We start from the raw sequence: 72,089 nt of genomic DNA, 5'->3' as shown, positions 1-72,089 counted from the left end.
TTGATCATTCATGTGGAGACATGCAAGCGGGGGATATCCTATACAAAGAGTTTGTATAAGACTAGATCATGAAATGATTCGTCTCTTTGTATAACGCCATTGATAATTGAGACTTACATTTCACTAGGATGACCATAGGTGACATGACCTGAATCCTAAGTGAGATGGGAACTCTTGCCTATGAGGGCGATCCTTTGATTTGTATGGGTAAGAGTGGCCAGATTGGCAACTCAATAAGCCTACCATTTTGGGGATTCATCTGATCGGGGAGTTGGGAACTCAGCTACACAAGACGGAATTCACCCATTCCCCAAAGCAGGGGTAAGTAGATAAATGAATCCCTTAAGGGCTGATTCTGAGTCTTGAAAATCATGGCCACACCCTCTCTTGGGAAGAGAGGACTCAGTCATAGTGGGACTATGACTTATTGTTCACTAGAGGAATCAGTGGTACTTAAAGAGTTAGATGAAACTATAGGCGCAAAACGGTAAATTGGCCCAGATGTACTTACGAGCGATTTGTGAAGGGTCATCGTACTGTTGATTGGTTATATGGACACAAAAATATATCTATATGGAGTAGCCGGTAGTTAACAGATGGTGAATATCATGATTAAAGAGTTTAGTCAGTTATTCACGTACCGTTGGAGCTTCAAGCTACAGGTCTATAAGGTCCCCTTGGTAGCTCAATGGGTTCAAGTTGAGAATAAGCTTTTGGGTTAGTTTGAAGTGTTCAAATTTACAAGAGAAAATTTTATTATATATTATATAATTAAATTGATTCAATTATATGTGATATAATTGATATAATGTATTTGATACATTATTTGATTGGAGGAATTAATATAAATATGATTTATACTAAATACCATAAAATTGAAAAAGAACTAGGGTTTATTTGTTGCATATGATGCAATATTAAAGATATAGGTTATAAATATAATATGATAAGTTAGTTATTGTATTTACTTATAATTTATTAATTATGCGATTGATAAGTTAGTTATTGTATTTACTTATAATTTATTAATTATGCGATAATTAATAATTCTTTTTCTAAATAACTAACTTGAGTGGGAAGTTATTTGCGGTTTATGGTATCTGTGAGATAAAAAGGAAAAATTGTTTTTCAAATCATTCGGTGCAAATTCATGTCATCTCACAGAAAAACTATCGAGTAAAAAGGTTTTACTAAATGATAGTTTTAGAGAGTTAAACGATAAAGTATCGAGTTTACTATATGATAGCTACTCGTTACTACACTATCTAGTATCAAGTCTATACAATAGACTTCTTCTTCTACACGATCGTTTGATCGTCTACTCGATTGTTTACCTCCTCCATTCCTCTATCCAAAGTCATACAGAGCCCACAACTTTTGGATTCTCACACCGAGAATACCAAGGTAGCCTCGTGGTGGTGTCAAGTTCTGTTCGAGGTCGAGGATTGAATTGTACTCGATTGTGATCGAGGTTTTTCTAGTTCGTGTTGTTTGCTATGTTGCTCGTTATGTTAGTGCTTTTTGGATGTGTTGGTGATTGATTGAGAGGAATACATGAAGAAAGAGTTCTTCAAAGGTATTATCTCGATCCCTTTATATTTACTTTGAAGAAGCATGCTATAAGTTAGTCTTTATGCATAATCGTTTCTGAATGACTGTAAATGCATGTGTTCTTTATCAATGGAGTTTAGAATGATCCGCTTCCGCTCACTGGTTCTCTAGATTTAGAGTTCCTTTACACTGCACATCAGATCATGTAATCAATGGAAGAATTGTTTGAGCAAAAATTCTCACAATTCAAGCAAAATGGGGTTGATGACAATGAAACCAGTATTGTCAACTCCCTAGATAAACTCTGATCCATATTGAATATCAAAGGACAAATAGAAAAAGCAAATGTTACTAAATCTAGTAAAGTTAATCAACGAGGATTGTCCTCTGAGATGAAACTTGGAGTTTATGATATGGATTATAAAGCTGATCATACTACTCTCTAGAAAAGAAAGAACTCTGAAGAAAATAGATCTGATTTATTTGTCTTAGAGACGTGCTTAGTAGAGAATGATGATTCTGCTTGGATAGTTAATTCATGAGCCACTAATCACGTATATTCTTCCTATTAGGGACTTAATTCCTGGAGACAATTAGTAGCTGGAGAGATGACTCTTAGAGTTGGTCCTGGTGAGGCCATTTCAATTGTTGTTGTAGACAGGCTTAAGTTATTTTTGGACAAGAAACGATATATGTTATTGGATGATGTATATATAGTTCCCCATATCAAGAGAAACTCAATTTGTGTTTCTTGTCTGATTGGACAAAAGTATTGTTTATCATTCTCTGAAAATAAAATGTTTATTTTAAGAATGGAAGGGAGCTAGGCTTTGGTTCAATGGAAAGTAACTTGTATGTACTAAGGCTGTTAGTTACAAAAGTTGTGCTAAATACTGAAATATTCAAAACGGCAACAACTGTTAAAAGATCGAAAATTTCTCCTAAAGAAAATACGCATCTTTGGCATTTTAGGTTAGGTCACATTAATCTAAATATGATTGTGAAAAATGAACTTCTAAATGGTTTAGAATAAAACTCTTTACTGGTATGTGAGTCATGCCTTGAAGGAAAAATGACAAAATGACCTTTTACTGGAAAATATTATAGAGCCAAAGAGACCTGGGAACTTGTACATTCAAATCTCTGTGGTCCGATGAATGTAAGAACACGAGGAGAGTATGAATATTTCATCTCTTTCATAGATGATTATTCTAGATATGGGTATCTATACCTAATGCAACGTAAGTCTGAAGCACTTGAAAACTTCAAGGAATATAAGGCTGAAGTTGAAAACTTGTAAGGTAAAAAGATAAAAACACAACGATCTGATTGTGATGGAGAGTATATGAACTTAAGATTCCAGAACTATATGATAAAACATGGAATTACGTCCCAACTCTCTGGCCTTGGTACACCTCAACAGAATGGTGTATCGGAAAGGAGAAATATAATCCTGTTGGACATGGTTCGGTCTATGATGAGCTATGCTCAACTTCTTGACTCGTTTTAGGGATATGCAGTAGAGATAACTATTTATATTTTGAACAACGTTCCCTCAAAGAGTGTTATTGAAACACCTTTTGAGTTATCGAGAGGTCATAAAGGTAGTTATGCCACTTCAGAATTTGGGTATGTCCATCCCATGTGCTAATGAAAAACCCCAAAAAGTTGGGATCTCGTTCAAAAGCAGGTCTATTTGTAGGCTATCCTAAAGAAACAAGAAGTGAATACTTCTTTGATCTAAGTGAGAATAAAGTGTTTGTATCAACAAATGCTACCTTTTTAGAAAAGACCACACGAGGGATCATAAACCACGAAGCAAAATTGTTTTAAGTGAAATTTCTAATGAATCTCACAAAGGTTGTTGAAGTGGTTGATACATCAACAAGAGTTGTTGATATCGGTTCATCTAGTCATTCACATTCATCTCAAGAATTGAGATTGTCGTGACATAGTGAGAAGGTTATGAACCCACCTATATGCTATATGGGTTTAACAGAAGCCTAAGACATCATAGTTGATGATGGTCTTCTTGAAACCCTTTCTTTCTAAAGCATGCTGTAGTTTAGAATTAAATGCATATCTTGTTGTTTGTTTACTATAAATCTTATATTCAATAAAAATGGATTTTGGTCGATCCAATCCCGCTCAAGGTTCTTCCCATTAAAGTTCCTTCAATTGGTATCAGATCAAGGTTGTAGGTTTCTGATTCCAAATTTCATTCGTTTATTGAATCATTTTACAGTGTTGGTGGATTTTATAATCTACATTCTATTTATGCGATGAATGGTTGTGGATGAATTTATTGATGGATGTTTCGAGATAGAATGCTTAATTTAAGGATTTCTTTAATTTACAAATTTGGTTTGGAAATGGCCTTGCATTTTTGGGCATTAATCTTGTAATCAAGTCTGTAATTTATAAGTTTGAGTCGCTCGTGCTGTTCCTGGGAAGGCTTCAAAAAGGGTTGTAGAGCATTGTTTCGATGAAGAAGATAAAACAGAGGTTCTAGATCATGTAGCTACAGCTAAATTATCAGGTAGCTCTTGCTATGCGATCAGGTAGCTTTTGCTATACGATCGTGTAGCATTTGCCAAACAATCGCATAGCTAATGCTATGCGATTGTGTAGAGTTTGCTACACGATCTTATGGCATTTGATAAACGATCGCATAGATGTTCATCGCATAGTTCATTTGCTACACGATCGGCTGCAAGGTGGTTCTTTGAAAGGCGGTTTGGATCGAGTGGTTCAAGACCCGGTTCACTTGTTCCGAACCAATTGACTCAAATTTAGTAATAGTTAGCCTTTTGTTTTCTTTTCTTTTTTGCAGGTCTTATCCCGGTCCATCAACTGTTAGAGTAAATATACATGTGATGTATGTTTTATATTATATGTCATATAGTTTTAAAACCCACCATAGATTATTCATTTATATTCATGCATCATTTTATATTATAAGTGTTATAATATATGAATATACATGATTTAAATTACACAAAGCATGCTCATGGATCATATAGTATAAATATTATAGTATATGTATGCATGCGTTATAACATATCCATGCATCGTTTATATTATAAGTGTTATAATATATGGTAGAATGGATGTTTGGAATGTATGCTATAGCATGATTCATTACTTAGTTATGTAATTGTTATATATTAGTAATGAATGAATATTACATGAAGCATGACATTACCTTAGGTTAATTTATAAATGTTATAATTAAGTAAAGTATGTCAGACATGCAATGGTTGTTTTTAATTTTTTTCATTTGTTTATAATTGTTATAATTAAATGGAATTAGAATTAAAATCAATAATAAAGAGTTGCATGCAAACCTTAGGCTATAATCTTTTTTTTTTAATTGTTTTAAAATATGATTGAGATAGACCTAAGATCACATTTCTAATGAGATTAGAAATCTAAGTTTAATCTTTTAAATCGATTTAATAGGATTAAATTTATTCTTAATAAAAGATTAAATATGTAACAAATGTATCTATAAGGGATCTTTTGTCTAAGGCGGGTTCTCGTTAGGCTAGGGTACTTAAGTCGATGAAAACATTGTACCCCTACCTGGGAACCTACCTAGAAAGGTGAATTAGATAGATTTGTTACATACATGCAGGTTTGATCAAAGCCTATTAAAGAGATTAATGAGACTTCAATCAAAATTGTTTAATCATCGAAGACAAGAGTTGTTTTTTAGCAAATTAAACAAACACTTAGATAAAATTAGTAGCTGGATTTATCCTAAGTTAATAACCCTAGGTAGAACACTTAGTGGGAGGAAAATGGGGTATGTGATACTTCATTTTTAGCCTCTACACATTTTTCCCTAAAAATTCACATCGTGAGATATACTTTTGGCCTCGAGGCACCATAGGTGTCCCCCTACGAGTGGCATTTGGGTAAGTCAATATCAAGGTGAATGGAGAGAGTGTTTATAGTAAGTAGGAGCGGGAGTGTGACAACACATCCTTCGGTCTCTCTCATTAGGTTAAATAAAGTTTCATGCATCGCATCGAGGCATCGTGGGTGCCACTCTAAAGGATGGTTGTATTGTATGACGCTTTATTTGATCTCCAAAAATGGATAGGGTTGCTTTATTTTCATGTCCCAATCGGTTTTTCCTTACGGTTGGCTCATTGAGGCAGAACTCTAGGACCTAAAATGAGGGTTTACACTTACACAGAATTCTTAAGGAAGTTAACATATTCTGGACCGAATAATGGTGACTATTAGTTACAGTGACAATGAGTTATTTCTGTTTAATGGTCGAGAATGTTTCATTTCAGTGAAGGGGCACATGATCACCCTATGGTGACTTTTGTGCTACCTCACTGAAACATCATTGCAAAATAGATGTCACTTAGGGTACCTAGACTATTTTGCTAAAAACTGATTGGTTTTCTTAAAGTGGTTTAATGAAAATAGACTAAAATAGTTTGTTCTTTTTCAGCAATTTCATTATAATGGCTACTGCTACTTTAAGTTTAATAGTTGTCGATAAGTTAATGGGAGAAAACTACGCTAGTTAGAAAAACACAATCAATACTATTATAATCTTCGATTCGTCCTGATTGAGGAGTGTCCTTCCATTCCTCCTGCTAATGCTCCTCGAAATGTTTGAGAAGCATATGAGTGTTGGACAAGGGTAAACGAAAAGACCCGAGTGTACATCTTGGTAAACCTTAATGAAGTCTTGGCCAAGAAGCATGAGCCCATGCTCACAATACGTGAGATCATGGAGTCCCTGAGGGGAATGTTCGGACAACCGTCTGCACAGCACAGGCATGACGCTCTAAAGTACATCTTTAATGCCCGTATGCAAGAGGTGGCATTTGTTCAAGAACATGTTCTCAACATGATGATCTACTTCAACGTGGCAGAGATGAACGGGTCAAGCATCGATGAAGCCAACCAGAATAACATAATACTAGAATCTTTACCTTAAAGTTTCATGCACTTCCGTAGCAATGCTGTTTTGAACAGAATTGACTATAACCTAACCACTCTGCTCAACGAGCTACAGAGCTTCCAATCCTTGTTGAAAAGTAAGAAGAATAAGGGTGAAGCAAATATTGCTTTATCTTCTAAGTTCCAAAAAGGTTCGACCTCTAGAACTAAGTCTGCACCTTCTTCTTCCAGCACCAAAAAGTGGAAAAAGAATAAGGGTGAAAAAGGGAAGGTTGCTAACCCAGTAGTTGCTGTAAATAGGGGTAGACAACCCATCAAGGCTGACAAAGGAAAATGTTTCCATTGCAACCAAGATGGGCACTGAAAGTGGAACTGCCCTAGATATTTGGCGGAAAAGAAGAAGGACAAATAAGGTAAATATGATTTGCTTATATTGGAAACTTGTTTAGTGGAGAATGATGATTCTGCCTGAATTATTGACTCTGTGGCCACTAACCATGTCTGTTCTTCATTTTAGGGAATTAGTTTCTATTGACAACTAAATGTCGATGAGATGACGATGGAAGTTGGAACTGGGTATGTCATCTCAGTTGTGGTAATGATGAAGGAACTCTTATTTAAGAGTACCTACAAGCAGAAGCAGATCTTTCCAATTCATTGTGACAGAATTACCACATATACATTCAAACATACTTATATACATTCATAATGCTAAAGAGATTAAGAGAACATACCAGTTGAAGATTTCTTCTTCACAGCGAGTCTTTCCAGCTGTCTACCTCGAACAATCACCATTCGAATAGAAGGAAACGGAGATGACACCACTACTCAAAGCCTTCAGTATTCTTAGAGTGAGAATCCAAAGTGTGGACTTTGTTCGGATTTGGTAGAGGGAAGGAGGAAAAAAGACCGTACACAACGATCAAGCAAGTGGGAGATGAGCCCGTCTATCGCATAGACAAGATGCTTGATCGTTTAGGTAAATTATATGACCGTGTAGGAAAAAAGTAAGCGGTCATCTAAACGATTGTGTAGGAAAGGGTAAGTGATCGTCTAAACGATCGGGTAGAAAAAGGGTGAGCGATCGTTTAAACGATCGTGTAGGAAAAACTAAGCGATCATCTATACGATCATTTAGCAAATATCGGGAGTTAAAGAATCGCTTAGGAAAAGGTAAATGATCATTTAATAAATAGCGCACGAAGGTGTAATCGGTAAGAGATCGTTTAGCAATATCGTATAGGTAAGTGATCGTGCAAGCACTATCGTATAGGCACTGATTTTCTAAGCGATGACACATTCTTTAACACAATGTCCACGCATCTCATGCTTAGCACATCGTCAGCTATTTATGCATCTCAAAGCGATCTTTCAACTCACTCGTCCATTATTCAAATAGAAGAGACGCCATCCCATTTCCCTTTTAACCGTCCAATGAATGTTATCTCATCATATTCATAACACATAAATGAATATCATATATTAATTATAGTATTTTTCCTCCACTAGATATAAATCATTTTTCATATCCAATTTCCTCCAAATTAATGTATCTCATACATAAAGTTAATTATATCATATATAATCGAACTCCCTCTTATCAATTTGAACATTTCAAACTGACCCAAAACTTGACTCTCAACTTGTATCCAAGCTACCAAGGGGACCTTATGGACCTAAGGCTCGAAGCTCCAACGGTACTGAATAGCTTGCTAAACTCTTTAGTCACGATATCCACCATCCGTTATCTGGCAGGCATTCCACTAAAGACCTCAGTTGAATTCTTCTTGCCATAGATATATTTCTATGTCCATTGGATATAACCAATCATCAGTACGATAATCCTTCACAAATGCTCGTAATTGCAGCAGGTCAATTTACCGTTTTGCCCCTGTAATTACATCTTCCTTCTTAAGTACCACTGATCCCTCTAATGAACAATACAACATAGTCTTACTATGTGTGAACATCTCTTGGGCCATGAGAAGGTGTGTGGCACCACATCGTTCAAGCCCCGGGGTCAACCCTTAAGAGAGCAATCTATCTACTTATCCCTACTTTGGGGAAGGAGTGAAGTCCATCTTGTGAAGTTGAGTTCCTAGCTCCCAAATTAGACAAATCCCAAAAATGGTAGGTTTGAGTCGGCGCTCTGGCCACTCGCACCCATGTAAATCAAAGAACCGCCCTTAATGGCAAGAGTTCCTAACTCACTCAGGATTGAGGTCATGTTACCAATGGTCATCCTAGTGAAGTGAAGTCTCAGTCATGAATGGAGTTATATGACAAGACGTTAACACTTCGAGGTCAAGTCTTATACAAACTCTTTGTATATGGCACCCCCATTCGCATGTGTACTACACAAATGATCAGGATCAAATCATCTATGACAAGTCATAACATTTGTAACAATTCCACAAAGCGAGTCGCATCCGTAGTGTTACCAGGATAAGGTTTCCCTCTTATATCCATACACTACATATCATTTTGGTTGTCACTTAAGACATGATCCACTTGTATGTCACTACATACATGCTTAAGTTACATAAAGACAACCAGGGATATTAAGTTTATTGGTTTGTGGTAAAAATAAAAAAAATCTAAATGTGCAAAGTCAAGAAGTGAAGTAAATATCATATATATTATACATCACAAATGTTCGTACAAAGTTGTTTACAAAACTACAAGACACAAGACTTTAGGGCACAAACCCCAACAATCTCCCACTTGTCCTAAACAAAGTGGGGAGTATAAGTAAACAGGTACAAAATAATAAACTAGGGCATAAAAACCTAGTGCAACAAAATCTCCCACTTGCCCTAGTCTAGCCGCGTGCGGTCCCGTAGACCCATGCTCTGAAGGTGGCCCTCAAACACTGTAGACGTGAGAGCCTTCGTAAACAAATTAACAACGTTTTGCTCCAAGGCGATCTTCATGATGATCACGTCTCCTTGATGCACTATCTTGCAGATCAGATAATACTTCTACTCTATGTGTTTATCGGGCCTATGACTTATGGGCTCCTTGGAGTTCGTCACAGCACCACTATTGTCACAATAGAGAGTGATGGACCTAGACATATCTAGAACAACTTTCAGCTCTGTCAAGTACTTTCTGAGCCAGACGGCCTCTTTAGCTGCTTCACAAGCCACTACGTACTCAGCTCCATCGTGGAGTCGATGATGCACCCTTGATTAGTGCTCCACCACACTACAGCTCCTTCATTAAGAGTAAATACTGACCCTAAAGTGGACTTTCGAGAGTCCTTATCAGTCTGAAAGTTAGAATCCGTGTATCCAGTAAGGATCAAATCCCTAGACCCATACACGAGCTTGTAGTCCCTCGTTTTTCGAAGATACTTGAGGATGTTCTTACTGCGATCCACTGACCCTTGCCTGGGTTAGACTGATACCCACTGACTATTCCTACAGCATAGTAGATGTCCGGCCTTACGCAAAGCATCACATACATTAAACTACCAACGGTAGATGCATATGGGACCCATCTCATGTCCTCAACCTCTTGAGGCATCTTAGGACATATGTCCTTAGACAAAGTGACTCCATGCCTGAATGGTAGTAGGCCCTTTTTAGAGTTCTGCATCGAGTACTTGAGCAAGATTTTGTCAATATACGATGCCTGAGACAACGCTAGCACTTTGTTCTTACGATCCCGAAAGATCTGTATACCCAAAACAAACTGAGCCTCTCCCAAATCTTTCATTTGAAATTGAGTCGTTAGCTAGTTTTTACCTACAGTCAGTAGACCTACATCATTCCCAATTAGTAGTATATCGTCTACATACAATACTAAGAAAGCTACTGAACTGTTGACTATTTTCTTGTAAACAAAAATTTCAACAACGTTTTGGTCAAAGCCATATGATTTGATAGCAACATCAAACCAAATATTCCAAGATCAAGACGCCTACTTCAACACTTTTTTCTCTTAACCTTGGGCAATGAATCCTTCGGGTTGCACCATGTAAATGGTCTCCTCAAGATTGCCATTCAGAAAAGTCGTCATGACGCCAATTTTTCAAATCTCATAATTATAATAAGCTGCAATGGACAGGAGGATGCGGATCGACTTTAACATGGCAACGGGTGAGAAAGTATCCTCATAGTCGACTCCCTCCTCCTGGGTATAACCCTTTGCCATAAGTCGAGCCTTGAAGGTTTGCAGCTTCCCATTAGCACTCCGTTTGCACTTATAGATCCATTTACAACCTATAGGTCTTACTCCATTAGGCTGATATACAAGATTCCATATTGAGTTAAAGTACATCAACTCCATTTGAGATTCATGGCTTTGACCCATTCATCCCGGTCAACATCCTCCATTGCATTTTTATAGGACAACGGATCTTCAACGTCACTATCTGTCACCATAGCTAGGATTTCCGTGAAACCTAGATAATGATCAGATAGGTTTGTAACCCTCCCACTGCGTCGAGGTTCCCTCAACTCTTGAGGTTGAATCGACCTACCAGATGAACTATCACCAACAACTTTGGTTGATGAAGCAGGTCTTTCAACAACTTTTGTTGAAGTTTCAGTAGTTTCTTTGGAAAGCTCACTTAACACAACTTTACTACATGAACTATGCTCCCTGATATGATCCTCTTCTAGGAAAGTGGCATTTGTGGAAACAAACATCTTGTTTTCAGACGGATCATAAAAGTAATCTCCTCGTATACCTTTGGGGTAGCCTACAAAGAGGCACAACCTCGATCGTGATTCCAACTTCTTGGGATTTTCCTGAAGCACATGTGCTGGGCAACCCCATATGCGGAAGTGACATAAACTAACTTTACACCCATTCCATAACTCTAGAGGTGTTCTTGCAACACTCTTAGAAGGAACACAGTTAAGAATGTATACCGTAGTCTCCATTGCGAAACCCCAAAACGAGTCCGGTAAAGAAGCATAACTCATCATCGAATGAACCATGTCCAACAAGGTTCTGTTTCTCCTCTCTGCTACACCATTTTGCTAAGGTGTACCCCGATGCTGAGAGTTGGGAAAAAATTCCATGTACTAATAAATAGTCCTGGAACCCAGAAACCAAAAACTCTCCACCTCAATCTGATCGAAGTATTTTTATTCGTCTATCCAAAGCATTCTCAACTTCAACCTTAAATAATTTGAACTTTTCAAAAGATTCAGACTTCCATTGCATCAGATAGACATACCCATATATCGAGTAATCATCAGTAAAACTAATAAAGTATTCATAGCCTCTTCAAGCTCGCACATTCATAGGACCACAAAGGTTAGAATGCACTAATTCAAGAAGCTCTTTGGCTTGATAACCTTTTCCAGTAAAAGGTCTTTTAGTCATCTTACCTTCAAGGCAAGATTCGCCCACTGGTAAAGAATTTTCCTCTAACTTGCTTAGAAGGTTATTCTTCACCAATCTCTCAATCCTATTGAAATTGATGTGCCCTAATCGAAGGTGCCAAAATTGGGCATTTTCTTTTGGAGAAACTTGTTGGCATTTAGATTGAGTTACGACAGATTTAAACATCTCTATGTTATGGAGGGAACTTAAGGCTAACGGTCTTAGCACATACAAGTTATTTTTTAGTTTAGCTGTACAAATTTCAACACCATCTTTATGAATAAACGCTTTATTCAATTTAAAAGAAAAAGTGTAATTATATTGTAACAGACATTTTACAGAAATAAGGTTCCTTTTTAGTTCAAGAACTACAAAGACATTTTTTAATATAAGAAACCTATTATATAAAGTTAACTGGATGCCTCCCACTACCATAGCTGAGACGACCTGTCCGGTGCCTACTCACAACATCATCTCACCAGCCTCCAGCTGTTGCCAGGATCTAATCCCCTGAAAAGAAGAACATACATGATTAGTGGCACCCGAATCTTCTATCCAAGCAGAATCATCATTCTCCACTAAACAAGTTTCTAATACAAGTAAATCATATTTCCCTTTGTCTGCCTTGGCTTTAGCCTTGGCTGCCTTCTTTTCCTTCAGATAACGAGGACAATTCCTCTTCCATTGTCCGTTCTGGTTACAGTGGAAACATTTTCCTTTTTCAACCAACGACAGACGCTTCTTTTGGGCGACAGGTGGCGGGTTAGCAGGTGCATTCCCTTTTCGTTTACCACCTTTCTTCTTCTTCCCCTTTCCAGAGTTAGAAGTTGAAGGTGCAGACTTTGTTCCTGAGGTCGAACCTCGATAGAACCTTTTAGAGGATGAGACAACATTTGCCTCACCTCCCTTTTTCTCCTTACTTTTCAGCAAGGATTGGTAAGTCTGCAACTCGTTGAGGAGAGTGGTAAGGGAATAGTCCACTTTGTTAAGAATCGTATTGCTAACAAAGTGGAGGAAGCTCTCCGGCAATGAATACAGGATAATGCTAACTTGACTACCCTCATCGATTTTAAACCCATTCATCTCTGCCACATTAAAGTGGACCATCATATTCACCACGTGTTCACGAACAGAGGTGTCTTCCTCCATTTTGGAGCTGAAGATGTGTTTCAGAGTCTCATGAGCTCTCTAGACGGCTGTTCGAACATTCCCCGCAGGGACTCCATGATCTCACGAGCTGAGACCATGGACTCATGTTTCTTGGCCAACACGTCACTAAGACTGGCCAGGATATAGGCTCGGTCCTTCTCATTTTCCCGTGTTCAACGCTCGTACGCCATCCGAACATTTCGAGTAGCATTCTGAGGTGGAATAGGAGGACATTCCTCCGTAAGGACAAACTTTAGATCCTCGATGATGAGTATCGTCGTGAGCATTTATTTGCAACTTGAATAGTTTTGGCCATTCAGCTTTTCGGCGCTAAGTAAATTGATAGTGGCTAAAGCAATTAATAACTGTTACTGAAAAAACGAATAACCTTTTATAAGACTTTGTTAAAACCACATTTTTTAACCAATTAGTTTTAGGAAAACAGATTCCAAGTACCCTAAGTGAAAAGACTTCTATTTTGTAATGATACCCCAGAGAGGCAGGACAATGTCACCGGTGGGGTGATCAGATGTTCCTGCACTGGGATGAGACATTCTCAATCATTAGGCAGAACTAACTCTTGGAACTAAACCTAATAGCCAAAATTTGTTTGGTCTAGAACAGTTAACCCTTAACAATCCCGTGTAAGTGTAACCTCTTGTTTTCGGCCCCAGAGTCCTAGGGAGAAAGCAGATTAGGACAAAAGATTAAGTAACCTTATCCTCTTACAAGAGATCAAATAAAGAAATGTGCAAAATAGCCATCTATAGGGGGACACACCCAGGTGCCACGAGGCGATATGCACAAATTATATTCAATCCAACGAGGGAGACAGAGGGATATGTTGTTGTACTTCCCTTCCCACTTACTATGAACACTCTCTCCATCCACCTTGATATTGACCTACCCAAACACCATCCGTTAGGGGGACACACCAAAGGTGCTTTGAGGCTGAGGGTAGATCTCACAGTGTGGACTATGAAGGATAAACGCGAGAGGTGAAAATGAAGCATCAAATATCCCAAGTACCTCCCACTGAATGTTCTACCTAGGGGTTTATTAACTTAGACTATTCGGCTACTGATAATGATCTAAGTCATTTATTAAGTTTGCTCAAAAACAACTTTTGTTTTTTAAATTAAAAAAAAAAAAAAAACAAATCCAAGTAGTCACATTAAACTCTTTAATGGACTGACTTTAATTTGCATGCATGCATCAAATCTATCTAAATCACCTTTCCAGGTAGGGGTGTTCCATTGCCGTCACCTTAAATACCCCAGCCTAGACAGAACCCGCCTTAGACAAAAGGTCTATTATAGATAGATTTACTACATATTAATCTTTTACTAATTATTTTAGTTCTAATTTCATTTTATAACCATTTATAAAATAAACAACTAAAACACACATGCCACATAACGAAGTATTTATAACGCTTATAAATATTACGTTAAATAAATAAAGCATACATAAATATAACTTTTATAATCTATGATGCATGAGCATGCACTTATGTAAATTAAATCATGCTTCACTAAATCATAACACTTATAATAAAGAGAATATGCATGACCTATAGTGGGATTTATTTATATGTATATACCATATGAAAAATATATATATATACACATCACATGTATAAAACCATAGATTAATGGACCGAGATGAACCAAAACAAAACCGGAATGAGAAAACAATCTATTTACATAATTCAGCTGAGCAAACCGGTTCACAAGCGAATCGGGTCTTGAACCACTGGGCGAAGTTCCCATCGTTTAGTAAATGCCTTCAGGTAAATGATTGTGTAGCGCATACTAGACGATAGCGTAAAAACTAAACGATCGCATAGACAACAATGAGGCCATGAAGCCTGATCGTCTAGATGATCTCTTAGCACGCTAAAGGTAAACGATTTACCATGCAATTACTCCACGATCGTATAGTCAGTAACTAAGCAATGAGGCTTGCTAAGCTATATGATTGTCGCACGCGCGTTAAATGAAAGCCGAGCATCCGATACTCAGTGATCGTCTACACGACATGACCAACATTTGATCGTCTTCTTCCACGAAGAACAACAACCCTTGCTCCGAACTTCATCACGAACGAGTCAAGACTCAAACTAACTTTGGATTTACAGACAACAATTATTTATGCCCAAAAAACGTAGGGGCCTTTACAATTAACTAACAAATTCAATAAACTGAGGTTACATCCAGAAATTTCCATTAATCCACACATCCACAACCGAATCAATAATTAAAACAAAGAGTAGCCATGTTGCTCCCACCGTGAATGTAAATGTAATTCTTTTGCAGCAATGAATTGGAATATCAGAAATCGAGTGCTCTGATACCAATTAAAGGAACTCTTATTCAAGAGTCCTACAAGCAGAAGCGTATCTTTCCAATTCATTATGACATTATTATCACATATACATTCAAACATACTAATATGAATTCATAATGCTAAAGAGATCAAGAGATCATACCAGTTGAAGATTTCTTCTTCACACCGAGTCTAAAACCCAACCGTCTACCTCGAACAATCACCACTCAAACAGAAGGAAACGGAGATGACACCACCACTCAGAGCCCTCAGTATTCTTGGAGTGAGAATCCAAAGTGTGGGCTTTTGTTTGAATTTGGTAGAGAGAAGGAAAAGAGATCGTACACAACGATCAAGCAAGTGGAAGATGAGCCCATCTATTGCATAGACAAGATGCTTGATCGTTTAGGTGAAGTATACGATCATGTAAGAAAAAAGTAAGTGATCGTATAGGAAAGGGTAAGCGATCGTCTAAATGATCGGGTAGGAAAAGGGTGAGCGATCACCTAAACGATCATGTAGGAAAAACTAAGCGATCGTCTATACGATTGTTTAGTAAATATCGGGAGCTAAAGAATCGCTTAGGAAAAGGTAAATGATCATTTAGTAAATAACGTACGAAGGTGTAATCGGTAAGCGATTGTTTAACAATATCGTATAGATAAGAGATCGTGCAGGCACTATCGTATAGACATTGATTTTCTAAGCGATGATAGAATCTTTAACACAATGTCCGCGCATCTCATGCTTAACTCACCACCATCTATTTATCATCTCAAAGTGATCTTTCAACTCACTCGCTCGTTATTAAAACAGAAGAGACGTCATCCTATTTCCCTTTTAACCGTCCAATGAATGTGATCTCATCATATTCATGACACATAAATTAATATCATATATTAATTATAGTTTTTTCCTCCACTAGATATAAATCATTTTCATATCCAATTTCCTCCAAATTATATAAAGTTAATTATATAATTAACTAGTTCAATTATATCATATATAATCGAACTCATTCTTGTCAATTTGAACATTTCAAACTGACCCAAAACTTGCCTCTCAACTTGTATACAAGCTACCAAGGGGACCTAATGAACCTAAGGCTCGAAGCTCCAATAGTACGTGAATAACTGACTAAACTCTTTCATTACGATATCCACCATCTGTTAACTGCCAGACATTCCACTAAAGACCGATAGTTGAACTCTTCTTGCCATAGATATATTTCTATGTCCATTGGATATAACCAATCATTAGTACAATGACCCTTCACAGATGCTCGTAATTACAACAGGCCAATTTACCATTTTGCCCCTGTAATTACATCTTCCTCCTTAAGTACCACCGATCCCTCTAATGAACAATACAACATAGTTCTACTATGTGTGAACACCTCACGAGCCATGGGAAGGTGCGTGGTGCCACATCATTCAAGCCCCGAGGTCAGCCCTTAAGAGAGCAATCTATCTACTTACTCCTACTTTGGGGAAGGAGTGAACTTCATCTTGTGAAGCTGAGTTCCTAGCTCCCAAATCAAACGAATCCCCAAAATGGTAGGTTTGAGTCGGCGCTCTAGCCACTCGCATCCATGCAAATCAAAGGACCGCCCTCAATAGCAGGAGTTCTCAACTCACTCAGGATTGAGGTCATGTTACCTATGGTCATTCTAGTGAAGTGAAGTCTCAGTCATGAACGGAGATATATGACAAGACGTTAACACTTTAAGGTTAAGTCTTATACAAACTCTTTGTATAGGACGCCCCCGCTTGCGTGTCCACTACACGAATGATCAAGATCAGACCATCTGTGACAAGTCATAACATTTGTAACAATTCCACAGAGCGGGCCGCATCCGTAGTGTTACCAGGATAAGGTTTCCCTTCTATATCTATATACTACAGATTATTTTGGTTGTCACTTAAGACATGATCCACTTGTATGTCACTACATTCATGCTTAAGTTACATAAAGACAACCAGGGATATTAAGTTTATTGGTTTGCGGTAAAAATAAAAAACATTTAAATATGCAAAGTCAAGAAGTGAAGTAAATATCATATATATTATACATTACAAATGTTCGTACAAAGTTGTTTACAAAACTATAGGACATGAGACTTTAGGGCACAAACCCCAACAAATGGGAGGTCTCTAATTGACTTTACAGAATAAATTTCTTATTTTAAAAGATGTATTTGTAGTTCCTGAATTAAAAAGGAACTTAGTTTCTGTAAAGTGCTTGTTAGAATAATGTTATAATATCAACTTTTCTTTCAATAAAGTGTTTATTACTAAGAATGGTGTTGATATTTGTTATACAAATTTGGAAAATAATTTGTATGTGCTAAGAACGTAGCAACAAATGGCCTCCATAACACATATATGTTTCAAACTGTTGTAACTCAACTTAAAAAACTTAGAATTTCTCCAAAGGAAAATGCCCAACTTTGGCACCTAAGACTAGAGCACATCAATCTCAATAGGATTGAGAGGTTGGTGAAGAATGGACTTCTTAGCGAGTTAAAAGAAAATTATTTACCTGTGTGTGAGTCATGCCTTGAAGGCAAGATGACTAAGAGACCTTTTACTAGAAAAGGTCACAGGCCCAAAGAACCTTTAGAGCTAATACATTCAGACCTTTGTGGTCCAATGAATGTAAAATCTAGGGGAGGTTATGAATATTTCATCACTTTCACTAATGATTATTCAAGATATGAGTATGTTTATTTAATGCAACATAAGTCTGAATCTTTTGAAAAGTTCAAAGAATTCAAGGCTGAAATTGAAAATTCATTAAATAGAATGATTAAAACATTTCGATCAAATCGAGGTGAAAAGTTTATGAATTTAACATTCCAGAACTATATAATAGATCATAGAACTGTATCCCAACTCTTAGCACCTGGTACACCTCAGCAAAATAGTGTATCAAAAAGGAGAAATCGAACCCTGTTGGACATGGTTCGGTCTATGATGAGTTATACTTCCTTACCTGACTCATTTTTGGGGTTATGTAGTAGAGACTACAGTGTACATCCTGAACTGCGTTCCTTCCAAGAGTATTGCCAGACCACCTTTGAAGTTATGGAATGGTCGTAAATCTAGTTTACGTCATTTCAAAATCTGGGGTTGCCTAGCACATGTGCTTGAGGCTAATCATAAGAAATTGAAACCACGTTCAAGGTTATATCTATTTGTAGGCTACTCTAAAGGAACGAGAGATGGTTACTTCTTTGATCCTAAAGAAAACAAAGTATTTGTATCGACAAATCTACTTTTCTCGAAGAAGACCACATAAGGGAGCACAGGCCCAGAAGTAAGATTGTGTTGAATGAGATTTCCAAAGAAACTACTGAATCTTCAACAAGAGTTGTTGAAGAACCTAGTACCTCAACAAGAGTTGTTGAAGAACCTAGTACCTCAACAAGAGTTGTTGAAGTAGGATTATCTAGTGGGTTAAATCCACCTCAAGTGTTGAGAGAACCTCGACGTAGTGGAAGGATTGCAAACCCACCTATTTGCTATATGGATTTAACTGAAATCTTAGCTATTGTAGTTGATGGCGAAGTTGAGAATCCATTGTCTCATGAGAAGGTAATGGAGGATGTTGACAGAGATGAATGGATCAAAGCAATGGATCTCGAAATAGAGTCTATATACTTCAATTTCGTATGGGATCTTGTAGATCAACCTGATGGAGTTAAACTTATTGGTTGTAAATGGATCTACAAAAGGAAACAAAGTCTTGATGGGAAGGTGCAAACCTTCAAGGCTAGACTGGTGGCAAAGGGTTATACCTAGGTTGAAGGAGTTGACTATGATGAGACTTTCTCGCCTGTTGCCATGTTGAAGTCTATCTGGATCTTCCTATCTATTGCCTCATATTATGACTATGAGATTTGGAAAATGGATGTCAAGATTGCTTTTCTGAATGACAATCTTGAGGTGACCATTTACATGGTGCAGCCCGAGGGATTCATAATCCAAGGTCAAGAGCAAAATGTTTTCAAGCTTAATCGGTCCATTTATGGACTGAAGCAAGCTTCTCGATCTTGGAACATAAGGTTTTATATTGCGATCAAATTTTATGACTTTGATCAAAACGTTGATTAGCCTTGTGTGTACAAGAAGATCATAAACAGTTTAGTAATTTTTCTAGTGTTGTATCTAGATGATATCCTACTTTGGGAATGATGTAGGTTTACTGACTATAGTTAAGAACTGGCTAGCGATCCAATTCCAATTTAAAGATTTGGGAGAGACTCAGTTTGTTCTGGGTATTAAGATCTTTAGAGATCGAAAAAACAAAATTCTAGCACTGTTCTAGGTATCGTATATTGACAAGATGCTTGTCAAATATTCGATGCAAAACTCTAAGAAGGACTTATTGCCTTTCAGGCACAGAGTTACATTGTCTAAGGAACAGTGTCCTAAGACACCTTAAGAAGTTGAGGACATGAGATGGATCCCCCATGCATCTGTTGTGGGCAGTTTGATATATGTGACGTTATATACTATATCTGACATCTGCTATGCAGTGGGAATAGTCAGTAGATATCAATCTAATCTAGGATTAGATAACTGGAAAACATCCTCAAGTATCTACAAAGAACGAGGAACTACATGCTTGCGTGTGGTTCTAAGGATTTGATCCTTACAGGATATACGAACTTTGATTTTCAGACTAATAAGGATTCTAGGAAATCCACATTAGGATCGGTGTTCATTCTTAACGGAGGGGCAGTAGTATGGCTAAGCACCAAGCAAGGGTGCATCGCTGACTCTACCATGGAGGCTGAGTATGTAGTGGCTTGTAAAGCTACTAAGAAGCCGTTTGGCTCAAACAATTCTTGACCGATCTGGAAGTTATTCCAGACATGTCAAAACCCATCACACTTTATTGTGATAATAGTGGTGTTGTGGCTAATTTCCGAGAGTCTAGGAGTCACAAGCGCGACAAGCATGTAGAGCAAAAGTATCATCTTATCCAAGAGATTGTGCATCGAGGGGATGTGATTGTCACACAGATAGCTTCGGAGCACAACGTTGCTGATCTATTTACAAAGGCCCTCACGGCTATGGTGTTTGAAAGTCACCTGCAGAGTATGGGTCAATGGGACAGGCCACGTCTAGACTAAGGCAAGTAGGAGATATTATACTGGGCGAGTGTTATACCCTAGTTTATTATTTGACAAGATGCTTGTCAAATATTCGATGCAAAACTCTAAGAGGGACTTATTGCCTTTCAGGCACAGAGTTACATTGTCTAAGGAACAGTGTCCTAAGACACCTTAAGAAGTTGAGGACATGAGATGGATCCCCCATGCATCTGTTGTGGGCAGTTTGATATATGTGACGTTATATACTATATCTGACATCTGCTATGCAGTGGGAATAGTCAGTAGATATCAATCTAATCTAGGATTAGATAACTGGAAAACATCCTCAAGTATCTACAAAGAACGAGGAACTACATGCTTGCGTGTGGTTCTAAGGATTTGATCCTTACAGGATATACGAACTTTGATTTTCAGACTAATAAGGATTCTAGGAAATCCACATTAGGATCGGTGTTCATTCTTAACGGAGGGGCAGTAGTATGGCTAAGCACCAAGCAAGGGTGCATCGCTGACTCTACCATGGAGGCTGAGTATGTAGTGGCTTGTAAAGCTACTAAGAAGCCGTTTGGCTCAAACAATTCTTGACCGATCTGGAAGTTATTCCAGACATGTCAAAACCCATCACACTTTATTGTGATAATAGTGGTGTTGTGGCTAATTTCCGAGAGTCTAGGAGTCACAAGCGCGACAAGCATGTAGAGCAAAAGTATCATCTTATCCAAGAGATTGTGCATCGAGGGGATGTGATTGTCACACAGATAGCTTCGGAGCACAACGTTGCTGATCTATTTACAAAGGCCCTCACGGCTATGGTGTTTGAAAGTCACCTGCAGAGTATGGGTCAATGGGACAGGCCACGTCTAGACTAAGGCAAGTAGGAGATATTATACTGGGCGAGTGTTATACCCTAGTTTATTATTTGTGTACTTCGTGTTTTGATTATATTATACACCCCACTAGCTTTAGGCCAAGTGGGAGATTGTTGGAGTTGATGTCCTAAATCTCATAGTGTTCTATAGTTTGTAAACATTGTTGAACAAACTCATTATGTATTTAATAAAATATTTGATATTTTATTCATTATCTATAAAATATATGATATTTTAGTTGCATTAACCACAAACCAATAAACTAACATCCGATGTTATCATTGTAACTTAAATATATATGTAGAGACATACAAGTGGATCATGTTTAAGTGATAACCTAAATGGTCTGTAGTAGATGGATAAGGTTGGGTATCTTATCCTAGTGACATTATGAGTATGGCTCGCTTTATAGGTGTTGCAATTACTGTAAAATGCTACAAATGATCTGATCCTAATCATTCATGTATAGACATGTGAGCGGGACTATTCTATTCAAAGGAGTTTGAATAAAACCGGACAACGAAATGTTTAGTCTCATTATATAACACTGTTCATAATAGAGATTTACATTTCACCAGGATGACCATAGGTAACATGACCTGAATCCTGAGTGAATTGAGAACTCTTACCTATGAGGGCGATCCTTTAATTTGTATGGGTGAGAGTGGCTAGATTTCCGAATCAAAAAGCCTACCATTTTGGGGATTCGTCTGATTGGGGAGCTGGGAACACAGCTATACAAGATGGAATTCACTCCTTCCCTGAGGTAGGGGTAAGTAGATAAGTTGCTCCCTTAAGGGCTGATTCCGGGTCTTGAACAATGTGACGCCACACCCTCTCCTGGTTCGAGAGGGGTTTAGTCATAGTAGGACTATGATCTATTGTTAATTAAAGGGATCAATGGTACTTAAGGAGTTAAATATAACTACAGGAGCAAAATGGTAATTTGGCATAGCTGTATTTATGAGCAATTTGTGAAGGGTCATCGTACTATTGATTGGTTATATTCAATGGACACAAAAATATATTTGTAGTGCGAAGAGTGCAGCCGTTGGTCTTTAGAGAAGTGTCCGCCAATTAACAGATGATGAATAATTAAAGAGTTTAATTAATTATTCATGTATAGTTGAAGTTTCAAGCTACAGGTCCATGAGGTCCCCTTGGTAGCTCAATAGGATTTAGTTTAGAATCAGTTTTTGGATTAATTTGAATTGTTCAAATTAAGAGAGGGATTTAATTATATATGATATAATTAAGTTGTTTCAATTATATATGATATAATTGTCATAATGTATTTGATACATTATAGCTTAATGGGAGAAAATAAATATTTGAATGAGATTCAAATATAGTTTCTAGAATTGGATTCATAGTTGTTAAATTTAATATAAATAAGTTTTATATTAAATGACCATATTAAAAGTGAAAAGAAACTATAGTTTATATTGTATGTGATACAATATTAAAACTATAGTTTATATGTTATATTTGATATAATATATGATTTAATATATATATATATATATATATATATATATATATAATATGATAAGTTAGTTATTGTATTTATATTTATATTGTTATTATTATTTGTTAAATTTAATATATTATTATTATTATTTTAATAATATGATAAGTTAGTTATCATATTTATATTATTATTATTATTGAATTAAAGTCATGGCTCAAGAAATAGAGTCTATGTACTTCAATTTTGTCTGGGAGCTTATAGATCAACTTGATGGGCTAAAACCCATATGTTGTAAGTCTACCTACAAGAGAAAAAGAGGTGTAGATGGAAATGTACAAACCTTTAAAGCTAAACTTGTGGAAAATGGTTATATCCAGGTTGAGGAAGTGGACTATGAAAAAACTTTCTCACGTATTGTCATGTTAAAGTCTATTAGAATTCTCTTGTCTATAACCACATATTATGACTATAAAATATGACAAATTGACGTAAAGACTGCCTTTTTGAATGACAATCTTGAAGAGACCATTTAAATGAATCAACCAGAAGAATTCATTGAACAAGATCAAGAGCAAAATGTTTGCAAGCTTAATCGATCTATTTATTGACTGAAACAAGCATCTTGATCTTGGAATATAATATTTGATATTGCGATATAATCTTATGGCTTTGATCAAAACGTTGATGAGTCTCGTGTTTATAAGAAAATCATCAACAACTCAGTAGCTTTCCACGTGTTGTATGTGGATGGTATCCTACTAATAGGGAATGATGTAAGTTTTCTAACTGATGTAAAGAAATGGTTGGTCACCAATTCCAAATGAAAGATTTAAGAGAGACACAGTTTGTTCTAGGGATCCAAATCATTAAGGATCGTAAGAACAAAAGGTTAACCTTATCTTAAGCATCGTATATTAACAAAATGCTTGTCAGATATTCGATGCACAATTCCAAGAAGGTTTTATTAATCTTTCAGGCATGGAATTACATTGTCTAAGGAATAGTGTCCTAAGACTCCTCAAAAGATTGAGGCAACGAGACGAATTCCCTATACATCGGCTGTTGGTAGCCTTATGTATGCAATGTTATGTACCAGACTTGGCATTTTCTATGCAGTAGGGATTGTTAGTCGATATCAATCCAATCCAAGACTAAATCACTAGACAACGGTTAAACAATCCTCAAGTACCTTCGGAGAATGTTGAACTATATGCTTCTGTATGGAGATAAGGATTTGATTCTTACAGGATACACAGACTCTAACTTTTAGACTGATCGAGATTCTTATAAATCCACATCAAGGTTAGGTTTACTTTGAATGGAAAAGCTATAGTTTGGCGAAGCATCAAGTAAGGATGCATTGTAGACTCCACTATGGAAGTCGAATACATAGCTACTTGTGAAGCCGCTGAACAGGTCGTTTGACTTAAGAAGTTCCTTACTAATTTGAAAGTTGTTCCAAATATGTCTTTGCCCATCACACTTTATTGTGATAATAATGGTGTTGTGATAAATTTTAAGGAACCTAGGAGTCATCGAAGAGGCAAACACATTGAATAGAAATATCACTTGATTCAGGAGATTGTGTCTCGAGGTGATGTGATTTTCATGAAGATTGCTTCAGAGCACAACGTTGCTGATCTGTTTACAAAGACTCTCATGGCTAAAGTGTTCAAGGGTCATTTGGAAAGTCTAAGTCTATGGGATATACAACATATTGTCTAGGGCAAGTGGGAGATGTTACTGGGATATAGTGTATGTCCTAATTTATTATATTTTGTATTGTATTGTACATTTGGCTCCCTTAGCTTTAGGACAAGTGGGAGAGTATTAGGATTGGTGTCCTAAATCTCTCTTGTATTCTCGTAATTTACTTTGTATAAATAAATTGTTATTAATAAAATAATTATTATTTTATAAGCATATACTCAATCCAATAAATAAAGATCCTATGTTATTTTATGTAATTTAAACATGTATGTAGAGATATACAAGTGGATCATGTTCAAACGATAACCTAAATAATCTATAGCAGATGGATAAGGCTTGGTGACATTACGGATACGACCCGCTTTGTAGATGTTACAGGTATTGTAAAGTATACAAACGATCTGATCCTGATCATTCATGTGGAGTCATGTGCGCGAGGGTATCTTATACAAAGAGTTTGTATAAGACCGGACCATGAAATGATTAGTCTCTTTATATAACGCCGTTAATAGTAAATACCTACATTTCACCAAGATGACCATAGATGACATGACCTGAATCCTAAATGAGTTGTGAACTCCTACCTATGAAGGCAGTCCTTTGATCTGTATGGGTGAGAGTGGCTAGATCGCTGACTCAATATGCCTACCATTTTGGGGATTCGTCTGATTGGGAAGTTAGAAACACAGCTACATAAGACGAAATTCACTCCTTCTCTGATGTCAGGGTAAGTAGATAAATTGCTCCCTTAAGGGTTGATTCCGAAGCTTGAACAATGTGGCCACACCCTCTCTTAGCCGAAAGTGATTTGGTTATAGTTGGATTATGACTTATTGTTCATAGGGATCAGTGGTACTTAAGAAGATAGATGCAACTACAGGGGCAAAACGATAATTTTGGCTCAACTGTACTTACGAGCAATTTGTGAAGGTTCATCATGTTGTTGACTGGTTATATTCAATGGACATAGAAATGTATTTGTAGTGCGAATAGTGTAGCTATCGGTCTTTAGTAGAGTGATCGATAATTAATGGATGTTAGGTAATTTAATTAAAGAGTTTAATTAATTATCCAAGTACTATTGGAGCTTCAATCCACAGGTCCATAAGGTCCTGTCTATAGCTCAACATGGATTATTGAGAATTAATTTTGAATTAATTTGAATTGTTCAAATTAATTGAGGGAATTAATTATATGTCATATAGTTAATATAATGTATTCAATACATTATAACATAAAGTTTACTTTGAGTTGAATTAAATATTTGCAAATACTAATTATATAAATATGATTTATGTTAAATACCATAAATGGTAGAGAGAAATTAAATATTTTAATATGATACAAATATTAATTATATGGATGAGATTCATATAATTGAATTTAGTATAAATGTGATTTATATTAAATACCATGCATTGTTGAGAAAAAATAAAATTATAGATTATATTGTATTTGATACAATATAAAACTATAGGTTATGTGTTATATTTGATATAACATATGGTGTATATATATATATACTTATTAATTAAATTAAATAATTTTAATTTTAATTTAATTAAAGGGAGGGGATTACAACTCTCTCCCCTTAATTTTCTCTCAACCAGAACGTGAGGGATTTAGTTTTGAAGAATGTTTAATCATCTTCTTCCTCTGACTTAACAGAGAAATCGCTCTGGTTTTCTCTCATTGGAATTCACAGAGAAGAAAAGTTTTACTTCTTCCTCCTCTCAATGTTATTCCTCTTCCAAAAGAAGCAGAGCCTACTACTTCTGTTGAATTCTCCATGTCAAGAGAATACAGGAGGTTTCCTTTGTGGTGCTCATTTGAAATTTTGTTTTTTGGAGATCGAGATCTAGAACGAAGGTTCGTGATCCAGATTAAGGGAATTCATGAAGAATTATTGGGCTTCAAGGGTAAATTGTTTCTTCCGTAATTCTCTCTTTAAAGCATGCTGTAATTTATTGTAGTGCATAATTTTTCTTTATTTTCTGTTCTATAATTCGAGATTCTGTGAAAAACAAAAATTTGAAATGATCCCTTTCAGTTGCGAACCTTCACCGGTTCTTTCATCTAGAACTTGAACAAAGGGCCATACCCTCTCATTGACCCGAGAGGGATTTTTATTTATTAGTTGGACCATAAACATGTTTTTCTTTAAAGGAGCGTTGGTACTTAAAGAGTCAGAGGTAAGCCAAGGGTAAAACGGTAATTTGACCCCATTGGCATTACGAACAATTGAGAAGGACTAACTTGCTGTTATTGGTTATATCCATGGACACATAAATACACTTATAGTGAGAAGAGTGCAACTATCGGTCTTTAGTGGAGTGCCCAGTAGTTAATGAATATTGATTAATTTAATTAAAAAGTTTAATTAATTAATCTCATATCATTGGAAGTTTTAATCTGTATGTCCATAAGGTCCCCTTGTTAGCTTACTAAAGAAAAAAAGGAATGATTTGAATTGTTCAAATCAATTGATGGAATAATATATTAATGAGATTAATATGATATGGTTAATCATAGACATGATCTATAACTAAGAGAGAAATATTTGAATAGGATTCAAGTATTACATTCTCGTGAATTTGATCCATAAATAAATAATTAATTAATTTTGAGAGGTGGAGGCAAATAAACATACGATGCTTATTAATTAAATATATATATTAAATTGAATTTGATATGGTTATTTAATTAATAGTCTAATTAATAAAATGGTGATTATTTAATTAAATTAGTCTTAAGGGTAATTTTGGAAAGCTATGGAGAAGGTCTCCATATAAAATTGTTATTTTTCCCAAATTAGAGTAAGGGAATTCATTTGATGAAATGAAACCTAGCCTTCTTTTTTAACCTCCTCTCAAAATCTTTTTTTTTTTTCCTTTCTATATTCTCTATTCTTCTTCCTCATCGAAGGTGTAGAGACCACTTTTCTACCCTTGAATTCCTAAGAGAATAATGAGGTCTCATTTACGGTGGTATCCATTTTTTTAAATACTACCCTTTTTTAAGATAATTTTCATGACTAGTTATTATTCTATAAGTTATTGTAATGAAAATTTATGTGAAAAAAATAATTTTTTAAATAGGATTGTGTTGGTGCAATAGATGGAACTCACATTAGTGTATCTATTCCACAGGATGAGCAAATTCCATATCGTGGTAGAAAAATAAGCCCACATGGAATATAATGTGTGTTTGCTCTTTCAATATGTAATTTACATATGTGATGTCTGGTTGGGAAGGAACAACAAATGACTCTCAAATATTTCTTGAATGTATTAGAGATCCTACAAATAAATTTCTAATGCCCACGGGAGGTTTGTAACAATATGTAGTTTTCTTTGAAATTATAATCTTTCTATTTGACTATTGTTTAATTTATTAAAAGTATTCTTGATTGAACAGACCGATATTATCTTGTTGATTCTAGATACACTAATATGCCTAGATTTTTATCACCATATTATGGAGAAAGATATCATTTGCGTGATTTTGGAGATGACAGACGTCAATTATTAGGTAAGAGTTGTTCAACTATCGTCATTCATCACTTTGCAATGTGATGGAGAGGTGCTTTGGGGTATTAAAGGCTCAATTTCCTATTTTGAAGCAATTCATGATTTTATCAAATTGCACGATGGCAACGATGGACTTTTTAATGCATTTAATGGAGACTCAATGATCATTGAACAAGAAAACATGCAGAATGGAAGAGACATGTTGCAAATCCCTCAAAATCAACTTAGGCATATAACTTTAGTGAGGGATCAGATAGCTGATCAACTTTGGATGACAATTCAAACCCAATGTTGATTGTTATTCTTGCAAATTTTGTGTTTTAATTTTGTTAAATATTATGAATATTTGTGTTGTTTTTTGTTTTCAATTTATTTTTTATTTGTGTCTCTTAGACATGTTTCTTTTATTATTTATCATTTAATAATTAATGAAAAGTATATAGGACATTTTTATTTTAGTCGATGGAGTGATTACAATGAAAAAAGTTGAATGAGTTATGACACTTATATATAATTAGATGAAATAAATTATAAAATTAGTTTACTATTCATCATATAGAAACAAAAATAAAAAGTGAATGTCAAATCATTATTTTCTTAAAAAAAAATGAAAACAAAAAACTGTTATCAAATAAGTTGTGGTTCTATGTTTTTAGAAAACAGGAACAAAAATCAGTTACAAACATATATGGTTTTTGTTGGTAGAAAATAGAAATTTAAAAACAGAAAAATAAAAAATAAAAAATAAAAAATAATTATCCAACGGTGCTTTAACCTAATTTTGTTATGCATGTGGGCTGATTTGGGGACTTTTCTAATATTGTAATCTATTTTGGCATTTTTACCAATTTCAAACTTTTTACTATGGTTTGTTATTTCTCTCGTCAAACCTTTTTTTATTTGGGAAAACTTCTCAAACCTAATTTTGCTCCAAAAAAGAAAAAAAAAGAAAAGAAAAGAAAAAGAATCTAAACCCTAATCTTCGCGAGACAGCAACGAGGCCACTGGAACAGCAAACGGACACGTCAGAAAAATGCCGCCAAGTACTTCTTCGAAACTCCCGGTAGACTTCGCCGAGAAAATTGGACTGGATTGATCACCGTCGACGGACCTCCGCATCGCCTTTCGGTTACTATGAGGGCCGTTCGTCTTCTCTTCCCCATTAGACGAGTAGCTGCATCGCCTTCGCCACCGGTAGCGTTATTCTCTTCGTCTTCTCAATTAATCACTAAATCGACGAACTGTGTCGCCACTGAAGCAAAGAAGGGAGGTTCAGTACACAGAAAACAGCCGAAATTTAAGTGGAACTCGGCAAACTTCTTTGGTACAGTGGAAGAGCCCCTTAGAGTGGTTACTAGGAATGGCCGCACAGTTATTGCTCGGACAATTCTTCGAGCTAAAGTCTCCCCAGATTCTAACTGCAGTTTTAGGTAGTTTCTTCCATGTTTTTTTTTTTTTAAAAAAAAAAAGTGTTGGAACCAGTATAAACATCGCTTTCTTATTTTGTTATTTTAGTGCTATTTGTTTGATTAACTGTGTTCCACACTTTCTGTTTTTCTTTTGTTGTTTTGTTCGAATTTCCATTCAAGTTGATTGAATATATCGGGTCTTTCTTTTAGTTGGATGTATTTCAATTATAAAAAACCTCTAAGTTTTGAATTCCCTCTATTTATCCGATCGTGTGTTGGTGGTTCATGTTGTTACTTGCGATTCCAGTCACAGTTATATCTTTTCTGGCGTTCTGAGATTGGATACTGCCGTTCAAAGTTTTCCCTTCCGTATGTGCCTATATTCCCCTGTATTGGTAAATGATTTTGTATATGCATCTGTGTAGGATTCTTCTGAAACTGTGGGAAGAGATGGCTGAATCATGCATCGAACGTCTTAAACCGAATGACTTCGTTTATGTTGCTGGGACTTTAGAGTCTTATAAGAAGACTAATCAGTGCGGGAAGTCTTATTTATCTTACGAGGTTAGATGCTCTAGTATTCACATGAAGATATTCCTTTTTTATTTGTATCTGAAACATTTTTCATATTGTTTATTTGCATTTCTACTCATCGTGTTGACTTCTTGTCCTTAGTGTAGGAGCTAAATTCCTTTTTGGATCTGGATGAGAACTATTCTCGACCTTTTAATACCTTGGCTAGTCTGCAACGGTCAATGAACGAGCTATTTTTATATGAATCTTGTATTGGCATTTGATCTTTTGAATTATTTTATATCCAACATTTTCATTGTCCTATTTTTCAATACTCCGGTATAGTGTGACCCAAGCCACTTGGGGTTTTTGTTTTCCTTAAAAACCTGTCAGGATCTTCTGCCCATTTAAGTACTTTAAAAAACTGGCAACATTTTAAGTTATTCAGGAAAGTGGCTGTCGATTTGCAGTACATCAACTTTAATCTGGATACTGAAAGATGTGTTTGTAATTTTACAGATCAGTTTGGAACTTTGGATTGAAGCAATGTATTGTTTTCATTCATCCAATTGAGATACTGTCCTCCTATGTTATTTACTAGTAAAACGTATTATCTATTTCATCCTTCCATTTGGGTCCCCTCTGACTACAGCAAGCTTATTAGTTCCTCTTGTAAATATGGCCTAACTTCCTCATCGAATGATTGGAAGTCCTCACTGTAATTTTAGTCAAGGAGTTCCTTCCTTTTTCTTTCATAGAATTCTGTTTTCTGTGAAGTTTTTTTTTGGGTCCCAAAAGAACATAATCTATCAGTTTCCTGAGATTTAAGTTTTCCTATGATTCTTCGTTTAACTATGCATGTACATATTCAACAGGGTCATACTTGAAGATTACTACTTTATCTGTTTTTTTATATTCTACTTTTATGCTTTATGTTTTCCCTGCAGTTAACTGTGTCGGAGTTGAATTGCATTGCACAAAATGATCAAGGCTCAAAAAGTCAAAATTCTGTAGGCATGCTACATGAAGAAGGTACGTTTAAAATCTCGTCTCTTCAGTTGATTGAAATTTTAGTCATGCATAGAAATAAATCAGATATATTGTTTAACTGTTGAAAAGTTAATTTGTGTCTGCTGTAAATTATTTCAGTTCCGCTGATTGAATGAAATTCAGTTTGTGTGAACAGTGGTATTGTGAATTTTAACTGACGTGAGGCTGAGAAGGCATTCCTCCCATGGCATCTGAAAAATAAATGAGGAAGGGTTTTCCTGCTTGCCTATGCAAGTTTTTGTGCAATTATGAAACATCCTAAAATCATATTTAGTTGGATGGCAGTAGAGGTGTTCAAATGACCCGACAACCTAAATTTTTTTTGGGATAAGGCCTATCCAAATATTGATGCTTCATTTATACTAAGTTAAAGATGTATACAAAAGGTGCTCAAAGTATTGATGCTTCATGGCTGACTTACCATAAAAAGAACGGAACTTTTTTTGGGATAGGGCCTATCCAAGTATTTTTATAAAGGGCAACATTCATATCATTACCATTTGATACAAGATGAGTTGAGAGAGATTTTGTGGTGAACTTGCCAGATTTATCAAGGGTCCCATCTCCACGAATCTTTTACCATATGGCTCTTGGGCGGCACAAGAAGAGTGCATAAGATAGACTATTCAATTCTCACTATCAATGAGGTTTCTTCTAAGACCAAGGTCCCACACTTCATAGCTATTGTTCCATCATTGGGCTATGGTAGCCTTTTTTCTCATTGAGAGAGCATGAAGTCTAGGAAAGGCGTCCTTGAGTGGTGTTGGGCCAACCCAAGTGACATTCCAAAAAGATGTACATTTGCCGATGCCAAAAATGTGATTTATATTATTGTGCATGAGATTGGTCTGCCTGGCAATGTACTTCCATGGACTTTTAGCCAATCGGAACCGGTTGCTTGTGGTTGGAAAGAAAGACCATATTTAGCATCAATTAGGATTCTTCAAAGCGCATCTTCCTCAATGTGATATCTGCAAATCCACTTGGCTAAGAGACTCTTGTTTCTCTTTTTTAGTTAAATCAAACCGAGGCTTCCTTCAGTAATGGGGAGCTGTACCTTTTTCCAATTAATTGAGTGAACACCTCTCTTGTCTTCGTGCCCATTCCAAAGGAAATTCCTTTGGAGATATATTACACTTTAGCCTTTAGAAGAAGAAAAGTTGGGGGTTGTTCTTTTTGCCGCCTTTTCTTTCTTGTACATCTCACACTTTCAAGCCAAAGTCCAAAGTGTACCAAGCTATGTTCCGCAATTAACTAAACTCATTTTGGGAGAACAAGTTTAGGAAAAAGAGTTTACCAAACTCTTTTTGGGAGAACAAGTTTATGAAAAAGAGTGTTCAATGTATATTTAGTCCATAGTAGATAGAATGTGCAGAAAAAACCCGTTGTTTCTCCTTTTTTATTTATTATTTATTTATTTTTTAAAATTTATTATTTTTTTTATGAGAACAACTGCCTTCATTAAGAAAAATGAAAGAATACAAGGGCGATAAAAAACACGCCTGCCAAAACCCCAACTAAAGGAAGGGGTTCTAGCTAAGTAAAATGTTTCCTATAGAATAGTTACAAAACAACTTCGAAACCGAAGTCTAAAGGGACACATGAAATCTCACCAAAGACCACACCTCAGTAGGTTCCCTTTCCCTCCTTAACACTCTATCATTCCTTTTTCCCTTAGTATCCCACAATTGCACACACCCCAGCAGGCCACAGAAAACGGCCTCTCTCTGAAAGGAAAATGGAGGAGAAACTCCTCGATCATCATACAAACGTCTCTCTAACCAGCAATGCTCACATCGAACTCCTGCAAAAAGAAACTTCATATAGTTCTAGCATACTGGCAGTCCCAAAGAAATGATCCAGATCTTCCTCCACCTTCTGACAAAGGATATAGCAAAAAGGTCCCCCAAGCAAAGTTCTTCTCCTAACAAGCCTATTGAAATTTTGAAAGTGTTTACACGACCAAACAAGACTTGCCAAATAAAGAACTTGACTTTCTTAGGTATCTTAATCCTCCAAATCACATCGAATACAGGCACCCCAAAGGGAGAGGGATCCAATAACAACCTGAAGAAAGACTTACAAGAAAACCCCTCACTAGGATTCAAACTCCAAATACGAACATCCCGTCTCTCCTCCCTAAAGATGCACCCCTCTAAAAGGGAAAGAAGAGAGGCAACCTCTGCCGTTTTCCTATTGGACAAATGACGACGAAACCTAAAAAAAAAAGACAGAGTTCTCAGACCAAATCAAGAAATCCGAGACCGAGCAATTTTTAAAGGCAAATAAATGATAAAGATGCAGAAAGATAGAAGAAAGAGCATTTTCCCCCACCCATTGATCTTCCGAAAAGTACGTTTCCTTACCAAGTTACCATCCCCCACAACACACTGAACAAAATGAGAAAGATATTTCGGTCGAGCTTCCTACTTAACCCTTGTTATTTCTCCTTGGATCTTGCGTATGTGCCAAACTATGCAGACATGATGACCCATCGTTTCATTCATTGCAATCTTTAGTTCATTTATCCAATTTATCGTCCTAGCGTATTGTCCTTCCACTATGTGTTCTGAAAGACGCATCTAGGCTCTCCAATCACACTCAGGCGCGAGCCTAGGCTTCAAGCACTTAAACACAATCTCATTTGGCATTATTATTAATTATTATTCAGTACCCTTTCTCTCTACTTTTAACTCACAAATCTACCTTTAATTTTCCTTCCACGTTATCTTAACTTTCACCTTATACTTCGTCAATAATGACAATTTATCTGTAATTCATCAGTAATTGTTCATGCTTTATTGATGTTGATGCTATGGTGGATGCAGCCATGCAGGTCATGTTTTATCTTTAAATTTTTTTTTGAATATGAATCCAACTCTCATATCACCTCCTTTTTGTTTTGATTTTTTTTTTGGGTACTACAGGATATGCTCGTAGGTGTAATTACAGGGAACGTCTGCACTTGTGGCAAGTGTTTTTCAGTAGTCCACATGAATGGTGGGATAACAGGAACCAAAAGTCAAATCCAAAACATCCAGACTTTAAACACAAGAGTACTGGTGAGGTCTTGTGGCTTGAGGCAACAGATCCTCCATGGATCAGAAAACAGCTCGAATTGCTCGACACCAAAATGGAAGAAAATGATCAAGATGGTCACTTTGGTTCTGATTCCAGCATGTCCAAGTGGTTATATAGCTGAAGAAGTCCTGCTTGCAGCTGCTGTATCTTTGTGCTCTCCACATTGGTTCTTCTGCTTGAACAATATATTTAAACTGAGTACCAGATCCCTATGTGATGATTCAACCGAGGAATCTCTGTATATATGTGATGTTCATAGAGATATGCCATTAATGCAGCAAGGCCCGAACTATGCAAATGGATCATTGGTAGATTGAAGATGTATGAGCATTTGTTGGCATTTTCCCTCCTCTTGACCACTTGTGCTGTTATTGTCTATGTTAGGAATTGGGTTGTGCCTAATTCTCTTTATATGAATTATATGTGAAATAAAATAATAGGAGGAAAAAATAGAGGCAGATAGAAATACAACATAAAGCAAAGAGGTTCTCTCCTTGATGAATTACAACTCATCTTTATATTTACTAGTAAAACCAGATGTGCAATCTACTTGAAATCGTGTTGTTTTAATTAAACTCTTTAAAATATATTAGTTTTTTTTAGCATGTAATAAATAAATAATATATATATGTTTGTTTTAAATTTTAATTACTACTAACATTTAAATGTTAGATAATATAATAATTTAGTTGCTTTTGAATTGATCTTCACATTATGGTAATGGAATTTAGTATTTCGTTGGTAATCTAAGGTTTTTCCTTTGTGAGTTGACTCATTACGTGATTTACATCGTAGAGGGACAATCTAAGGTTTTTTTTCTTTGTTAATCACAGTTGCAATTTTATTACGTATGAATTTATTATACATGTTTGCAAACATCGATTGATATCAATTTGTCTGAAAGATCACCCATCACGAGTGGTTTCCCTTTTAAAAGTTGATAATTGTTTTTCTAATTTTTTGCAACAAAAATAATAGTTATAATGTAAGAATTTTTATTTTAATATTTTCATATTATCATTATTTTCATGAAAATTATTCTACATAGTATTAAAATAAAAATTGTACTCATAATTAAGTAATCAAATAAATATGTTAATATTTTGATATTTTAATATAATGCAACAATTTTTATTTTAATGTTATTACATATTTGTTGTGATAGTCACTTTCATACACAAAAGGAATATGCAATTGTCATATATATATGTGTGTGTGAAATCTTATAATTTTTAATTCAAAGTAATTAAAGAGTGTTAGATTTTGTTTTAAGATTATTTATGTGATACATATAATTTAAACCTTGTTTTCATAAAAGATATTATGGTTTTTTTTTTCCATAGATTATGAAATCCTAAATGTATAATTTGTATTTTCATTTAATAAGAAGTTTTTCCTTGTTTTTTTTTTCTTGCACAAAATAAGTTTTGTTTCTTTAAACCTCTTCAAAAGGTTCGCTTAAAACATTTTTTTGTATGGAAAAAGATAGTCTTATTTGTTTGTATTATTAAATGTAAGAATAATTGAGGTAGTTTTTTTTCCCAAAGATTTTGTTGGTTTTATAAATTATGGATTTTTTTTTAATAAAAGGAACACAATCTTGTTATTATTTAAAAAAAATTACAATGATTTTTTATATTTAAAATATTAAAATAGATACATCACTTACAATTTTTAAGATAAAACATTAATTCCTTTTTTTGCCACAAATCTCAAAATTCTAATTTTAATATTTACGTCAATATTTTATAATATGAAAAAATGTTTTATTTATCAATTTTATTGAATAACTGGGGTAGTTATTTTTTTTTTATTTCAAATCTTTTGTTTGTTCTATAAAATAATAAAAAAAATCATTTCTTTTAAAAGGAACAAAATATTATTATTTATTATTATTATTTACAAACAATTTCAATTTTGTATTATATTTAACATAGTAAAATAGATACAAAATATTAAACACTTTTTTCTACCACAAATCTCAAAATTTTCAATTTCAATATCTATGTCAATATATTTATGGTCATGAAAAAGCCTATTTTTTATTATTATTTTAAAATAAATTTCTTATTTTCAAGACATAATAGTTTATTCTATTTCATTCATTAATTCAATGAAGGTTAACAATTACTTTGTATTAGTTATAATCATAAATTTATTACGTAATATAAAAAATACAAGAAAAATTAAAACTAAGATGAAAATAAATATAAAATATGACTCACTTGTGATTTGAAGATATAATTTTTAAAATTGAGCTGAAATTAAAATGAGGAAGTCAATTTTTACATAATATTTCACTAATATTCTCCCCATAGCTCACTCCCCTAATTTTCTCAAATTTAATTCATCTCCCCAATTTCCTCCACACCGAGAAAATAAAATACTCTGAATTTAGAAAAAATAAAGTAGGCTAAAGTAATATTTACAATTTTTAGAATATTAATATGTTCTTTATTTTTTTAAAAAAACCATTCAGAATATTCTCAATTCTCCTTTCATATCTTCCTCTTCCCTAAATTTCACAAGTTAATCTCATCTCTCAAAATTTCTCATCATTCTCACGTTTTCCTCCATCAAAATAGACCCTTAATGTGAATTAAAAGAAAAAAATGAAATATATCAAGGATGACTTACATTTTTTTTTATTTTTTATTTTTTATTTTTATTTTTATTTTTTTTTTTTTTGCAATAATGCTTTTGCAGTGTATGTTGAGAAAAAATGTAGGAAGAAAATACCTATAATAGTACACAAAAAATTTTATGAAACAAGAAATTAAACAAAAGAAAAAAAAAGGAACAACATGTTCACAAACAAATGTAAATCAAAATAAAAAAAAAATTCAAAATTTCCTAAAAGATAAATGTAGAATGTTTTTGCATAAATGATGAATTGAAGCAAATACATGAGGACTTACATATTTTTTATTTGTTAATGTTTTTTTCGCGATGTTGAGAAAAAAATAATAAGAAAGAAAACATATACAAAAAGTAAAAGAAAAGAAAGAAGAGGAATAAAGTGATGACAAACAAATAGAAATCAAAGAACATGTCATAGATAATACATATAGTCACTCTCATACCATATCAAACATGTCATAGATAATACATATAATAATCAAAGAACATGCTAAAAAATGCCTTTGATATGTCTACTACAACTAGCAGCAAAAAGTTAAGTGTGACTACATTCTTGCAGTTATTTAGGTTGATCCTCCAAGAGGGTTTAGCACCTGCCCAATGAAAAGCAAAGATCCTGTCTTGTCTTCCCTGATCGCATACAAGAACGGGTGGTTGGCAACAAAGTCGATTATGTCTACAGGAAGGAAAGCCCTCAATCTGATGACAGCAGCCGTAGCAGCTGCAGCTTCTGTGCCTTCTTCATTAACCTCAATGAATGACTTATGGAATATTTTTGAAACATGAAGGCCTTGAGCCACTGGAGACTCCACCATTTCTAACAAACCTCCTTCAGAGAAAGGTAACACCAATCCTAACCCCTTCAAAACATTGGAAACTTCAACCCCAAAAGAAATTTTGAACTTTGGAATCTTGAATTCACCCACTTTAAGTTTTTCATATGGAATGTGGCGGTCGATGAACTCGGATTGGGAATCTATTCTTTCAATCAAAGATGGCAATCCATCATTCGAATCTGGGAGAAAGATGTACATAGAAAAACGACGTGGGTCAGATCCTTGTTTGTATGGCAGTCCAAGAACTTTAAATCCATCAAAAGCAGCTATATATTGCTTATTCTTGCTGGTCATAAAGGGCACCTCCACTGAACTCCCATCAAGAAGGTAGAAATCTTGTTTCTCTGTTTTCGAAGCATCAAATTTCTCTTCCCATTCCCCTTTGAAGTAGAGTGCATTAGCAAGGATGAGCTTAGAGAGACTATCAACTGATCCAGGAGGAAGAACCTCTGTGATAAGTCCATTAGTTTGTTTTTCAGCCCATGAGTTCACTTCTGAAGTCACTTCAACAGCCTTTCAATTCAACCAAACAAATGATTAACAACATCATCATCATACACTACACTTGCCAAATAAGATCCAATAGAGGCAGAGGAAACCAAATTTGATAGACGACACCCTTTTTCTCAAAAAACAGACCTTGTTGCAGTAAAAGTGTGATAAATATAAAAGAAGCTGATATAGGAGTGATCGTAGTTAAAATCACTTTTGTCATCTTCAAAATCACCGTAGAATACAATTTCAATGATTCAAAACTAATATTAAACATATAAACAATTTTAATGATTCAAAACCAATATTGAATATATGAAAATTACATTTAAAAATGTAAGATTAAACATTAGATTAATTCTGAGTGAGCAAAGGTGGCCGTTGGAGTGATTTTAAACCCAACAAAAGTGAGGAAGCACTCCCAATCATGCATATAAATTCACTCTAGACACTAGAATAGCATCAACATTGCTCATGTCCTAAGTCAGGTTACAAATTCCGTAGAAACAGGGAGCAATTTAAACTATAATAGAACAGAGAACATAAGATCTCAAAAGAAAAACGTAGCCCTACATGATTTCCAATTAGCTTGCAACCAATTTTCCCCTTAAATTCCAATATGAGCACGAAATCAAATAGGCTAAGAAAGAAGAGTGTATTAAATCACCTTAGTCTTGAAATCGGCTTGGCTGAGCCTAGCTTTATAAAGAGTGTCAACAACCTGTTTGAAAGAAGGCTTGAGAGGAAGTGATTGATCGATCCAAACCCCATTGGCAAATGCGAGGCGAGGTCCACCGCTGGGAGAGGCATCGGCGAAGACCGCGGCTACGATTTGAGAAGCGAATGAGTTGAGGTTGTCAGTGGAGTTAGATTTGAGGAAGGAAAGAAGTTGATCCAGCGGGGGGCCTTTGGAACCAGCAGCGATAAGGCTGAGAACGACATGGATTGACAAGGGCGAGAGGACAACGTTAGAGGCCTTGGCTTCGTTTTGGAGAAGGTGCTTGGTGATGGCTATGGCGACGTCGCCGTGGCTTCTGATTGTTTCTCTGATGTCCATTTTCCGGCAGCCGGAGAATCAATGGGTTAGAGATGGATGAACCGAAAACGCGAATTTGGAATTCAATTGTTCTTTCTGTAGTTGAGAATTTAATGAAAGCATGGAACCGACTCTGGCTTGGCTTTTGACCAGCATCTCACGTGCGTTGTGCGTGGAGAATATGATCGCGTGACGCTCAAGATTTTATCTTTTTCTTTTTGGGAAAAAAGATAATTTTGAACCCTAAACTTTACTCTCAGTTCAATTTCTTTTTATCTTTTCATTAATTTTAACCAAAAAAATTAATGCACTTGCAAATATCCATATTTATAGAATCTTAATTAAAGTCTGACGGTTGTATTTTTTTGGTTTCAAGATTCTTAAACTTAGAATTAGATATCTATTAACTTTTATTCAAAATTTTTAATAATTAATTCATCAATGAAATATAAATTTAAATTTTAGATTTTGTATAATAATTTTAGCCTTTCACTTTTATATTGATTAAATTCATTACTTTTTTTTTAAAAAAAATATGAAATTAAGGTAAAAAAAATGTATTTGACTCAAGTTCATAAGACTAAACTTGTAATTTAATATGGTTTTGTGATAAGATATTCAATTATTTTTTAGTCTATAACATGTGAGGAGATAGAAATGTTGAATATTTCAATTTTTTATTGATGATGTAATTTGTTGAACAAATGAGTTGTTATGCCAAAATGAATATAGTTCAACTAGCATAGGACTTGTATTATATCTTGATGTGAGAGATTCGATTCTCTCACTCCACATATAGTAAAAGAAATAATAACAAATTGAATCCTATATTTTTTAGTGCAATAAATAGTATAGGAGAGATTTGAATCTTCGATTTAAAAAGAACATGGCTCAAGTACAACAACATCTTATTATTATTACATTATTACAAACTTTTTCTTGAAGAAAAATATTATTATAGAAAAATATTATTATTACATACTTACATTTACATACATTGACATAGTAGTAAAATTTATGAGATGAATGTTGAGTACTTAATATTAGGGGTGAGCATGATAGACCGAAAAATCGAGCTGACTAATTGAACCGAAGTCGATCGGTCAGAGTAGGAGAGGGGTTTGAACATCTACTAGCCGATGACCCACTAGAACCAATCGACTGATCAACTTTTGCTCCTCGACGGTTGAGGTAGGTTTAAACATTTATTGAACCATTATAGTCGGCTCGACAACGGTTTGATTGGAAAACCGATTCTGATCGACTTAATTTAATTATATCATGTAAATTTCTAGAGGTTAAGAGGATTTACTACCCTGCTCAACAAAAAGCAGAGTTTCTGTCCTGTCTTCTCTAATAGCAAACAAGAATATTGCAATTCTACAACAACAGTCGAAACGGTAGTAGCTTCGTCTGTACCTTCTTCATTAACCTCAACAAATGAATTATGAAATATATACGAAACGTAAAGCTCTCGACTTGTTCTTTCAAAGTCTACCATTTCTAACAACCTAGCCAAAGATAATGCCAATCAAAATCCTTTCTAGACATCAGAAACTTCTAAGGCCAAAAGAAAATTTAAATTTTGGGACGTTGAATTTGCCGACTCGAACTCGGTTGTGTTGAATATGGTGGCGATGAACCTAGATCGAGAATATAGTTTTTGAATTAAAGATGGCAATCCATCATGACATCTAGGAGAAAGATATAAGGAAATTGTCAAAAATAGCACGGTTAGGTTTTCACAAAACTAGTTAAAATAGTTTTTCTTGGTCCATCTCGGACGAGATTGACTGCGAGATTTTAGTTAAAAAATCAATTTATCAATTGTTTGAGGTTTTCTCGTCAGATTATATTGGTCGAATCCTCGTTCGTAACAATGACGAGATGGACTGCGAGATTTTAGTTAAAAAATCAATTTATCAATTGTTTGAGGTTTTCTCGTCAGATTATATTGGTCGAATCCTCGTTCGTAACAATGCAAGAACTTTGAGGCCATCAAAGGCCCTATATAATGCTCTTTTTGGCTGGTCATAGAGGGGACTTCAATCGTGGTTCCATCAAGAAGGTAGAATTCTTGATTTCGAGTTTCTGAAGGTTTGAATTTTGGTTTCCAAGAGCCGTTGAAGTAAAGTGCATTTGCGAAGATGAGTCTGGACCCTGGTGAGATTAGTAACTGATCCAGGGGGAGAATCTTTGTGCTGAGTCCATTTGTGTGTTTTTCAACCCACGAGTTCACTTCTGAAGTCACTTCATTAGCCTTTATTAATTTAACCAACCAAATGAGAACTTTTTTTTCCCTTTTTTTAAAGTGAATAATATTTGTCAAATAATTAATACCCAAAAGAAGTAAAGAAACCTAAATGATTGTTGGGTCAAAGGACAATGTGTAATTATCTCCTACTACTTTGTATCTTTTGTTGACACTGGGGGGCGGTTTATTATTGGAAATTGATTAATTAATAATTTATCTCTCTCATAATTATTGTTATTTACGTTTGCAAGCACAATCTCAAAACCATACTTAAATGTGTGGATGAATAACAATAAAATTAGAGGGTTATAAATTTTAAAGTATGAAATTAATAAATGGTTAAAAATTTGAAAGCACTAGAAGAAATTAAATAGTAACGTTAAGAACATGGCAGTGGCCTTGCTAATAACCTCCAGACACACATGACATTTATTAATTATCATTGATATAATTACTAATTAATTTTTTTGATAAAATTATTCAACGCCTGTGGTTGGAAGAGTCGATGCCTTCCCCACTAGTGATCTTCAAAGGTACTTGTCGATGTTGTTCAACTATGCTTGTCTCCTAGTTTGAAATTTGTCTTCCTCGCTGGTTTGGAAGATGAAAATTGCTGAACTTCAAGAGGACTGCATCGAGTGGGGCTATTTCTGTTAACATAATTACTTTAAATAGATTAACTCTAGGATCATTCATATCAAATTGTCAAGAATATTAAACATACTAGATTCCATTAAGAGATTGATGATAGTTTCTGTTGGAGTTGATGCCCTAAACTCTCGTTGGGTTCTGTAGTTTGTAAGCACTGTATTGAACAAACGCTTGTGATGTAATAATATATGATATTTTTTTCACTATTGTCTATGAAACATTGGATGTCTTAATTGCTTTACCACAAACCAATAAACTAAGATCCCTGGTTGTTGTTATAACTTAAGCATGTATGTGGAGACATACAGGTGGATCATGTCTTAAGTGATAACCAAAATGGTCGGTAGTATATGAATATAGGAAGGAAACCTTATCTAGCTACGAATGCGGCCCGCTTTATAGAATAGTTACAAGTGTTGTGACTTGCTACAGATGGTCTAATCCTGATCATTCATGTGCAGACATGCGAGCGGGGGCGTCCTATACAAAGGAGTTTTTATAAGACCGGAGCACGAAGTGTTATAGTCTCATTATATAACGTCGTTCATGACAGAGACTTCACTTTATTAGGATGACCATAGGTAACATGACCTCAATCCTGAATGAGTTAGGAACTCCTGCCTTTGAAGGCGGTCATTTGATTTGCATGGATGCGAGTGGCCAGATCACCAACTCAAACCTACCACTTTGGCAATTCGTTTGATTTGGGAGTTGAAAACTCAGCTACACAAGATGGAATTCACTCATTCCCCAAAGCAGGGGTAAGTAGATAGATTGCTCCCTTAAAGGTTGATTCTGGGGCTTGAACGATGTGGCGCCACATACCTTCTCATGGTCCAAGAGGTGTCTACACATAGTAAGACTATGTTGTATTGTTCATTAGAGGGATTAGTGGTACTTAAGGAGTTAGATGTAACTATAGGGACAAAACGGTAAATTGGCCCAACTGTACTTACGAGCATCTGTGAAGGGTTATCGTACTATTGATTGGTTATATCCGATGAACACAAAAATATAACTGTGGTGATAAGAGTACAACTGTCGGTCTTTAGTGGAATGCCTGGCAGTTAACAGATGGTGGATCTCGTGGCTAAAGAGTTTATTTAGCTATTCACGTACCGTTGGAGCTTCGAGTCATAGGTCCATAAGGTCTCCTTGGTAGCTCAATAGATTCAAGTTGAGAATAAGTTTTTGGGTCAGTTTGAAGTGTTCAAATTGACAAGAGGGAGTTTGATTATATATGATATGATTGAAGTGATCAATTATATATGATATGGTTGACATGATGTATGAGATACATTAATTGGAGGAAAAGGATATAAATATGATTTATATCTAGTGGAGGAGAAAAGGACTATGGTTCATATGTTGCATATGATGTGATATTAAACCATAGTTTATAAATATAATATAATTATATTTAATTTTTTAATTAAACAATTATAAGATAATTGTTGGCAGTTTTTTCTCCGTAACCGAATGAGATAGTGGGAGGTTGCAATCAGTTTTCGTAAATGAAGGATAAAATGAAAATGGTTTTCATTTTGTAAGCAGATTAGATCATCGCTCCCCAATTAGTACACAACCCATCGCCTAGCAAACGAGAGCATACACGATAGCTCAAAGTTTACTAAACGATCGTGTATACGCATGCTTTTCCTAAACGATTGCATAGTCTTACCTAAACGATCGTCTAGCTTTTTTTAAGCGATCGCCGTGCCCAAGCATTTTACTAAACGATTGTCTAAATGATCAAGCCCCTTTTACTATACGATCGTGCACCTTTTACTAAACGTGAAGAAGAGGTCTTCAAAGGTCTGTGATTTGTTCGAGGGAAAACGTGAAGAAAAGGTCTTCAAAGGTGAGGTTTCTTAAAACTTTTTCTAAAGCATGTTGTAATTTATAATTAAATGCATATCTTGTTTACTATAAAATTTTATATTCAATAAAAATGGAATTTGGTTGATCCGCTTCCGTTCAAGGTTCTCTCCCATTAGAATTCCTTCATGTTTAACACTTTTCTAGGATATAGCTCCTCTAGCTAACATGAAGATATAGCCTGAAGTGGATTACAAAGTGTCTTGGCATCCAACATGATCGAAATTAGAATACCCAATGATCGCCAAAACTTCTGATCTTCGATAAGTGAGCATATAATCTTTTTTCCTCTATAAATACCTCATAACCCGTTGTTGGTTTGAAACCTGTATGCTTTGTTATGTGTAAAACTGTGTGGGAATAACTATGTGTTGATCTATCTATGTGCCTAGTTGTAGCTAAGTATGTGTTTATCACAAGTTTTCTTATAACTTGCCAAATATAACAAGCTATAAGTTTCTCGATATGAACCGAGGTCGAACTCAGGAACTTGTAACAAAAAATGATTGTAAAGTAATGCATTTGCAGCGAAGACTAAATGAATATAGCAGAGAAAAAGAAAGAAAGAAGCATACGATTATAAATAATGTGATTAAACCAACTAAACAGGTAGTGAACACTTGAAGACTAATTATGAGAATCTTTAAGGAAGCAGGAGCTTTAATGTGTAATAAAAATGTATGGGGAAAGTAGGGTTAAGGGGAAGTTAATGCCAAGTTCCTAGGTTTAGCTTCAGGGAAATTCAGGCTCGCAACATCTATTCATCGCACACCTCTCGGTGGCCAGCCACATTTGTCATATCTCTTTGACGCACAAATGATGTTACGTTGAGCATAAGATTATTTTTATCTTTAGAAACACTTCTTATTTTACTTAATGAGATCCACAACTACTTACTCTCTCGGGCAGTTGGTTATAGCTACTTGACTCAATGAGTGATCATCATAGGCAAGTATTTATATAATCATCCACTAAGCAAACAGGATTAACCCTTAAAGATTCAACTTAGCTCATAGCATTAAACTTCCCTTTTACCCTGTGAAAATTAGTTACTCATGATAAATGAAAAAGTGATGGCAAAGATAGAGGAGATAATGGAAGTAGTCATGATGATATATAGATAGAAATAGAATTATTGTTTACAAAATGAGTAATCTCTTAAAGTCACAATGCAATACAACAGTGAAAGATAAGAAGAAAACAACGGAAAGGTTCAACAATTTCTTGCTTCCAACAGATGTAGTGTCAAGGTTGCTGGTGACTAGTGGCAAGAATGTTGTGGAAAAAGGCTCTCTCAAGCTCTTTGCTCCAGTGAAGTTTCGGTGGTAAGTCGGAAGGGAGTTTGGAAGTTGAAGATCTCAGAAATACTCTCGGTTGCGTTCTTTGCTTGTGGTGTAAGTATCGTGTCTAAGGATGTTCTCAAGCAAAATCTCCATACCTTGTCATGCTCGTCAAGGCTCTATTTATAGAGCCATCCGTTGACGACTTTGGAGATCATGCAATGGATAGTCACCATCTCTGACTAGGTTGGTGAGAATGTTAGTGCTGCTATCATGGTCAACATTCTGAATCAATAAAAAAATATCCACCGGGATTTTGTTAGAGATCTCAAGACATGCGATCAATTATTTGTTCATCGGATAGGAGTTCGGCGCATGGGGAAAGATCCTGCAATCAACTGCAAAGTATACACTTTGGCATAGTGTTAACTCATGATTTGTGGTCAATAAGGATTTTAGGTGTAGCTCAATGCAAGTATAATTTTAAGCATGAATTCCTAGTATTATTATCACATATTTAGCTTATTTAACCTCATTATTTTAAGTAAAAGGCTACAATAACTTGTATTTCTACAAGTTATCACCCGTTTGCCTGTTTTTCAATAATCCATCCCCAGGTTACTCATATATCTACCTAACACTCCAACTATGAACGCAATATCTGAATGTGTACATACTTGAACGTACATTAAACTTCCAACAATCAATGCGTTGGGAACCTTTTGCATCTCCTTAGTCTCGAGTACAGTCTTGGGGCATTGACCTAAATGAAATTTATCATCTTTAATGATAGGGTATCTCTTGGTGTATAACCTTTCATGCCAATTCTACTCAAAATCTTTTTAATGTTGTTCTTTTATGAGAATCTCAAAATACCTTGAGAATGAACTCGTAGTATTTCAATTCCTAATACAAAAGAAGCATCATCAAAATCCTTCATCTTAAAATTCCTTTTGATAAACCTCTTAGTATCATGCAATAAACCTACATCATTACTTGCTATGGATATGTCATCGACATAAAACACCAGAAAGATTGATTTACTTCCATTGAACTTGTGATATACATAATCTTTCACTATATTCACCTCAAAACTAAAGGTTATTACTTCATGGAATTTGCGCTACCATTGACGAGAAGCTTGCTTAAGATCATAGATGGATTTCTTCAATTCACACACCATAGACTTTAAATTATCAACCTATAGTTTATTATATATAACCTATAGTTTACAAATCTTGTGGTCTTGTAGTTTATGAATTGTATTTGTACAAACATATTATTTATTTAATAAAATAAGTGTTATTTTTTTTGACATTTAGTTGCATTAACCAAAAACCAATAAACTAAGATCCAAGGTTATTAGATGAAGCTTAAGCTTGTATGTAGAGACATACAAGTGGATAATGTTTAAACGATAACCTGAATGGTTTGTAGTAGATGGATAAGGCTGGGTACCTTATTCTTGTGATACTACAGATACTGCTCGCTTTGTAGTTATTACAAGTGTTGTAAAGTGCTACAAATGATATGATCCTGATCATTCATGTGGATGAAGGAACTCTTATCAAAGAGTACCTATGAGCAGAAGCGAGATCGTTCCAAATTTATTGTGACAGAAATACCGCATTCACAAACAAACAGACAAATTATGCATTTAACAACAAATTACGACATGTTTTTCAAACTTACACAACAAAGGAGCGAGGGACATACCAGTTGAAGAACTCTTCTTCTCTTTAATCTCGCTCTTGTCAAGAAACGACAACTCTCATTGTTGTTGAGATTGCCAAGTCTATCGCCCACCAAATCACGCCGTCGTCTACCATCGAACGGTCTTCTAAGAAACAGGCAGAAAAGATGACACAACCACTTGGAAACCTCGGTATTCTTGGAGTAAGAACGATGAGGTATGGGCTCTGTTGGATTTGGTAAAGGGGATGAAGAAACAACGATCTTTTACCATGACCAAGCAAGTGGGAGAAATATGAAGTCTATCGCATAGATGGATGCTTGATCGTTTAGTAAAAGGTACACGATCGTGTAGTAAATTGGGGCTGATCGTTTAGACGATCATTTAGTAAAATCGCTCGGGCGCATGATTGCTTAGAAAAGACTATACGATCGTTTAGGTAATCCACGCGTGTACACGATCGTTTAGGACAACTTGAGCTATTGTGTAGGCTCTCGCTTACTAGACGATGGGCAGTGTACTTAATCGTGAAGAGATTGTCTGATTTTTTTTGCAAAATGAAAACTATTTTCATTTTATCCTTCAGTTCCGCTATCTTGTGCAATTATGGAGAAAAACCAACATTTATCTCATAATATAGTCATTCTCTCCTCCACTAGATATAAATCATATTTATATCCTTTTCCTCCAATTAATGTATCTCATATAATTGACCCATTTAATTATATCATATATAATCAAAGTCTCTCTTGTCAATTTGAACACTCAAACTGACCCAAAAACTGATTCTCAACTTGAATCCATTGAGCTACCAAGGGGACTTTATGGACCTGTGGCTTGAAGCTCCAACGGTACGTGGATAGCTTACTAAACTCTTTAGCCATGAGATCCACCATCTGTTAACTGGCAGGCATTCTACTAAAGACCGACAGCTGCACTCTTCTCACCACAGATATTTTATGTGTCCATCGGATATAACCAATCAACAGTACGATAACCCTTCACAGATGCTCGTAAGTACAGCTGGACCAATTTACTGTTTTTCCCCTATAGTTACATCTAACTCCTTAAGTACCACTGATCCCTCTAATGAACAATACAGCATAGTCCTACTATGTGTGGACACCTCTCGGGCCATGAGAAGGTGTGTGGCGCCACATCGTTCAAGCCCTGGATTCAGCCCTTGAGTGAGCAATCTATCTACTTACCCCTGCTTTGGGGAAAGAGTGAATTTCATCTTGTGTAGCTGAGTTCCTAGCTCCCAAATCAGACGAATCCCCAAAGTGGTATGTTTGAGTCGACGATCTGGCCACTCGCACTCATTCAAATCAAAGGATCGCCCTCAAAGGCAGGAGTTCGCAACTCACTCAGGATTGAGGTCATGTTACATATGGTCATCCTAGTGAATTGAAGTCTCTGTCATGAATGGTGTTATATAACGAGATTATAACACTTCGTGGTCCGGTCTTATAGAAACTCCTTTATATAGGACGCCTCCGCTCGCATGTCTCCATATGAATGATCAAGATCAGACCATCTGTAGCAAGTCACAACACTTGTAACTATTCTTCAAAGCGGGCCACATCCGTAGTGTTACTGGGTTAAGGTTTCCCTCCTATATCCATATACTACAGACCATTTTAGTTATCACTTAAGGCATGATCCACCTGTGTGTCACCACGTACATGCTTAAATTATAACGACAACTAGGGATCTTAGTTTATTGGTTTGTGGTAAAGCAAATAAAACATCCAATGTTTCATAGACAATAGTGAAGAAAATATCATATATTATTACATCACAAGTGTTTGTTCAATATTGTGTTTATAAACTACAGGACCCAACGAGGGTTTAGGGCATCATTTCCAACAGTGGAGACATTCGAGCAAGGGTATATTTACAAAGAGTTTGTATAAGACCAGACCACAAAATGAATAATCACTTTTTATAACACTGTTACTAGAAGAGACTTACATTTCACCAGGATGACCATAGGTGACTTGACCTGAATCGTGAGTGAATTATGAACTTCTGCCTATGAAGGCGGTCCTTTGATTTGCATGGGTAAGAGTAGCTAGATTCGTTGACTCAATATGTCTACCATTTTGGGGATTCGTCTGATTGGGGAGCTAGGAACATAGCTACACAAGAAAGAAATCACTCTTTCCTTATTGTTAGGGTAAGCAAAGAAATTGCTCCTTTAAGGGCTAATTCCAGGGCTTGAACAATGAGGCGCCTCACATTCTCCTGATTTGAGAGGGTTAAGTTATAGTTGGACTATGACTTATTGTTCATTAGAGGGATCAGTGGTACTTAAGGAGTTAGATGTAACTAAAGGGGTAAAATGGAAATTTTGGCCAAGTTGTACGTGCGAGTAATTTGTAAAGGGGTCAACAAACTGTTGATTGGTTATATTCAATGGACACATAAATATATCTATAGTGCGGAGAGTATACCTGTCGGTCTTTAGTAGAGTGATCGATAGTTAATAGAAGTTGATTAATTTACTTCAGAGTTTAATTAATTAATCAAGTACCATTGAAGCTTCAATTTGTAGGTTTATAAGGTCCCTTCGTTAGCTAAAATAGGATTAATGAGAATGAATTAATTTTAGATTAATTTAAATTGTTCAAATTAATTAAATAAAATTAATTATATGAGATATAATTAGTATAATATATATGATACATTATAATATAAAGTTTTAATGAGAGAAATAATTATTTGAATATGATTCAAATATAAATTATGTGAATATGATTCATATAAGAAATAATTAATATAATGTATGTGATACTTTATAATATAAAGTTTTATGGGAGAAATAAATATTTGAATATGGTTCAAATATTAATTATATGAATATGATTCATATAAAAAAAATATAGGTTAGAGCTAATATGACTATGATTCATATTAATTCGATAGGTTATATGAGAGATTTTTAAACTATAGGGTATATTATATGTGATATAATATAAACTATATGTTATATGTTATATGTGATATAACATATAGTTTTATTAATAAAATTGGTTTTACTATTATTTAATTATTTTATTTAAAATTTAAACTATTGTTAATTTAAATATTAAATAATAAGGGAGGAAGGTAATTTTGTAACCTCCTCGCCTTTAATCTCTCATGATCTCTCACTACGTGGTGGGAGTTCCACGTTTTCATGGAGAGGTTGTCTTCTTCTTCCTCCTCAAGCTTTACATAGGGTCTTGGGCTCTGGAGGTTCTCTGTGAAAATTCTATTGTGTTATTCTCTCAACGAAAAACTTTCTTTCCCCAAAATTGATTGATAGCGAGTCTACAACTCCGCTACGATCCTCATCCTTGAGTATAATGAGGGATTCCTCGTGGTGGTACCTGAAAAGAGGTCCATCTCTATTGTGGTTGCTGCGTCCGTGAAGGTGAAACCGGGATCAAGGTTGATGGTATGTCCGCGTAAGCACACACGTCAAATTATAATATAGTAAAACGACCAAGAGACCGAGTATCATCCTCTAAGAAATTGTTTGACTCTTTTAGCTATTCAGAGATCCTTCTAATTTTATTTAGAGGACCGAACTGTGATGAAAGTCTAATTAATCTACTCCTAGAAAGCAAATAAAAGATAACACGAGGGTAAAACTAGATAAAGACACGTCCTAGGGTATGATTTCGATAAATGGATTAACCAAATTAATTATTTTTACCTTACATTGATTTCATGTAAATTATAAACCTAGGAATCTTATATCCAGGTATCCTCTCTCGAGCTTAACCCTTTCTAATAACTAACCATCAATTCAATCTCTTGCAATTGCTAGATCAGTTACAACATTAAGTTCCTCCATCATCAATCTCTATTAATCTCCTATCACTCTTATGCATACTTGATTAACAGTTTAACATGCTAGATATAACCTAACGCCCTCTCTCCCGAGCAAGACATTAAGTAAAGAACATTCAAACAATGGTCAATTGTATGCAAGCATTAAGAATAAGCATGCTAAAATAATTATGCAGAAATCGAATCCAAGAAATAACCAATTTAGTTTGAGCAATCCATAAAACTAGATCAACACTCTAGAAACAAAAATCAGTCAATCATGGTTATAGCATAAACATAGACCATTCATAGACTTTCCAAACCAAAGGAACAGAAAAGAAAAGAGAGAAGAAGATGCAATCGAATCTGGAATCGTAACCCAACGAACTCTTCAAATCTTCGATCCTTTGAAGCTTCGAGATGCCGCCTCTGTCCAGAAGCTTCAAGATGTCGCCTCTGTCCAGAAGCTTCGAAATGCCTCCTTTGTCCAGAATCACTCTCCCAAGGGAGGCTCGCTGCAATATCGATTATGCTATAAAAAATCAGCCCTAAGTCGCCTCTCTGTTTAATTTCGGCATAACACTGCTTTTATAAGCAGCAGTCGCAGCGTTGTAACACCGACGCTGATTTATACATGACTCACCTTTATCTTCTAGAATGTTGCAATGTTGCAAGGCAGAGTTGTGACACTACCTTGTTTTTAAATGCTCTCGGGTCTTCAGCGTTGCAAGGCAATGTTATAACACTCGCGTGACGCTGCCTTGCCTCCAATCTTCACTTTTCATTCACTTTTTCACCCTTGATCATTGCCCTAGGTCAACGTTTTGGCCTTCTTGAGGTATTTTGGCCATTAATCCTAAAAAATTGCTTCTTTCGATCCAATTGCTTGATTTCCTACAATTAAACATAAAAAGCATCAAAGACCTCATATTAAGCATAAAACTAACTAAATTTTAAGCCCAAAGAATGCACTTTTGGAGTGCATTTCACCAACTTAGAACTTTGCTAGTCCCGAGCAAAGAAAGAACAAGATCATAAGAAAATTCACACAAGCATGCAAATGACTCAAAACCTCATCATTCAAAATAAGCATATTAGATCCATTAGCAGAAACTTTCATACACATCCCAACATTAAAAGATTTCTAGGCCAAATCTTATCATCTCCCACGTATGTGTGTGCAACTCACCTTTAATTCAATACACAAGAACTAAAGTTAGGTTCAAGAGAGCTTCTTTACTTTTTTCCTTACTCTGGCTCATGCACCAATCATCAAGCATTTACACATTTCAAGAGAATAATATGTCCACTAAGGTGCCTTATCTTTTTATTTTTTTTTCTCTTTTTTTCTTAACAACAAAAGGGCCCTAAACTTGCATCATTTTACCTAGGGACACTAGCTTTCACACATCTACAGCAAGGAACCGACCTAGTCGATTCCGAAGTGTCCTAATTGATCATAGCAAAGGCAACTTTTTTTACCCCCATCCATGCATACACATGACAAGTTTAAACAATAAAAGGATTTTCTTTTAAATGCATGAGTGTACGCTCTTTTTTTTTTTCAAAGGCAATTACAATATTCTTTTCTTTTCCTCTTAGTCTAACATTACAAACTATCATGCACATCAACCCTCTAACCAGTGGGGTCTTTCAAGGTGACAACCAATTATACTAAACTCAATCCTACTTTTAGTCAAAGTTTCTTAATTAAAGTGACTACGAGCTCATGCTATGGGAGACTCAAAGTGGGACTTAAAGATAATTTAATTCAGTAGTATGTCATCCCATTTCCACAACAGATCATTTAACATGCAAATTTAGAATAACTCATAGGCAATCACAATCATTACATGCTCAGCATATTCACAATTAAAGCACAAGATCATCTTTTCAATTAAAAAATTTTTCCTCAAAATTCAGTCACTCAAAATATTTGGTCAACATGCATAAGACAATTTTTTCTAAGTAACATGCATAGCAGGATAAAAACGACAAGAAAAGCAACAGTGCGTAATACTTCCCCCACCCCAAACTTAGAAACATGTATTGTCCTCAATGCAATAAAATAAAGTAAAGGGAGTAAGCGAAACTGGCCTGATTAGTGAAGTAATCTACGTGTGTCAGGCTTGCAAAATACTGCTTTATTTGAGGGCTTTTGTAATACATAGACTCGAAAAATATAAGAGTCCAAACTATGAGCGTTGAACTAAAAATAAAAATAATAAAATAAGCTAAAACATCTAAAAGAAAATAAAAGCTTGGGTTACCTCCCAAAAAGCAATGAGTTTAACGTCCAAGCTAGACAACACGAGAGATTATCCGTCAAGGTATATAAAAAATCTCCCATTGTTCCGTCAAGGTGCATAATGTTTGTATTATGTAATTTTGATTCTATGAATATAAAACTTGGACCGATCTCCACGTTTTCACTCTGGAACCTTCACAAGTTCCTTCACATAAGAGCTTTAATGTGTTGATCAAGAATAGCTCTTATTTTAGCATTTCATAAAGCAAAATCTCCCTTTCCATCAAATTTTTCTATATCATAGCGTGCGACGACCATTTTCTTGATCAAGAAAGTTAGTCTTGAAGCTTTCTTGAATTTTCAAAGCTCTAATACCAATTTTGAAGTTGACATGTGTATATGTGCTTTTATTTACACTTCTATAGACACATTTTTAGGAAATTACCTCAATTAATCTTCTTTCTTTTTGTTGCTCTTACAGACATGCAAAGGAGAAGAAAGAGGAGGATATGGTATTCGTGGGAGCTTTTGAAGACGATGAAATGGTAGAGATGGTTTCAATTCAGAGAAGAAGGAAAGAAGCAATGAGACAAAGATTTTAAAGTGATTCAATCACAAAGGATCTACATCCATTATGTTGGGAGCAGTGATATACTTAAGAGATTACAAGAAGAAATTTTACAAATTCTCTCAAGATGAGTTTTCTCTCAATACTCTTTGATTCTTAGTTTTTCTAAGTAATTTTTTCTGAGTTTAAAACTTTATTTATAAGTTAATGTTTCCTTATGCTTTTACAACAAATTCCTAACAGATTTTTTTCATAGAAGTTTTAATTATGTGCTAAATTTTTCATCTTGAAATTAGGTTGCTCATGAATATTCTTTTCTTTCAAACTTAAAGAATTCACATACTTCTAATATTTCCTCATATATAACCTTGATCTTGGTTGTTCTCAAAAGATTTTTGGTAAATCTTGGACATTTCTTACAGACCATTATTGTTGTTGATTCTCTTGTTGTCCTTCTCGGTGGTCAAGGCTAATTTCTGCTCCATTCTTTTGCGATTGAGGTAGCTATGGTTGGTTACATGCCTCATTTAAGTGATCTGACCAAATAGATACATTCTTTGTAGTTGCTTCATCTTCATCAACACCTTCATCATTAATTTCATCGATTAATTGTTCCTCATCATTTGGTTCGAATTGAGCAACCTTGGTGTTAGTTCCATTGATTTTTTTCTTCTTCCAACACAAGCTCCTCTTTAATCTTTCTACCTTCCTTATTCTACTTGCCTTCAATTGATTTTTATTTTTTTCTACTCTGTTCATTTTTTGCACAATTCACAACCCATTTGGATGAGTTTTTCTTCTTCTTGAATGATTAAATGTAACTCTTGATGGTTTTTTGAAAATTGTTGAAGAATATAATTATGCGTTTCTTGAATTTTTTCCAAAAAACCCCAAATTTTGTCCATTCCCTTCTGAAAGTCTTCTTGATAGATGCTCTTACTTTAATATTTATGTTTTTTTTTCATGTTTCATCCTCCGTATTGGTGATGGAATGATTCATTCGGTGTTCTTTGATGTCGGTCATAATAATTTCTTTCATGCTTTAAATCATCTAAATCTTAATTCTCACGTTGATTTCTTGAGAAACCAGTTTGATTGGATCGTCAAGCTCTTTGTTGATAATGTCACTTTGTTATTCTGTTCCAAACTACATTAGAATCTTCATCAGAATCGCTAGAATCACTATAATCAAATTTCAAATGTGGGTAATGATAGGTTCTTTGAGAAAATCGAGCACAAGCAAAATTATTATGTTGTAATTCTTCTTCTGAATCACTTGTGTCAAAATTCAAGCACTGCTTTTGGGAGTAAATTTTACTTTCTTGCCTATACCAACTGCTTTATTTTTTTCTTAGGCGTCTTCCTTGATTAGTAATAGTATATTCTTGCAATATCTTGAAAAAAAATCTGATATCTTCTTTCTTTTCTAGAATTTAAAGAGTTCCACCTATATAGATGTACACTATTCTGTGAGAACAACGGATGCTAACAGAATCATTAAGCACTCTAATTATACTTAATTTAAGTCAAAAGCATGCTAAAACATAAGTTATTCACAAAGAGGGTTTCAATATGTATACCTTTGAAGATTTCCACTTAATCCTTTGCAATCTCCATGAATTAGATCTCCAAATCTTCAATAGACCACCAAGAGAATTTTCTCTACTATTCTCAGTCTTGGATTGAGTGGTAGAAACTCATAATTGAGATATATTAAGGTGGAATTTTGGAGAGCTTGAGAGTAAAACATGTTTTATAGAAAATTTTCAAATTTCAGAATGCATGAACTTCAATCCTCTTTATCAAGTTAATTCAGCAAGTACTAAGCTTCTCAGCAATTTGACATTTCAAATTGCATTTAGGTAGTGGACTATGTGTAATTTTGTGGATTAATCCACTAACAACATCAAAATGTTGGATAAATCCATAAGACCAATTTCAAATATAATAATGTTTAATTCAATTTCTAATTTAACGAAATTAAACCAAAATTTCAATTTTCAAAATTGAATTTCTTTATATGAAATTGATTTAATTAAATAATAAATAAATAAATAATAATAATTTAATATCAAATATTAAATTAATAAAATACCTAATTCAAACATGAATCCTATTCATATAATTAATATTTAAATCATCATTTAAATATTTTGAACTCTCCAATTATATTTAATTTCGACAAAATTAAACGTTAATTATATTGAATATAATTATCCAAACCCTAAATGGAAATTGAACATTTCAAATTCAAACCCTAAATTGAAATTTGAACACTTCAATTTCATTCAATCTTCCAATCCAAGGTTTAATCTTTTACAAGCTAGTAGAGGGACCTTATGAATCTACAGATCATGAGCTCCAACGATTTGAGATTAATTAGTTAAACTCTTTAAACCAAAATAATCAATATTCGTTAACCACCGAGATACACTACTATAGCTCAATGATTGCACTTTCCTCACTGTAGATATATTTCTATTCACTTGATTTAATCATAATCAATAAGTTGATCATTCATAGGTCGTTCGTATTTACAGCTAGGTCAAAATTACCATTTTACCATTATAAATACATCTTGTTCCTCAAGCTCCAAGGGATCCTCTATTGAACAATTGGTTTACAGTCCAACTAATAAACCATATCCCTCTCGACCATGAAAGGGTGGAACCCCTTTTGTTCAAGACCATGAATCAATACTTAAGGGAACAACGTATCTGCTAACCCTAAAATGGGTAGGAGTGAATTCCATCTTCAGGACTATGTCCCAATTATCTATCCAGTCTTATTCCAAAATGGGAGGCTTACTGAGTAGTGCTATTGGACTACTCTCACCTATGCAGATCAAAGAATAATCCCGAATAAACAGGAGTTCATAGTTAGCTCAGGATTAAGATCGAGTTACCATAGGTCATCGAATTGAAATAGTAAGTTTTAACAGTAAAGGGTCGTTATAAAGAAAAGTGACTATTTCGTAGTCTAGTCTTATGCAAACATCTTTTGCATAGGATGCTCCTATTTGCATGTCTCCACATGAATGATTTTGGGATCACATCGTTTGTATCAGTATAAAAAGTGCTTCACATCCATAGTGTCTCTAGGATGAGGTACCCAATCTCATCCATATACTTATAAACCTTTTAGGTTATATACTATAACTTGATCATCTTTTATGTCTCTACATAAAGTTAAAGTATTCATACTATAACCATGAGTTCATTTAGTGGATTTTATAATAGAATGCAATTTCAATAATACTTTTATTGATAAATAAAAGTGTTAGGTTTTATGTCCTAAAACTCACAGTTTGTAAAATGATAAACATTTTCTATAATCAATATATTTATTATTGATTTTATAAATTGTATAAAAGTCTAAATCTAATAAACTAAGACCCATGACTATTGTATGAGTACTTAAACTTTATGTGGAGACATAAAAGTGGATAAGGTTCGAGTAAATAGTCAAAACGATCTATGGTACATGAATAAGGTTGGGTACCTTATTCTGGTAACACCATTGGATGCAACCTACTCTGTAGTTGTTACAAAGAGTTGTAAAGTGCTACATATGATGTGATCCTAATTCGTACATGTTATGACATGAGGAGTCCTATGCAATGAGTTTGCATAAGATCAAGACCAAGAAATAAGTCACTTTTATTTTATAACGTTGTTTACTGTTTAAGACTGATTATTTCACCTAGATGACCTAGGTAACTTGATCTTAATTCTGAGCTAACTATGAACTCCTGTTTATTCGGGATTGCTCTTAGATTTGCATAGGTGAGATTTGGCTCAACAGCGCCGGCTCAATAAGACTCTCATTTCAGGGATAAGACCAGAAAGATAACTGGGGACATAAGGTGCAAGACGGAGTTCACACTTGCCCGATTTAGGGATAGGAGAAAGTTGTTCTCTCAAGTACTGAATCCAGGTCTTAAACAAGGGCCCCACCCTCTAACTGGGCTGAGAGAGTTTAGTTTAGTGATTGGATCACAAACCAGTTGTTCATTAGAAGATCAGTAGGAACTTGAGGAATAAGACGTAATCTTGGGGGTAAAACAGATATTTGACTCAGCCGTTATTACGAATAACCTGTGAAGGGTCGACTTGCTGATTATGGTCAAATTATGTGGGCATAATATATCTACAATGAGGAGAGTGCAACCCAATAGTTAACAAATAAGATTAATAACAAATAAGATTAATTTGGTCTAATGAGTTTAGCCAATTAATCTCGAATCATTGGAGCCCATGATCTGTAGGTCTGCGAGGTCCCTCTACTAGCTCGTAACGGACTAGCTCTAGAATAATGTGATAAGTTAATTTAAATCGTTCAAATTAGAATTAAGGAAATTAGCAATTATATGAGATATAATTACATGTTTAATTTAAGAATTAAACGAAATAGGAGATTTTGTATATTTAAATATGATTTAAATATATAAAGATGGATATGTGTTAAAATTAATTTAATATTTGATATTAAATTAATTAAATTTTATTTAATAATTAATTTATGAAATTAATTAAATTTTTCAGTTTTAAAATCAAAATAGATTTTATAAAATCAAGTTTTGATTTTTGATAAATTGGAAAATAGAAAATCAAAAACACAAAATGGAAAAGCTTGTTTTTCCATTATCCATCTCCTTAGTTGCTCACTCAAATGACGTTTACTTTGCCTTATCTTCTCCAAGCATGAGCTGCAACTCATGCAATTCTCTCTTTTTCATGTTGATATGCAATATATTGAAGAGTTTGGAGTGAAATTCGGTGATGCAATCTATAGAGAATTTCAGAGAAAATTCGAGTTGAAGAAAGGGTTCTTCAACAAGATTACTGCAGTGAGCATTTCTCCTTCATCCCTTGATTCAAGTTTGTTTTGAGTCCCACAACTCAATCTAGAGTACTAAGAGAATAGTGGGGAAGATCTTGAGGTGGTCTGTAATAAGATTTGGAGAAGACAGCAGCTGGAGAAGGAGCTTTGAAGAAGTTCTACAAGAGGTATGTCTTGAAACTCATTTGTTTTCTGCAAGAGCATTCTTTATATTTTGTCAAAATTAGTGAATTAGAGTGCTTAGATGATCTTGTGCTTCCGCTGTTGTTGATACAATCCTACAAAAAGATGTTTCCAAAGTTATAAATTGCGAGTTTTAGGACATTCCCAATATGTTCAACGACGAGCACAGCTCACGAAACTCCCTCTTGCAATTGGCGTCACCAAGAGTTTCATAGTCTTCCATTGGCGACAATCAACATTGGCCAGATGGCTACTTTGCTACCAAATTGATGTAGCTTAAGAGACTAAAAAAAAAAAAAAAGGAGAGAAATCTCTAATAGTAAAATCAAAGTCTTTATTATGAATCAAAAGTTATCAATACAAGAAGAGAATTCTTCTATTTATAGAAAATTGTAAAACAAACTAATCATATTCCTATTCCTATTCCTAATAAACCCAGGGAATTAATCATAATTGTAACCAATCAAGAAAACTAATTCTAATCCTAATCAATTAAGAATTTAACCAAGATATCCTAATTTACTATAATCCTACAACATCAGGGTGTTTGGGATGCCGAGTTGAGTTTTGAAGTTGAAAGTTAATATGTCAAAGTTAGGAAGTTTGTGTTTTGGATGCAGAGTTTTTAGTCTGTAGTTAGCAAACATTAGAGGGAGGAGGCGAGAAAGAGGGAAAGATGAAATTTCTTAATAAATGTACAAACTTCAATAGTAAACGATGTTAATAAAGTTTATGGACTAAACGCAGACTAAAATAACTTGCACCTCAAATAGAGATACTATTCTAACCTAGATTAAAATGGTTTGCACCTCAAACACAAACTAAAATAACCCAAATGTAAGACTACTTTAGTATACACCCCAAAGGGACTATTATAATCGAAACTAAAATAGTCTATATCGTAAATCCAGATTATGATAATCCATAAACTAATACAATTCACAAACTATAATAACCCCACACTACCCCAAATCTATCAATAGAACTATATAAAGCATGGAACTTGGAATTGATGAAGATAGTATCTATCCATTTTGATTTAGTATTTTTTTCTTTTTGACGTAAAAATGAGATTAAATAATTTTATTTTGAGAAATAACAGCACAAATGAGTTCGATGTAAATTTAAAGTGGGCCAACTGATCTGTTAAATAAATTAACGGGGGCTAATAAGAGACAAAATTTAAAATTTCATTTGAAAAAATGACAAAAAAGTTTCAAAATTGTAAAATAAGCAAAACAAATTTAAAAAATAGAAAATACAAATTGGCAAATGATCAAACTACCCCAAAGACTAACAAATTGAGTACAAATCGACAATGCTTCAAAAACAACTCAAAAACTGCAAATACACTCTATCTAAACTTCTAGAAGCAAAATAATAATAATAATAATAATAATAATAATACAATCTCAACTAAAAACTAAAAAAACAAATAACATGGACAAAATCTTAAAAACGGTTCGAAAATCTAAAAACTCGTCAATATGGGCCTCATAAGAAACAATTGGCAGTTGCTTATTCAATGGACAACCACGATGGTGTGTCTATGGTGCGATGGTTACCGCTGGTGGCATGTGGCTGCTTAGAGAACCAATCGATAATGAGCAAAAGAAGATTTGAAAATCAAGTAAACCGAAATGTAGCAGATAGGGTGATGATGAGAGAAGAAAGAATGGAAGATTCTAAAGAAAGTGAACCAAGATGCGATTGTGGTGAGGAGGGTATGCTAGCATAGATTTTAAATGAGTTTGTGGAGATTATGGCAACAAGCTTATGGCTACAAGCTTGTGTAAATAGGAAAGAGAGAAATAAAAGGATGGGATAAGAAAGAGGTAAAGTAGAAATAGATTTTTTTTTTTAAAATATATATATATTTTAAATATATAGGGAAGAAAGTGCTTAATTTGTTTTTTTCACAATTATAAATATATTGAAACTTTGGAAATAAGGGTTAGTTTTTTTAAAAAAAAAAAATGAAACAATATAAAACAACTCTTATCAAAATAATAAATATATATATAAATAGTAATAATATACACATAAAAATTAATATAATAAAAAAAATCTATAAACAAATAATAAAAAAAAGATAAAACAAAATCCGATAACAAAAGATAGATTCAAATAGATATTGTTGGAGAAAAATTAGGAGAATCTATAATTTAAATCTGGAAACATGAAAAATGAAGATTAAAATCGCATAACTTCATATTATAATTACACTATGTAAGATTAGTTAATCTCATAATTTCATATTACAATTACACTGTATTTGTAAATGTATATTAGTTAATTTTCAAAACCCATTGAAGGCAAAACTAGAAATACGGTTAACTTTATATTATATTTTAAAGCTGATAATAACCTATTTAAACTAATGAAAAAAAAAGTTAAATCAATTGAAAAAGAGTTATATAAACCAAAATTGATAATAATGTGTTCAAAAGGTTGAAAAGAAGGTTATGTTTCTATTGAATTATTATTCAAATGTATAGTGTATTTGCAAGATTCATAGGTGCATTAGAAAATAGTCAACCACCACACAAAAATCATCACTCCAATTCTCCAACGTTCCCCACAATCGTGGAAGTTTCGATTTATTGTAGTGTCCAACTATGATTCTTTCCGACGAACAAGATTTCTTCTTCTTTGACCGAAAAACAAAGAAAGCTTATTATAATAATGAAACAAAAGAAGATTGAATGGTCATACCAGAACTAATGAAGAGGAAAAGAAGAAAATCGATAAAATCGATTGAAAGAGGAAAAGAGGAAAAGAGAAGTCTAATCAGTTGTAAAGTCATAGCAAAAACAATACCTTATAAAAAATATCATAAGAAAACCTAAATCGAATACTTCGTATGAATAACAAAAGTGATGACTATTTTTTTACGATAGGGATGAATATTTTTTTTTCCAAATCGTTAAAAGAATCTAAAAATCTAATAATATAAAACAATTTAAACCTTCAAGGATATGAGAAATATCCCGCTAATTTATTAAGAACATGTATAAAATTATGAAAAACAATTCAAAGATTAAAATAAATTTGAAATTTGATAAGATAAAATGAAATTTGATAACTTATGAAAATTTAAAATATAAAATTTGGTAGAAAAATCTGAATATTTAACTAAAGTGAGATTAATTCGAAAAGTTGTTAAACAGAATCTAAATTAATAATAAAATATGTAGATTGCGTTAATTACATGAGGAAAATCTGGAGTATAATTAAAATCAGCAATTACCTTATACAGAACTCGACCTTGTTTATGATTCTGTACTTACCATGTATTTGCAGTTTCATCAATAACAACTACAAATAAGGTATTTAGAAATTTGTAGTCATGTGCATGACACATGAGTTGCCATATTTGCCATTTTTCGGAATGAAATCCTAAATTTTGTTATAGCAAGATTTAAAATGGTATAAACCATGCATCATATTAAATATTAATTAACGTTTAGATTGATTGATGATTTAACATGAGAGGATAGAAGTTTTCTTGTGTATTTGAATCTATTTCTTCTTCAATTGACATTAATTTTTAACAATTTGTATAACCTAATCATTTAAGTTCCGTAGGGTAACTATTTATTTTTTGTTTTTTGTTTGTAATTAAAGTCTATAGACACTACTTCTGCCTCCAAATTTTTTTCTTTGTTATCTACTTCTTAACAATTATTTAAAAAACCAAGTCAAATTTTGGAAACTTAAAAAAATAGTTTTTAAAAATTTATTATTATTTTTGGATTTTGACTAAGAATTCAACCATTATAATTAAGAAATATGTAAATTATTGTAAAAAGTAGAAAAAAAATAAGCTTAAAAATTAAAAACAAATAATAATAATAATAAAATAGTTACCGAATGCGTCCATAATTTTCTTTTTAGTTAATTGTTTCATACAGATAAAAAAAGGTCTTATGTCTCACCATGTAGCATAAAGTTTTGAGCTTTATAGTTTATAGCATAAAATAATATTTTATTGCTACTCATTGTATTTTAACTTTGGTTGACGTCTAAATATCTTTGACCATTCACCCAAGAAACTAATTAAAAGGATTCGAGACAACCAGATTTCCATTGTCATTTAAGTTCTAACTTCCTTGCACATAATTATAATGTCATTTCCTTTTCTTCAAATATTTTTAAATTACAAAATGTGTTGGATGAAAATGTGATTAAAATTTCACATCGACTAAATAAGGAGAAGGTGAAGGATAACTATGTCGAATAGCATAAGACTTTTTAGGTGAAACCAAAAGTAAAACTACGAGGGTTATGTCTAAAATGAACAATATCATACCATTGTAAAGATTTTTCGAATTTCAATCCAATTCAGAAAAAAAGGATAGTCATTCTCAAACATTCAAGATTTCAAATGGTCAACTTTATTAGAGTTTTTTTTTTTCGTAAATAAATAATAGCATGGAGAGTGGATCATGTATCCCTAATCATTTATTAAAATATGCTCAAAACTCTGTCACATGTTCCTAGGAAGGAGGGGAAAAAGCATAATCTTATAATAGAATAATAATTTGCAACAGGTTGGGGTGAGGTTTTGGTACATGGACGGTAACATAAAAAATCATTGGCTAATGAAAATAGTTATTAGAGCTAAGTAGGTCAACTCTTTGCAACTAGTTAACTAATAATATTTGTTTAATAATGCATCTGACTTATTGGAGAGGAAGTACGGTCATCTATTTATATATTTGAATGATAAAACTAATCAACTGGCTTTTTGGTACAAGATAACAACTTTATTATACGAGTATATGTGTACATACAACAAAGGAGAGTTATAAAGAAAGGCTTGCAATTTATCATAATACTAAATGGAGGATAATCTATAAAAAAACGACATGAATCAATTTATATCTCTAAATTTTTAGAGTTTTATTAATTAAAAATCTAAACTAATAATTGTATCAATTTAAATTATGATTTTTTTTTAGTATATCAATTTACACTCTTCTAAATTTCGTTCGACAAATATTATGTGAAAATTATGGTTTGAGTCAATTAAACTCCAACATTCTCATTACAATTACCTTTGAAAATCATCCATATATTAATTTTCAATAAAATCGACAAATAGAATAAATGTATAGACAATTCTAAAAAGATAATAACTTCAAGTTTAAATTAATTTATTTATGAAAGTTTAGGGATTTAATTGATACAACTTTAAGCTTTACATAAGTTTTTTTTTCATATGAACATAAAGAAATATGTAGATTGATATACTTACAAAAATTTAGGATTTAAATTGATATAATTATTGATTTAGGGATAAAATTGATACAGTCTCTAAAATTTAGAAGTATAAATTGATATTTTTCCTTTGAAAATTGATTAACTAAATTGAGGTAAAGATGATAATGTCTCCTAAAGAAAGATGACTTTGAAAACTTTGAACCTTGTGGATACTTTTTCAAAAAGATGGTTGTACCTTTTCAAACTACTAGCTATAAAACACGTACCATGTATGTGGATAAAAATCTTTAGAACGTGAATTTTGTTGGAAAAGTTTCAGCACCAAATTAATATAAATTTTATTAAATTAAAATAATAAATATCTGATATAAGAATTAAAAATAATAAAATAATTAATAGTCAAAACTATATATATCTTATTTTATGTTAATTCACAACAAATATAAAATGAGATGCACGTGTTTGAAGATCTTGGAACACTTTTCATAGTGGCATACAAATTTTGAATCAATATACTTTTTATGGGAATATAAATCGTAAACTTTTTACATTAAATTAAAAAGTGATGAAATAACAATATAAATCATCAACTAACTTATAAGTAATATTTTTTATGATTATTAGTTTGCTGGCATGCTTGTGTGATTAAAAAAAAAAACATTCCAAATAAAAGGTTAGAGATATATGATACTAATATATTTGTTTTAGGTCTTTTGAATCTATCAAATTTGATTTTATTGTTCATTTTTATAGTTGTCATGTGTAGTTCTCCCAACAGAGTGAATAAAAAAAATGTTAAATTTAAACACATAAAAAACAGATAAAAATTTTGGTTCAAACAAATAAACAATATATCTAGGATCATGAAAAGGTGAAACCATAAAAATCTAAATCAAAGATCTGTAAATTGTGTCGCGCCAAAATGAACAAAATTTTAGATATAATAAAACGAAAGTCAACAGAGAGAAAATCCATTTGACAAATTGAAAATTAAAAAGATTCTAATGATATCCTACGGAATTTTGGTTCAAACAAAAAGAAAGATAATTATCTTCAACATTGTTTTTGTCGTGTTATGGACAATTTCGAATGAGCACAACAATCGAACGTTTAAGGATGCTTATAAGAGTACGGAAAACTTGTGGGATGCCTGCTCCCTTGCTGGCTATTGGTCACATAGAGTTAAATGTCTCAAAGATTACGAGCATGCTTCCATTGTCATTAATCTCAATGCTTTTTGTAATACATAACTCTTTGCTTCTTTTCTGCTTTTATATCACATCTCTATGTACTTATTGAATGTCATTATTGAAAGGGAGATGATGAGAGTACTATGGAAATGTCCACCTTGTGGAGATGTCTGGGTGCACCTAGTGATTCACCGTTTGTATCTTTTCCAAAAAAAATGATTCAAATAAATAAATAAGATATCTAGAATTCTGATAAAATTGAAATTATAGAAATCTAATCAAAGGTCTAATTGAGAATAATAAAGTAATCGTAATATAAAATTTCACGAACTAACAAAAACTACATGTTCGACATTTAAATTTTAAAAAAACACAAATTTATATATCTTTGTTATGATTGAAAAGGAATATAATCTATAAATTATCTTGAAACAATTTTAAATATGATAAATAAACTTTCAATTGGTGGAAGATTATTTGACAAATTGAAAATTAAAAAGCGTCAACTAATTTCCTACAAAGAATCATGAAGTGGAAGTATTGATCTAAATAAAACATACAATAATAAATTAAATTGTAGCACCTTTGACATTCCAAGTTTTCTACAATGTTGCGACTCTTTAAAGTTCAAAGCCAATTTACAAGTGCAATATGTCTGAAACCAAAATAATCACCATTGTTAATATTCCCTCTTGAACCTTATCCTATGCTTTCACATTCTTTCTTATCTCATTTTCCTCATTCAAACCCACTTCCATCATATTAGAAAAACAAATTTTGAAAATATTTTGAAAAAATTGACAAACTGTGATTACTCTATTAAATGGATGGAAGTATTTTTGAAATAAAGGTGACAACAAAGAAGAAATATTCATGCCCCTAATAGTGTCGGCATAAATATGAATTACTTTTCCATCTCTACGTATACATCAATTAATGGTGAAAATTATTCATCATATTATAACAGCCTCATCGAATAATTAAAATCATAGTTTCGGGTTGTAAGTTCGTAAAGGGAAAAAAAAGTTAGTAGATTATTTCATAAAACTTGGCTTTTTATTTACAACTCGTCCTACATAATACAAAGCTACGAATTAATATATAAAATATACATATATCATGCTGAAACATCAAAATTACATGGAAAGCAAAGTAGGGGTATCCCAATTATATTGGACATGTTCCAGCTTTTATGGCTCCGAGATGATAATTAAGTCAACGGATAAAGTCAAAATATCTTCATCAAAATGCAATGCAAATAATTTAAATGTCAACAGATTCCAATTCCATAATTAATTTTATTATTATTAAAATATTTAGTGGAATCCCATCTTCCAAAAACATACAAACCCACCATAAATAATCCTAGCCATTCCAATAGCAAGATATCGGAGAGAGGGAGAAACTTGATCAAACCAAAGCCTTATTAATTTCTCCCGTTTTTAATTTGTTCGTCATCATCATCATCAACAATAATGGTAAATTTGTTTCAGCTATTTTTTGAGCTCTCCTGCACATCCATGGCGGCTAATAATAATTAATGTAACTTCCACAGGGAAATGAAGCAAAACGAGGAGGAAACAGAGCTGCTATGTTTGTTTATGGTAATACAATTTTGTATTTTTTATAAGTAAAAGTCGATTTTCCATTATAAATTGGATGGCATGGCACTTGGCAGTGACTGAAGGGCTTGAAAATATGGCATTTGTGTCGGTGGCATTGAGCCTTGTGACGTATTTCAGTGGATACATGAACTTCAGCTTGACAAAATCAGTGACCACACTCACTAACTTTATGGGAACAACGTTTCTTCTCACACTCCTCGGCGGTTTCATCTCTGAAACTTATCTCCCGAGATTCAAGACTTGCGTCCTCTTCGCTTCCTTTGAGCTCATGGTCACACGCTCTCTTTCTCTATCCCTTCATTTCTCACATAATCCCCAATCCAATTTTTTTTCATTTTTCTCATTCTGAAAACAACAATAAAAAGTTTATAATGTATTCAAATTTTGAATTTAAAATTTTAAAAGGTTAAATTAAAATATATATTATATAGTGAATGATATTAAAAAAAATAATCATTATACAAAAAATTTAAAATAAAAAAAATAATAAATTGATAGGTAATAGTTTATATTCAACCTAATATTCAGTGAACAACTATAATTAATTTTATGGTTTATAAATTTATTATCAAATACATTTTGAAAATATTTTTAAATGGTAATTTAATTTTTAATCTACTATCAAACGCATATCTAAAAATATGAAATATAACTCTGTTTTTATTGAATCTCTTATTTTTAAAATTTTATTTTTTCATTATCTACCAAACAGACCCTTAGCAATTGACTTTTAAGAGTAACAATGTAAAAGTTTCAAAATATTTTAAAAAAATTCTTACGTGACAAACTATAATTACAGAAAGATAGGTGTGGAGCACATATAAGTATTTTTCTTTATTTTATTTTAGTTATATATTTCGAAAGATATTTCCTTCTATCAAGATTGTTATTACTTTTCTTAAAAATGATAATTTATGGTTGAAACATATGTGAGGGGTGATCGTTTTTTTAATCAAATAATATTTTGATGTATATTGAGCAAGAATTTCTTGACATTCAATAAAAGTGAATAAATAAAATAGAAAAGTAGACGCATGCCTATAAAATATTGGACGTCCACGTGAGAGGTTTGGTCATTGTAGCTACATGCTTAGTTTGATAATAATCATTTTATATCAATGTACGGTGACATGCATGGACATGGTATATTCAATCGCATTTGGTTTTTTTTTTTAATTATTTCTTTTTCAATAATAGAGTGAAAGATCTGAATCACAGATTTCTTGATCGTTAATACATATTGGATGTCATCAATCTATGGTGAATTTGATCTATATTATAATCACATTAAGCTCTAGTTGAAACAACCTTTTATTTCTTCTATTTTTTTTCATGTTGTGTTTGAGTTCAATCAAAACTATAAACTTTTAAAATAGACCTTCATTATTTTTAGGGATGTTTTTTTTTCTCGTGAGATTGTTTAAGATGGAAAATAGAAGAGGGAGTGGAGAAAAAATTCAAACGGGGAAGAAGACATGGAATGTTCTCATCCCCGCTCCGTTGGTCTCTTTTTTAACTAATTATAATAATTATTGTTATGCTATTACTATTATATAAAAATTATATTTAAATTTCAAGTTTTATTGATTAATGATCGAGATAATAAATATTTTTTAATATAATATTTAAATTAGATTATATAGGTAAATAATGTAATTTTTTTTTCTACTAAAAAAATGAGTAACTTCTCTTTAAATTTAAATTATCCATGTGAAATTAATCATATAAAAAAACAGAGATAGATTTAATTATTGAATTGAAACTTATGAATAATAACAATGACTAAAATAGTTAATTTCCTGACTTTTGTACAGGGATATTGTCTGCTAACGGCGCAGGCACATTTCCCGCACCTAAGGCCAGCTCCGTGCAAAGGTGCGGCAGCAAGGAGCGAGTGCGAGGCGGCAGGCAGCGGTCAGGAGGCGATTCTATACGTGGGATTATACCTGATAGCACTGGGAACGAGTGGCGTGAAAGCGGCACTGCCAGCGTTGGGGGCGGATCAATTCGACGACAGAGATCCGGCCGAGGCGGCGAAGGTGTCGAGCTTTTTCAATTGGTTCCTGTTCAGCCTGACGATAGGGTCAATTGTGGGAGTGACATTGATAGTGTGGATAAACACAGAGGTGGGTTGGGACTGGGCGTTTGTGGTTTGCAGCATTGCAATTCTTGTCGCCGTTGTTGTTGTGTTTGCAGGCAAGTCGTTTTATCGCAATAATGTGCCTAAAGGAAGCCCCATTCTTAGACTTCTACAGGTACATATATCTTTTATCTTCTTCACATTTCTCCATTTCAATTTTCCTTTATGGCTTTTCTAATACACCAAAAGACGATGATAAATAGTTATAATAACTGTTGTTGGATGTATATTCAATAATCTGCATGTCGTTCAATAATCATCATATATAAATTGAAGATACTTCTTTTTCATACATCAAACAGTGAAAAACTATCAATCACATTGTAGCAATATCGTTGAATATTTTTTATAGGTTTGTGTATACATCAAAAATGAAAAAAATTAAAAATTCTCTTTTGGTCTCTAGGTTCTTTTTTAGTCTTGTTTTCATTTTGATCATTAGGTTTTGAAATGTTACATTTTATCCATTGAATTTTGAATTTAATTTTCATTTGGCACCTAAAGTTTCTAGATATTACATATTGAGTTTAGAGTTTTGTTTCCTAAGTTACAAGGTTTATACTTTTTTCTTTGATTTTTCATTAAAGAGTACCCACTTTCAGTTAATTATTTTAAATTAATTAACTAAAATTTAACATCATTGATCAAAATTGACCATTTGTAAAAACTCGAGGGTAAAAATGTAAAATAATAAAATTTAGGAACCAAATGAAAAATAAACTCAAGGCTCAAAGGTAAAAATACAAAATTTAGAAACTTATAGGCCAAATGAAAACAAAACTCAAAACTCAAGTAAAAGTATATCAAATTTTGGGATAAATGAAAATTAAAGGCAAAATTTAGGGATGAAAATAATATATTTTACCATTAAAAAAAAAACAAGAAAACAAAAATGAAGAAGAGGAGGAGGACAGGCGACACGCTATACTCGATTCTAGTTAAACATTAATGCATAGTCGTTTTAGCATAAGGAAGATGCAGAGTTCTTTGATCTATAAAAGAGAGAAATAATGATAAATTAAATGATATTGTATTTGGAGATCTGTGTTAAAATTGAAACCTTCAATTTGTTTTTCTTGTTGCCTTTTTCTTTTCTTTTCTTTTCTCTCTCCACCTTTTTTTTTTTTTTTTTTTTTTTTTTTTTGATAAATTATTTGCGAAAACCATCACAATGTAGCCTTATAAGTTTTGTATCTAGTGATTTTTAAGATGTATATAGATTGTCAAATCCACACTCAACCGCTAGTGTTTTTGTTTTGTAGTTTCAATGTTTCTTTTCCTGATATGTAGTCTTTAATCTTTTTTTATTCTCAAGTATAGGTCTTTGTAGCTTCAATCCGGAACAGAAAACTTCCACTTCCAGAGAATGTTAATGAACTACATGAGATTCGTGACAAAGAAGCTGCAATCCCACATGAAATCCTTGAGAAAACTGATCAATTCAGGTATAATACTCTTAAATATTTATCTCAAGATTAACCTAAACTTTGGAATTCAATTGATTGGTTAACGCCATGAAATTTTTAAAATCTTGTAGATTCTTAGATAGAGCAGCCATTGTAAGGAATGATACAAATGCATCAATGTCGGCAAATCAGCCAGGGCCATGGAGACTCTGCACAGTAACACAGGTCGAAGAAACAAAGATACTAATTAGAATGCTTCCAATTATAGTCAGCACCATTTTCATGGCCACCTGCATGGCTCAACTCCAAACATTCTCCATTCAACAAAGCATAACTATGGATTGCCAGTTCCTCGGATTCAAAATTCCAGGCCCTTCCGTCCCCGTCATTCCCTTGCTTTTCATGATCTTCTTTATCCCCTTTTACGAGCATGTTTTCGTTCCTCTTGCTCGTAAAATTACCGGGATTCCCACAGGAATTCGGCACCTCCAAAGGATCGGCATTGGACTGGTAATCACTACTGCATCGATTGCCATTGCCGCAGTCGTGGAGACTCGCCGCAAAAATATTGCAATCAAACACAATATGGTGGATAGTGAGGAGCCCTTGCCAATGACCGTTTTCTGGTTGGGATTTCAGTTTTGCGTATTTGGAATGGGCGATATATTCACTCTCGTGGGACTGCTGGAATTCTTTTATGCAGAGAGCTCAGCAGGAATGAAATCCCTGAGCACAGCCATCGCTTGGTGTTCGATTGCATTCGGGTACTTCACAAGTACAGTGGTGGTTGAGGTGGTGAACAAGGCGAGCGGAGGGTGGCTGGCAAGCAACAATCTCAATAGAGACAACTTGGACTATTTCTACTGGTTACTGTCAGTGTTGAGTGTGCTAAATTTTGGGTTTTATTTGGTTTGTGCTTCTTGGTATACATATAAGAATGTTGGGGTCCTTCAAAATGATGCAATGGAAGAAAAGGTTGACATAGCAAGGGGTATATAGGAACATGTTTGGTTGCCGTTAAGGCCCTAAATCTAATGTTTCCTGGTAAATTGTTTTATAAATCCTTGTGATACGTTCCTTCTCATCCCGTCTACTAAAATGATATTCGTGGAATCCAAAATATTCTTTATATATTAAAAAAAAACACTTCAAAATGATTAAAAAAAAATAAAACCAACTAATTCTGCTCTGCTAATGCTACCATTGACAATCATATCATCTAAAGGAACACAGAATACCAATTATCTGAAGCCTCTGAATTCAAATACACAGATTCCATCTATAAAATTACAGGAAAGTGAGAACATGGAGAGATGGAGGATGGCTAAAGCTGAGAAACCACAGCATAAAACACACAGAAAATAGACACCATGAAATTTGTTCATTACTAAGATACATTTGTTGCGGCCATATATGTGCACAATGGCCAAGACAATACAGCAAGCTGAAGGTGAATGATGATCATCCCTAGCCTGTTCGACATTCCCTTGAAGGCAGGAACACGTAAACCCTTCAAAAAATTGAGAACTTTGGTTCCGGAATTAGTTGGGGGCCAAAAGATCGGTTCCCCTCTACTTTTTCCTTCCATTTCTTCTCTTTTGTTTTCTTTTTTTCATTTTTTTTCCTTCTATCCTCTTGGATGAAGAATAGCATAGGATATGACATCACGAGGTACAGGAGCTACTTTCAATAATACACACCACTCAGACATGAAGTCCAATCCAAGTTTTATATGCAAAGATATTGCGGTGGTCGGTACCAAAAAGGGGCAATTTCATCCCTATGAAGGTGTAATAGGGTAGGGTAATACCAAGGACATTGTGTTTAGGAAATCCCCAGATTAATATTCCTTGCACGTGGTTCATCTACCATGCTGGATCCCTTGGAGGGAGGCCAATACTTGAATAATGATCTACCTACAATATTTTCTATTGCGAGTGGACCCCTGGAGAAGAAGAGATAGAGTCAGGTATACTGTAGTATCAGAAAGATTGGTGGCCATGAATCAATATTCTCTTTAAAAAGAGGAA

The 72,089-nt window shown here is 34.0% G+C and overlaps 3 protein-coding genes and 3 pseudogenes across 3 annotated transcripts in view; 3 read left to right on the top strand and 3 right to left on the bottom strand.

Annotated features, from left to right (window-relative positions):
- Positions 1 to 27,668: 27,668 nt before the first annotated feature.
- On the top strand, positions 27,669 to 28,163 carry LOC150036437 (uncharacterized; annotated as a pseudogene).
- A 682-nt stretch (positions 28,164 to 28,845) lies between these two features.
- Positions 28,846 to 34,694, top strand: LOC120076405 (protein OSB1, mitochondrial-like). The gene is made up of 4 exons (XM_039030220.2): positions 28,846 to 29,429; positions 29,834 to 29,972; positions 30,869 to 30,953; positions 33,899 to 34,694. The coding sequence occupies exons 1-4, from the start codon at positions 29,134 to 29,136 to the stop codon at positions 34,171 to 34,173; spliced, it is 795 nt and encodes a 264-aa protein (XP_038886148.1). The 5' UTR covers positions 28,846 to 29,133; the 3' UTR covers positions 34,174 to 34,694.
- Positions 34,695 to 37,088: 2,394 nt separating this feature from the next.
- SERPIN1 (Serine protease inhibitor (SERPIN) family protein) lies at positions 37,089 to 39,228 on the bottom strand. The gene is made up of 2 exons (XM_039030695.2): positions 38,688 to 39,228; positions 37,089 to 38,041 (listed from the first exon to the last, which is right to left on the bottom strand). The coding sequence occupies exons 1-2, from the start codon at positions 39,075 to 39,077 to the stop codon at positions 37,256 to 37,258; spliced, it is 1,176 nt and encodes a 391-aa protein (XP_038886623.1). The 5' UTR covers positions 39,078 to 39,228; the 3' UTR covers positions 37,089 to 37,255.
- Positions 39,229 to 40,347: 1,119 nt separating this feature from the next.
- LOC120076041 (serpin-ZX-like) lies at positions 40,348 to 51,757 on the bottom strand (annotated as a pseudogene).
- Positions 51,758 to 68,291: 16,534 nt separating this feature from the next.
- Positions 68,292 to 71,058, top strand: LOC120076040 (protein NRT1/ PTR FAMILY 4.5 pseudogene; annotated as a pseudogene).
- Positions 71,059 to 71,279: 221 nt separating this feature from the next.
- The window catches only part of LOC120075459 (thylakoidal processing peptidase 1, chloroplastic-like), a 4,673-nt gene continuing 3,863 nt past the window's right edge, over positions 71,280 to 72,089 (bottom strand). Inside the window, exon 6 of the mRNA XM_039028870.2 lies at positions 71,280 to 72,004. Within this exon, the coding sequence (XP_038884798.1) occupies positions 71,884 to 72,004 (121 nt within the window). The 3' untranslated portion in view covers positions 71,280 to 71,883. The remainder of the gene's footprint in view (positions 72,005 to 72,089) is intronic.

Source organism: Benincasa hispida, chromosome 4 (genome assembly GCF_027475165.1).
Source record: "Benincasa hispida cultivar pf3 chromosome 4, pf3_genome.v1.1, whole genome shotgun sequence".
Taxonomy (NCBI): Eukaryota; Viridiplantae; Streptophyta; class Magnoliopsida; order Cucurbitales; family Cucurbitaceae; genus Benincasa; species Benincasa hispida.
The sequence above is the reverse complement of the archived record's forward strand: the minus strand, read 5'-3'. Positions and strand labels throughout refer to the sequence as shown.

Excerpts from the sequence above, each read along its gene's own strand:
- LOC120076405 (XM_039030220.2), top strand. The coding sequence starts at position 29,134 with ATGAGGGCCGTTCGTCTTCTCTTCCCCATTAGACGAGTAGCTGCATCG. Across the intron at positions 29,430-29,833 it reads GATTCTAACTGCAGTTTTAG|GATTCTTCTGAAACTGTGGG; the intron begins GTAGTTTCTTCC and ends GCATCTGTGTAG. Across the intron at positions 30,954-33,898 it reads AGGCATGCTACATGAAGAAG|GATATGCTCGTAGGTGTAAT; the intron begins GTACGTTTAAAA and ends TGGGTACTACAG.
- SERPIN1 (XM_039030695.2), bottom strand. The coding sequence starts at position 39,077 with ATGGACATCAGAGAAACAATCAGAAGCCACGGCGACGTCGCCATAGCC. Across the intron at positions 38,042-38,687 it reads AAGCCGATTTCAAGACTAAG|GCTGTTGAAGTGACTTCAGA; the intron begins GTGATTTAATAC and ends TTGAATTGAAAG.